This window comes from Salmo trutta, chromosome 14 (assembly GCF_901001165.1).
Source record: "Salmo trutta chromosome 14, fSalTru1.1, whole genome shotgun sequence".
NCBI classification, from domain to species: Eukaryota; Metazoa; Chordata; class Actinopteri; order Salmoniformes; family Salmonidae; genus Salmo; species Salmo trutta.
This window is the reverse complement of record NC_042970.1, coordinates 22,651,778-22,705,281: the sequence shown is the minus strand read 5'-3', so window position 1 is coordinate 22,705,281 and position 53,504 is coordinate 22,651,778. Positions and strand designations below refer to the sequence as shown.

The 53,504-nt window shown below is 42.4% G+C and overlaps 1 protein-coding gene across 3 annotated transcripts; it reads left to right on the top strand.

Moving 5' to 3' along the window:
• The first annotated feature begins 4,410 nt into the window (after positions 1–4,410).
• Positions 4,411–50,865, top strand: LOC115207643 (protein kinase C delta type). Of its 3 annotated transcripts, XM_029774938.1 has the most exons (18): positions 4,411–4,631; positions 38,627–38,735; positions 38,892–39,024; positions 39,759–40,028; positions 42,543–42,711; positions 43,384–43,415; positions 43,601–43,686; positions 44,550–44,679; positions 45,068–45,168; positions 45,281–45,374; positions 45,544–45,665; positions 47,297–47,470; positions 47,660–47,751; positions 47,914–47,976; positions 48,092–48,230; positions 48,401–48,589; positions 49,033–49,161; positions 49,329–50,865. In XM_029774938.1, the coding sequence occupies exons 3-18, from the start codon at positions 38,916–38,918 to the stop codon at positions 49,485–49,487; spliced, it is 2,058 nt and encodes a 685-aa protein (XP_029630798.1). In that variant the 5' UTR covers positions 4,411–4,631; positions 38,627–38,735; positions 38,892–38,915; the 3' UTR covers positions 49,488–50,865. The 3 variants fall into 3 exon arrangements, with proteins under 3 accessions (XP_029630798.1, XP_029630796.1, XP_029630799.1); XM_029774936.1 differs by lacking the exon at positions 38,627–38,735 and having other exon boundaries at positions 4,414–4,631; XM_029774939.1 differs by lacking the exons at positions 4,411–4,631; positions 38,627–38,735 and adding an exon at positions 36,500–36,766.
• The last annotated feature ends 2,639 nt before the right edge of the window (positions 50,866–53,504 follow it).

Sequence of the window (53,504 nt, the reverse complement as noted above, 5' to 3'; positions counted from 1 at the left end):
AATTATGTCAATTAGCCTATCAGAAGCTTCTAAAGCCATGACATCATTTTGGGGAATTTTCCAAGCTGTTAAAAGGCACAGTCAACTTAGTGTATGTAAACTTCTGACACACTGGAATTGTGATACAGTGAATTATAAGTGAAATAATCTGTCTGTAAATAATTGTTGGAAAAATGACTTGTGTCATGCACAAAGTAGATGTCCTAAACGACTTGCCAAAACTATAGTTTGTTAACAAGACATTTGTGGAGTAGTTGAAAAACAGGTTTTAATGACTCCAACCTAAGTGTATGTAAACGTACAACTTCAACTGTATGCTGTGCATTAAAACATGAATGTACCAGTGTCCATTTGATAATCAGGCCATTTATGTTATATACAGTATAGGTTAGCATGGCATGTAAAGCATATGAAACAGATGGACAAGCCATTTGATATGTTTTGTTTTGTTCTAGATTAAAACATCTATTAGTCAGTGGCTAAAAAAGGAAAGTGAGGTTTTGCTGCTTTGAGAGAGTGTGTTCTATGAAGTGCTTCACTGTTTGACACTCACACACTGTCTCCATGTATGGGTAAAACAACTGTGTTGGCCAGAGAACAGTGTGTTTACCTCATGCTTGTGTGTAAGCCAATTTAATACACACACAGACACACGCATACAAACAAACAGTAGCCTATTCATATAGAAAACCACTGTGTCAGTTTAAGAGCAGTGATGTGTTTTCAAGAAGCTCAAATAAACAAGGACATGTGAATGAAGACTTGAAGAGGAAGAGACAAATGACAGGAAACAAAGAAGAAGTGAGAGTGGATGCTATAGAAACAGGGGAAGAACGTGTAGAGAAAGGCTTGCTCCGTCCATAGCAGAGGTCATGATGAAAGGATCATTTATTTCCTGTTTTATGTGTTGTAGAGTTCCCCTTCATTCATCCCTTCCTCTCGTTACTCACCCTGATGTTTGCCCTGGCAGGGACGACAGCAGGGGGCAGGGACAGCAGCGGGCATCGCCGTGGGAAACGTCTGTGCACCCTGCCCTAACGACCAGTGCCAATATGAATATACAGTTGCACAATATCCAGGGCAGGCAGGAGATACAGGAGTGATATACCACACAGCATCAGAGCTAAGGGTACAGAACACAACCAAATTCAGTCGTATCACTGTTTCAACACTTGAATTTAATGACAGCACAGGAGACAAATTGGACTAAAACAAAGCATTTACAAAAGCCAGAGTCATCTCTTTTACACTAGGTTGATTACACTATACATGTCAAATAATAACCAATAACCAAACTGAAACATATTGTGTGTGTGAAATAGTACAGCCTTGGAACCATGTACAATAACATTTACATTGCCTTCCAGGGAATGGAACTTTGTCGAGAATTTCAATAAGCATTGCTCTATGGCTGGCCATGTTTCCTCCTGGCTACTCCAACCCCTGCCAACAGCTCTGCACCCCCCGCAGCTACTTGCCCAAACCTCCCCAGCTTCTCCTTCACTCAAATCCAGATATCAGATGTTCTGAAAGAGTTGCAAAACCTGGACCCGTACAAATCAGCTGGGCTAGACAATCTGGACCCTCTCTTTCTAAAATTATCTGCCGCCATTGTTGCAACCCCTATTACTAGTCTGTTCAACCTCTCTTTCGAATCGTCAGAGATTCCTAAAGATTGGAAAGCTGCAGCAGTCATCCCCCTCTTCAAAGGGGGTGACACTCTAGACCCAAACTGTTACAGACCTAGATCCATCCTGCCCTGCCTTTCCAAAGTCTTCGAAAGCCAAGTTAACAAACAAATCACTGACCATTTCAAATCCCACCGTACCTTCTCCGCTGTGCAATCCGGTTTCCGAGCCGGTCACGGGTGCACCTCAGCCACGCTCAAGGTACTAAACGATATCATAACCGCAATCGATAAAAAACAGTACTGTGCAGCCGTCTTCATCGACCTGGCCAAGGCTTTTGACTCTGTCAATCACCGTATTCTTATCGGCAGACTCAACAGACTTGGTTTCTCAAATGACTGCCTCGCCTGGTTCACCAACTAATTCTCAGATAGAGTTCAGTGTGTCAAATCGGAGGGCCTGTTGTCCGGACCTCTGGCAGTCTCTATGGGGGTGCCACAGGGTTCAATTCTCGGGCCGACTCTTTTCTCTGTATATATCAATGATGTCGCTCTTGCTGCGGGCAATTCCTTGATCCCCCTCTACGCAGACGACGCCATTCTGTAAACCTCTGGCCCTTCTTTGGACACTGTGTTAACAAACCTCCAAACGAGCTTCAATGCCATACAACACTCCTTCCATGGCCTCCAACTGATCTTAAACGATAGTAAAACTAAATACATGCTCTTCAACCTATCGCTGCCCGCACCCGCCCGCCCGACTATCATCACTACTCTGGACGGTTCTGAGAATATGTGGACAACTATAAATACCTAGACTGTAAACTCTCCTTCCAGATTCATACTAAGCATCTCTAATCCAAAATCTAATCTAGAATCGGCTTCCTATTTTGCAACAAAGCCTCCTACACTCACACTGCACAACATACCCTCGTAAAACGGACTATCCTACCGATCCTCGACTTCTGCAATGTCATTTACAAAATAGCCTCCAATACTCTTCTCAGCAAACTGGATGCAGTCTATCACAGTGACATCCGTTTTGTCACCAAAGCCCCATATACCACCCACCACTGCGACCTGTATGCTCTCGTTGGCTGGCCCTCGCTACATATTCGTTGCCAGACCCACTGGCTCCAGGTAATCTATAAGTCTTTGCTAGGTAAAGATCTGCCTTATCTCAGCTCACTGGTCACCATAACAACACCCACCCGTAGCACTCGCTCCAGCAGGTATATCTCACTGGTCATCCCCAAAGCCAACACCTACTTTGGCCGCCTTTCCTTCCAGTTCTCTGCTGCAATGACTGGAACGAATTGCAAAATCCGCTGAAGTTGGAGACTTATATCTCCCTCACTAACTTTAAGCATCAGCTATCTGAGCTGCTCACCGATCGCTGCAGCTGTACACAGCACATCTGTAAATAGCCCATCCAACTACCTACCTCACCCCCATATTGTTTTTATTTACTTTTTTGTTCTTTTGCACACCAGTATTTCTACTTGCACATCATCATCTGCACATCTATCACTCCAGTGTTAATTTGCTAAATTGTAATTTCTTCGCTACTATTAGCCTATTTATTGCCTTACCTCCTTACTCCATTTGCACACACTGTGTGTAGATTTTTCTATTGTTGTTGAATGTACTTTTGTTTATCCCATGTGTAACTCTGTGTTGTTGTTTTTTGTCACACTGCCTTGCATTATCTTGGCCAGGTCGCAGTTGTAAATGAGAACTCAACTGGCCTACCTGGTTAAATAAAGGTGAATTAAAATAAAAAATATATTTAAAAAATGTGCTACCTCTATACAATACACAAACATGTTAATAACACACTCTTTCCTTTCTTCTCTCACAACAATGTCACGGTCATAGGTATGACACAAAAGCATCCATTGGGTTATTTTTGTGTCATTACCCTTCTCTGGCCCTTCATTAGAAACCACTGTCTTTTATTTATACTGGGGAGCACAACAGAGCACCCTGCTGTTTATGGATGCGATTGATGAGTAACCACCTCTAGTCTAACATACCAAATCTGTGTCAGCATTCACTTCCAATTAGAAGTGCAAGTGTGTGTGTGTCATCCGTATACTTTGAATGGGACTAAAAATAGCCGTATAGGAGCTGGGACAGATTGGCTAAATTTACCAGCTCTTTGTCTCTTATAGCCAGAGAGGTGGGTGGGCGGGGTGTGTGGGGTATGATGACTCAGCAGCACATGACTCTACTCTGCGTGGATAAGGAGGAAGAAATGTCTGGGCCACAGGACTGGGAGCATGTAGGTGGGGCCACAATGGTTTAGCCAAGCCTCCAAAGGGTGTTTCTGGCTGCTCTAACCTGTGGTGTAAGGGGCTTTCTGTTTGTGTGTGTGTACACTGCCCTCGGTCAGTTTCCTGGTTATATGACCCTCTGCCAAATACATATTTTCATGGAAAGAAAGTAACAGAGGCAGCCTTGAATTCTGTAGCCTATTCATGAGCTTTACTGGGTTTTATTTTCAACATATAAAGATTGGCTAAAAACATATTACAGCTTTCAGAGGACTGCATCTTAGGCACCATTGTTGATACTGTTTGTTACAACAACAAAAAACAACAGAATATCTTCTTTGAGGCAAGTCTCCTACCAGTGAAAATGAAAAATGTGGTAAAACTACAAAAACCTTTACCTCTCTCTCTCAAAATAGATTATGTCTCAAATTTGAAGTAATGTTCTATTGGTGGACACATTATCCCTTGCTGTGTACCGTACACTCTATTTCTGACTTTCGACTTTCACCGAAATCAAACGCCCTGCTAAACATAACCTCTCTCTGTACTTGGGATTGCACCTGGACGACGTCACCACCACTGCACTCCACAACTGACAGGCTGCAAGAGAGCTGCGTGCGAATGCTTCCTCAAACACGCAGAAGATTCCAAGTGTAGCCTACCAGAAGGGCAGAGCATAATAAGTCAAAGCGAAACTTGATCGGGACCCTTTTAAACGCTTTATAAAGGTAAGTCGAGTCCCTAACATTTAAATAATTTCAACTCAATTGGGGGAAATCTTAAATATTTGACAAAATGACAGTAAAAGGACACGGTCAACTGCTCATTGACGTCACGATCGGGACGAGTTACTTTCGATGAAAGTGCTGAAGCGCATTGTTTTTTACAATCAAATCTTAGTGGTTTAACGTTTTTTGTGTTGATACTTTGGGGCACTACTTAGTACCTATCACATCTGCTGATTGCTGAAAATGAGCAATCGGACAAGTTTGTTTGCTACAAAATCACTGCGGGAAAGTTTTAGATACCCTATGTGCGCTTCAAAGAACAAAAAACGATACATCGAACCGGGTCAAAACGAAGCGGTTGGTGGGTAACAAACATTGTGCTCTCAGATAATGATTTCCTCTTTGTTCATGTTACGTAAGCCATGTTCTGTGGGAATCCTTATTCATATACTTTCCTCGACTGCTTTTGGTAGCCTCATTTTACGGTCTGTCAAATGTACTTTTGGTTGTTAGTAGGCTAATTCAATGCGCATTACGGACCCTCAGTTTTTGTGAGAATTAAGTTGCTGAAAGTGAATCATCAATCAACTTTTAGTCATCCTCGTCTAGTTTAGATGTCTTCATGGGTCCGGGTGGACCCGATATACCCGAGACCTGACCCGGGCACGATTGGATTTGGGGCTGAAGAATACTAACATGTCCCTCAGGTCTGGGTCGGGTCCTGTAGCATTTTTTAATTTTACGCTAATAAGTTGAATTTCTTCACTTATAAAAGACCTAGCCAACATATAAAACCTATTCCTTAACCAGTAGAGCAACTTGGCTGATAAGGGAAAAAACTGAATTGTCACTCTAGTCCAGTTGGGTCTGGTCTAGACCCAGACCCGTTAGGTTGAGTTGTCCTCGGCTCCATTTGGCTTCGGGTCTCCATTTTTTTTTTTACAATAAGTAAATATAGTCGGGTCTGATTGTCGTTCCGGTCCAAGTTTTTGGACACGTGAAGACCTGTAGTCTATTTTGTTTCCATGGACCTTGAGCTGTAATATGGTCCAAGGTATTCCGGACTAATTGTTATTAGTGCGGAAGGATCTGGCCCATTTCAGCTGCCACCAAAGTACATGATGTACACTATCATTTTTCTCTAGACTTTATGCCACAATGTTGCTGTGGTTACCACACACTCATGAGTCACTAGTGTTTGCTAGTGCCCCTTGTAATCTAGGAATTCTGCACAACAAGCACACAACCACAAGTTGTCATTTACAGACGTTGGTGTCAATCACCACACAATACAGTGGGTCTATGCAACCTAGAAATTAAACATTTGTGACCACTGACTTTTTTCAACATTTGTCTGTGCTGCCTACTGAGAGGAAATGTATAGAAAGATGATAATACATTTTACCAACTGTATTTATCTCATTTTATTTGTCACATGCGCTGAATACAACTAGTGTAGACTTTACTGTGAAATGCTTGCTTACGAGCCCATTCCAATGATGCAAAGTTTAAAAAGAAAATTGTTACACGAAGAATTAAATAAAATGCACAAGAATGGAGCTTCAGGGAGTACCAGATCATTGTTTAGAGGTATGAGGTATTTGAGGTAGAAATGTGCATGAAGGCAGAATAAAGTGTCTAGCCATCAGGATAGATAATAGTGAGAGTTAAAAAAGAAAAGAGTAGCTGCAGCGAATGGTGAATAATTTCCTCATCTTTTTTTTTTTTTTTTTTACTATTTTCTACATTGTAGAATAATAGTGAAGACATTAAAACTATGAAATAACACATATGGAATCATGTAGTAACCAAAAAAGTGTAAAACAAATCAAAATATATTTATATTTTAGATTCTTCAAAGTTTCCACCCTTTGCCTTGATGACAGCTTTGCACACTCTTGGCATTCTCTTAACCAGCTTTTATGAGGAAGTCACCTGGAATGTATTTCAATTAACAGATGTGCCTCGTTAAGTTAACTTGTGGGATTTCTTTCCTTCTTAATGCGTTTGAGCCAATCAGTTGTGTTGTGACAATGTAGGGTTGGTATACAGAAGATAGCCCTGTTTGGTAAAAGACCAAGTCCATATTATAGCAAGAACAGCTCAAATAAGCAAAGCGAAACGACAGTCCATCATTACTTTAAGACATGAAGGTCAGGTAATACGGAACATTTTAAGAACTTTGAAAGTTTCTTCAAGTGCAATCGAAAAAACTAGCACTATGATGAAACTGGCTCTCATGAGGACCACCACAGGAAAGGAAGACCCAGAGTTACCTCTGCTGCAGAAGATGAGTTACCAGCCTCAGAAATTGCAGCCCACATACATTTTTCACAGAGTTCATGTGTAACAGTGTAGGTTCCGTCCCTCTCTTCGCCCCAACCTGGGCTCGAACCAGGGACTCTTGCACACATCAACAACTGACACCCACAAAGCATCGTTACCCATCGCGCCACAAAAGCCGCGGCCCTTGCAACGCAAGGGGAAACCCTACTTCAAGTCTCAGAGCGAGTGACGTCACTGATTGAAATGCTATTAGCGCGCACCACCGCTAACTAACTAGCCATTTCACATCGGTTACACTTGTAACAGACACATCTTAACATCAACTGTTCAGAAGAGACTGTGTGAATTAGGCCTTCATGGTTGAATTGCTGCAAAGAAACCACTATTAAAGGACATCAATAAGAAGAAGAGACTTGCTTGGTCCAAGAAAAATTAGCAATGGACATTAGAGGTCGAGTGGCCAGATGGATGCCACTCTTTAGTAAAAGGCCCATGACAGCCCACTTGGAGTTTTCCAAGAGGCACCTAAAGGACACTCAGACCATGAGAAACAAGATTCTCTGGTCTGATGAAACCAAGATTGAACTCTTTGGCCTGAATGCCAAGCGTCATGTCTGGAGGAAACCTGGCACCATCCCTACGATGAAGCATGGTGGGTGCACCATTATTCTGTGGGGATGTTTTTCAGGGACTGGGAGACTAGTCAGGATCAAGGCAAAGATGAACGGAGCAAAGTACAGAGAGATCCTTGATGAAAATCTGCTCCAGAGCGCACAGGACCTCAGACTGGGGCGACGGTTCACCTTCCAACAGGACAGTGACCCTAAGCACACAGCCAAGACAATGCAGGAGTGGCTTCGGGACAAATCTCTGAATGTCGTTGAGTGGCCCAGCCGGAGCCCGGACTTGAACCCAGTCGAACATCTCTGGAGAGTCCTGAAAATAGCTGTGCAGCATCACTCCCCATCCAACATGACAGAGCTTGAGAGGATCTGCTGGGAATAATGGGAGAAACTCTCCAAATACAGGTGTGCCAAGCTTGAAGCATCATACCCAAGAATAATCTATGCTGTAATCCCTGCCAAAGATGCTTCAACAGTACTGAGTAAAGGGCCCGAAAACTTATGTAAATGTAATATTTCAGTTTTGTAATTATAAAAAATATCAAACATTTCTAAAAACCTGTTTTTGCTTTGTCATCAAATCAAACCTTATTTGCCACATGCGCCGAATACAACAAGTGTAGACCTTACCGTGAAATGCTTACTTACAGACCCTTAACCAACAGTGCAGTTCAAGAAGAAGAAAATATTTACAAAGTAGGGAAAAATAAAAAGTTACAGAATAACAATAACGAGGCTATATACTGGGTGCACCGGTACCGAGTCAGTGTGCATGGGTACAGGCTAGTTGAGGTAATCTGTACATGTAGGAGGGGGCGAAGTGACAATGCATAGGTAACAAACAAACAGCGAGTAGCAGCAGTGTACAAGGGCGGGGCGGTGTCAATGTCAATTGTCCGGTGGCGATTTTTATGAATTGTTCAGCAGTCTAATGGCTTGGGGGGTAGAAGCTGTTGAGGAGCCTTTTGGTCCTACACTTGGCGCACCATACACCGCTTGCTGTGCGGTAGCAGAGAAAACAGTCTATAACTGGAGTCTCTGACAATTTTATTGGCTTTCCTCTGACACCGCCTATTATATAGGTCCTGGATGGCAGGAAGCTTGGCCCCAGTGATGTACTGGGCTGTTCGCACTACCCTCTGTAGCGCCTTACGGTCAGATGCCGAGCAGTTGTCATACCAGGCTGTGATGTAACCGGTCAGGATACTCTCGATGGTGCATCTGTAGAACCTTTTGAGGATCTGGGGACCCATGCCAAATCTTTTCAGTCTCCTGAGGGGGGAAAAGGTTTTGTCGTGCCCTCTTCACGATGGTCTTGGTGATGTGGACACCAAGGAACTTAACTCTCGACCCGCTCCATTACAGCCCCGTAGATGTTAATGGGGGCCTGTTCGGCTCGCCTTTTCCTGTAGTCCACGACCAGCTCCTTTATCTTGCTCCCATTGAGGGAGAGGTTGTTTTCCTGGCATCACACTGCCAGGTCTCTGAGTTCCTCCCTATAGGCTGTCTCGTCGGTGATCAGGCCTACCTCTGTTTCGTCAGTAAACGTAATGATGGTGTTGGAGTCGTGGGGGAACAGGGAATACAGGAGGGGACTAAGTACACACCCCTGAGGGGCCCCAGTGTTAAGGATTAGCGTGGCAGATGTATTGTTGCCTACTCTTACCACCTCTTACCATAAGTCTTTGCTAGGTAAAGCGCCGCCTTACCTCAGCTCACTGGTCACCATAGCAACACCCACCCATAGCACGCACTCCAGCGGGTATATTTCACTGGTCATCCCCAAAGCCAACACCTACTTTGGCCGCCTTTCCTTCCAGTTCTCTGCTGCCAATGAATAGAACGAATTGCAAGAATCACTGAAGTTGGAGACTTATATCTCCCTCACTAACTTTAAGCGTCAGCTATCAGAGCAGCTTACCGATCGCTGCAGCTGTAAATAGCCCATCCAACCAACTACTTACCAACTACTTACCAACTACCTACCTCATCCCATATTTGTTTTTCTGCTCTTTTGCACACCAGTATTTCTACTTGCACATCCTCATCTGCACATCTATCACTCCAGTGTTAATTGCTGAATTGTAATTACTTCGCCACTGTCCTATTTATTGCCTTACCTCCATACTTCATTTGCACCCACTGTATACATATTTTTCTATTGTTTTACTGACTGTATGTTTGTTTATCCCATGTGTAACTCTGTGTTTTGTCGCACTGCTTTGCTATATTTTGGCCAGGTTGCAGTTGTAAATGAGAACTTTTTCTCAACTGGTATACCTGGTGAAATAAAAAAAAAAATAATGGGACACAATAGGACCGGAAAGGTAACTCTACACATGCATTAGATGCCTAAGGAAGCTGAGAGGTGTGTCAATATTGGCTGTGGGCTGTGGTCTGGTCTGGTGGCTGTTCTGTTTTTTATCCGGGTGTGAGGAGACAGTTATGACAGTTGCTCAGTGAAGATTTCCCCATGCAGCACTAATCCACAGGGAAGCACAACAAACACCCACTCTCTATGGATCTGCTGGAGGAAAACAGGCCACTGTAGCTTGATATGGGTATGTGTGTGAGTACAGCTTGTGCATGTGATGTATAAGTAGAGATTGGCTTAATCAACTCTGCTTTGATTCTCTCTCTATAACATGATTTAAGCTGAGGCTAAAGACTAACACTCCATAGCATAGCTAATATGGCAAACTCTTTTTAGAGTGGGAGACATCTTTTGGTAGAGCAACTGACTGATGTCTCTCTGCTCTGGAGGGAGAAAGATGGTTGAGGTGGGTCAGAATATACTCTTCCTTTTGCCATTTCTGTGCTTGTCTGACCAAAAAACTAAATTTGTAAGCCATGATGTACTATTGCAATAGTGGGAAGTTGCTGTGCCGACACGATTACAAAACACACACAGACCTTGTTTAGATACTAATGCTTTGTTGTCTGCTCTGTTGTGGTGTAAGCTACATGGCAGGCTTGTATTATTTATTCATTTTGAGCACACCTGCTGCCAGGCGTGGCTCTCAGCGCATCACGCGCACGCACGCACACACACACAGCGAGAGTGGGTGGGAGGGAAACAGGGGTATTTGGGCTGAATGTACAACACTCTCCCACACTCCATTATTTATCCTAGCAGTTATATAGGTGATGAGTTTGCTTTTTCACACATTCTGCTACTTAGTGACACTCTAAACACATTTTCTCTGTCACACACACCCAGGATGACAGCAGTTTAGCAGCAACCAATGTTGTCGTCTTGCATCATTTAGTCTCTCTCTCTCTCTCTCTTTCTCTTTCTCTCTCTCTCTCTCTCTCTCTCTCTTTCTCTTTCTCTTTCTCTTTCTCTTTCTCTTTCTCTTTCTCTTTCTCTTTCTCTTTCTCTTTCTCTTTCTCTTTCTCTTTCTCTTTCTCTTTCTCTTTCTCTTTCTCTTTCTCTTTCTCTTTCTCTTTCTCTTTCTCTCTCTCTTTCTCTTTCTCTTTCTCTCTCTCTCTTCCCCCACCCACCCTGTACTGTGGAGTCAGACACCTCTATCTGCCTGCTAGTCTGGCCACTGTGCTGTGTGCAGCTTGTGATAAACAAGCTCTGTCTCACTGCAGAATTAGATGTTTATCCATGTTTCTCCAAACAGCACATTTCGAAGTGTTTCTGACACCCTGGGTTGACTCATGCTCAGTATCTTTCCATTGCTCCAAATGTCGAATTTAGAAGGTTAAGAGTTGAGTTTTTGGAAAGGGTTAAAACATTAAAGGGTAGGAAGCATGAGTTTTTAACAACACAGTGGTAAAAGACTTAGTTGTAGTCACGATCTGGTTACCTATGACTACAAACATACACTGAACAAAAATATAAATGCAACATGTAAAGTGTTGGTCCCATGTTTCATGAGCTGAAATAAAATATCCCAGAAATGTTCCATATGCACTAAAATATTATTTCTTTCAAATGTTGTGCACAAATTTGTTTACATCCCTGTTAGTGAGCATTTTATCCTTTGTCAAGATAATCCAGCCACCTGACAGGTGTGGCATATCAAGTAGCTGACTAAACAGCATGATCATTACACAGCTGCACCTTGTGCTGGTGAGAAAAGGCCCATCTATTATGTGCAGTTTTGTCACACAACACATTGCCACAGATGTCTCAAGTTGAGGGTGCATGCAATTGGCATTCTGACTGCAGAAATGTTCACCAGAGCTGTTGCTAGAGAATTGAACGTTCATTTCTCTACCATAAGCCGCCTCAACATCATTTTAGAGAATTTGTCAGTATGTCCAACCGGCCTCAAAACCGCAGACCGTGTTTTAACCACGCCAGCCCAGGACTTCCACATCCGGCTTCTTCACCTGGGGAAATGTCTGAGACCAGCCACCCAGACAGCAGATTAAACTTTGGGTTTGCACAACCAAATCATTTCTGCACAAACTGTCAGAAACCGTTTCAGGGAAGCTCATCTGCGTGCTCGTCTTCACTAGGGTCTTGACCTGAGTGTCTGTCTCATCCTGACTCCCAACCCCTACACTTTCATTACTATAAATCTCTGCTATTGATCACCAATTGCTAGTCTAAAAGACATGGGAGATAATGTCTAAATGCTTTTTACAGTGGAGATCAAGTTTTTATAAATTGTCTGACTGGGCTGATGAGACAGTGGATTGCACAGTGACATGGAACAGCGTAAATAGGCATTTTGACGTCATAGCTTTAGCCGGGGGTAACTTGTGGAATAGACACTGGCTGGAATGTGGTTTTAACCAATCAGCGTACAGGATTGTATAATTAATTCTAAATCATATTTCATAGAAATCTTAACATTGGACAGTTACATTAAGGCATGCATGAATGAAGTAGCAATAGCATGAAGCAGTTTGCATGAAGCAAACGTAAACACACAGACAAATCTGAGCCCGTAGCCACATGCAAAAAGCTTAAGGCATCAGCAAAAAAGTTATAATGGCACAATATGTGGATGTTTATTACAAAGACATTGTGTAACTGTTTATTGATTTGATAGTAGGGCGAGTACAGTGGACATTGTGTAACTGTTTATTGATTTGATAGTAGGGCGAGTACAGTGGACATTGTGTAACTGTTTATTGATTTGATAGTAGGGCGAGTACAGTGGACATTGTGTAACTGTTTATTGATTTGATAGTAGGGCGAGTACAGTGGACATTGTGTAACTGTTTATTGATTTGATAGTAGGGCGAGTACAGTGGACATTGTGTAACTGTTTATTGATTTGATAGTAGGGCGAGTACAGTGGGCAGAGTGAAGTCAGGGATCAATGGCACTCTGAAATAAATGTAACACTGTGACCGCAGATACGCTGCTCTGACCTTGAACTAATAACCCCACCTTTCTCCTTCCTCTCTCACTTTCTCCTCTGACTTTGTCTGTCTCTCCTGTTAGGACCTGTAGTTAGGACCTGTAGTTAGGACCTGTAGTTAGGACCTGTAGTTAGGACCATTAATTGGAATGTCTCATTGACCTGTGTGTGTTGGTGTTTGCCCATGTGCACTCTAGGCTGTGTCTACTGTCATAACCTCTGTCAGTGTGGTGTAGAGGGTGAGACATTATCCCCAGATAGGGAGGAAAAGGAAGGCTTTTATTGGCTCTGTCCAGTCCCTACTGTGCTATAGTTCAGGAAACAACCTCCTTCATACCCAAAGTTATAAGGGATGTTAAAGGGATATGCAGAAGTTTGACTTGCTCTCTTTTGTGTACATTTGTAGAAACATGTTTATTCATTTCACAGTGTGTTGTAGCATGTTGGGCTTTTGAGTCTAACAAATATAGTCAAATCATACTTGATACTTTCTTGCCACATTTGAGGTCTGGGAAAAATCTAAGAAATTTAGATTCATGGCTATTTCTTTGGTATTTCATTAGGATCCCCATTACCTGTTGTAAAAACAGCAGCTACTATTCCTGGGGTCCACACAAAACATGAAACATTACAGAATACAGAACATTAATAGACAACCGCTCAAGGACAGAACTACATAAATTAAACAAAAATTACAAAACGCACATGTAGCCTACATAAAATATCTAGGTCAAATAAGGGAGAGGCGTTGTGCCGTGAGGTGTTGCTTTATCTGTTTTTTTGTTGTTTTTTTACAAGGTTTGCTGTTCGCTTGAGCAATATGAGATAGAATGGAGTTCCATGCAATAATGTCTCTATATCAAATTTTATTGATCACATACACATGGTTAGCAGATGTTTATTGCGAGTGTAGTGAAATGCTTGTGCTTGTAGTTCCGACAGTGCAGTAATATCTAACAATTCCACAACAAATACCTAATGCACACAAATCTTAGTAAAGGAATAAAAATATATACATATATGGATAAGCAATGTCAGTGGCATAGGCTAAGATGCAAAAGATCATATAGAATACAGTATATACATATGAGATTAGTAAACATTATTAAAGTGGCCAAAGTCTCTATGTAAGCAGCAGCCTCTAATGTGCTAGTGATGGCTATTTAACAGTCTGATGGCCTTGCGATTTGAAGCTGTTTTTCAGTCTCTCGGTCCCAGCTTTGATGCACCTGTACTGACCTCGCCTTCTGGATGGTAGCGGAGTGAATATGTCCGTAAACACACCAGCCAGCTGGTCTGCGCATGCTCTGAGGACACGGCTAGGGATGCCATCTGGGCCGGCAGCATTATGAGGGTTAACATGTTTTAAATGTCTTACCCGCGTCGGCAACGGAGAAGGAGAGCCCATAGTCCTTGGTAGCGGGCTGCGTCGGTGGCACTGTATTGTCCTCAAAGCGTATGTTTACATACACTTAGGTTGCAGTCATTAAAACTCATTTTTCAACCACTCCACAAATTTCTTGTTAACAAACTATAGTTTTGGCAAGTCGGTGAGGACATCTACTTTGTGCATGACACAAGTCATTTTAACAACAATTGTTTACGGACAGATTATTTCACTTATAATTCACTGTATTACAACTCCAGTGGGTCAGAAGTTTATATACACTAAGTTGACTGTGCCGTTAAACAGCTTGGAAAATTCCAGAAAATTATGTCATAGCTTTAGAAGCTTCTGATGGGCTAATTGACATCATTTGAGTCTATTGGAGTATGGGACCTGTGGATGTATTTCAAGGCCTACCTTCAAACTCAGTGCCTCTTTGCTTGACATCATGGGAAAATCAAAAGAAATCAGCCAAGACCTCAGAAAATAAATTGTAGACCTCCACAAGTCTGGTTCATCCTTGGGAGCAATTTCCAAACACCTGAAGGTACCACGTTCATCTGTACAAACAATAGTACGCAAGTATAAACACCATGGGACCACACAGCCGTCATACCGCTCAGGAAGGAGATGCGTTCCGTCTCCTAGAGATTAATGTACTTTGATGCGAAAAGTGCAAATCAATCCCAGAACAACAGCAAAGGACCTTGTGAAGATGCTGGAGGAAACGGATACAAAAGTATCTATATCCACAGTAAAACAAGTCCTATATCGACATAACCTGAAAGGCCGCTCAGCAAGGAAGAGGCCACTGCTCCAAAACCACCATAAAAAAGCCAGACTACAGTTTTCAACTGTACATGGGGACAAAGATCAGTTCTCCCAGGGTCAGCTCGATGAGTTTGAAACAGGAGAATGGCAAAATGACAGCAATCTAAGTTATTGAGAGGACATCAGTTCTGTGTGTGAATGCATGATAAACAATCAAACTCAAGGGACAATCAAGGTGGAATAGAGAGCCAAGCCTATGGGTTAGTAGCCTAAACCCTGCAGCACACACACCAATTGATTCATGGACTGCTGAATGTATATTTTTTTCTCTTGCTTTGTTGGCACTTTACCATATTATGTCTATCTGACAAGCTACCCAGGAAAGGGCTGAAAATAGCCCATATTAATATAGGTAGCCTTAGAAATAAGGTTCATGAAATCATTAACTTGCTAACATCAGATAACATTCATATATTAGCCATTTCTGAGACTCACTTAGATAATTCATTTGATGATACAGCAGTAGCAATACAAGGATATACATCTATAGAAGAGACAGAAATGCTTATGGGGGAGGTGTTACTGTTTATATTCAGAGCCATATCCCTGTCATGCTTAGAGAAGATCTTCTGTCAAGTGTTATTGAAGTGTTGTGGTTGTGCAGGTTCACTTGGCACATCTAAAGCCTTTTCTTTTGGGTGTTGCTATAAAAGCTACCAAATTCTAACAGTCAATATCTAAATGTGCGTGAAATGCTTGAACGTGTATGTGATGTAAACAGAGGTCTACTTTCTTGGGGACCTGAATATTGACTGGTTTTCATCAAGCTGTCTGCTCAAGAGGAAGCTTCTCACTGTAACCAGCGCCTGTAATCGGGTTCAGGTTATTAATACACCTACCAGGGTGTTTACAAACACTACAGGAACAAGATCATCCACATGATGAAAACCAGTCAATGTTCAGGTCCCCAAGAAAGTAGACCTCTATTTACATCACATACACTATTAAGCATTTCACACATATTATTTAGATGCCGACTGTGTACTACAGGAAAAGGGGGACCGAGCACGCCCCCATTCTCATCGACGGGGCTGTAGTGTTACAGGTTGAGAGCTTCAAGTTCCTTGGTGTCCAAAAGGCTTCTTAACAGCTTCTACCCCCAAGCCATAAGAGTCCTGAACAGCTAATCAAAGGGCAACCTATACCCCTCCAGCATTTCACTGTAAGGTCTACACCTGTTGTATTCGGTGCATGTGACAAATAAAATTTGATTCATTCACATTTTTCCTAATACTGTTGAACTTTGTTCTAAAGCTGTATCCATACCCATTGGTTGGGCCTAAAATAGTGTATAAGAGATAATTCAAAATATTTTGCTGTGACTCTTATGTGGATGATGTTAAAAATATTTGTTGGTCTGATGTGATTAATAAGGAGCATCCAGACCCTGCACTTGATAAACATGCACCTGTTAAGAAACTGACTGTTAGAACTTTTAAGGCTCCATGGATTGATGAGGAATTGAAAAACTGTATGGTTGAAAGAGATGGGGATAAAGAAGTGGCTAATAAGTCTGGCTGCACATCTGAATGGCTGACTTACTGCAAATTGAGAAGTTGTGACTAAACTCAACAAAAATAAGGGTATTATGAAGCCAAGATCAATTATATAAAGAATGATGGAAAAGTACTTTTAAATGAAATTATGGGCAGAAAGACAAATTCAACTCCATCTTTCATTGAATCAGATGGCTTATTCATCACAAAACCATTTGATGTTGCCAATTCTTTTAATGATTACTTCATTGGCAAAGTACGAAAACTTAGGCAGGAAATGACAACAACGAAAAGTGAGCCATCATATTCATGCATAAAAATAACAAATAATGAAAGAAAAGCATTGCAAGTTTGAATTTTGTAAAGTTAGTGTGGAAGAGGTGGAACAATTATTGTAATCGATCAATGACGACAAACCTCCTGGCATTGACAACTTAGTTGGAAATCTATTGAGGATGGTAGCTGACTCAATAGTGAATCCTATCTGTCATATCTTTAAGCTGGGCCTAGAGGAAAGTCTTTGGCTTCCCTCCAGGCCTGAGGACAAAGTAATTCCGCTACCCAGGAGTGATAAAGTGGCCTATAAATGGTTCTAACAGCTGACCAATAAGCTTGCTGCCAGCTCTTAGGAAACTGTTGTAAAAAATTATTTTGACCAAATACAATGCTTCTAGAGAAGGGCACTCAACATGTACTGAACTGAATGACTGATGATTGGTTGAAAGAAATTGATAATTTGATTTTGGGAGCTGTACTGTTAGATTATTGACCATAAACTATTGAAAAAAAAACTTGTGGCTTTTCAACCTCAGATAGCTCTGAATCCACGATATGGCAATCTAATATAACTGAAAAGGGTTTTATTTAATGGAAGCTTCTCTAATGTCAAACATGTAAAGTGTGGTGTACCGCAGGGCAGCTCTCTAGGCCCTCCACTCTTTTCTATTTTTACCAATGACCTGCCACTGTAATTAAACAAAGCATGTATGTCCATGTATGCTGATGATGCAATCATATAGTCACAGCTAATGAAGTAACTGAAACGCTTAACAAAGGGTTGCGTCTGTTTTGGAATGTGTAGCCAGTAACAAACTGGTCCTGAACATCTCTAAAACTAAGAGCATTGTATTTGGTACAAATCATTCCCTAAGTTCTAGACCTCAGCTTTTTCCTATACCCATCATAAATTTAGCCTATGAATGAACGTTTACAACGTAGGTGCACAAGGGTTGAGAGAGAAATTTGAGATGAGACAGTGACGCATTCAATTCCGCCTTGCACGCTCTTGCCTGCATCTAGTTTGTCTAGGGTGTAATCATTTAATCCAACAGTTTCAAACGAGTTTCTATTGGACAAATTCAGTTTTTTTTTTTTTATCCCCGTTTCATTTTCAACAGAATCGGCAGAATGAATACACCCCTGATCATAGCAGCCACACTGTATTCATTCTAGCCTCTGTGCACTCTCCTCCTCTCACCTTTTCCCTTCGTTTGTGGACTACAATGAACTAAACATCAGCTGTTTATGACCAGGCGAAAAAAACGTTCCAAGCCAAACAATGTCATAACCACTACACACAGCCTACATCGTTTTCCACATATTAGCTAAAGTAATGTCCTAGTCAACATAGCTAATATAACTAATGCGCTAGTAAATCAGTAACGTTACAGTGCATAGTCAGTAAGCATTTACACCGTCGGGCCCCGGTGGCAATTATTTAATAAAACCAAAAGCTTACCTTGACTTGGAAGAGTTCAAGTGTTGTGTTGGATAGTCATAGCCAGCTGTTGCTAAGTGAAAGTGGGGAAAAAATTACTCTCTCTCCTAGAGGTCGACCGATTATGATTTTTCAACGCCGATACCGATTATTGGAGGACCAAAAAAAGGCTTTTTTTTTTACAAAAAAAATGTCTTTTATTTATTTGTAATAATGACAATTACAACAATACTGAATGAACACTTATTTTAACATAATATAATACATCAATAAAATCAATTTAGCCTCAAATAAATAATGAAACATGTTCAATTTGGTTTAAATAATGCAAAAACAAAGTGTTGGAGAAAAAAGGTAAAGTTCAATATGTGCCATGTACGTTTAAGTTCCTTGCTCAGAACATGAGAACATATGAAAGCTGGTGGTTCCTTTTAACATGACTCTTCAATATTCCCAGGTAAGAAGTTTTAGGTTGTAGGAATTATAGGACTATTTCTCAAAACCATTTGTATTTCATATAGCTTTGACTATTGGATGTTCTTATAGGCACTTTAGTTTTGCCAGTGTAACAGTATAGCTTCCGTCCCGCTCCTCACCCCTACCTGGGCTCGAACCAGGAACACATCGACAACAGCCACCCTCGAAGCATCGTTACCCATCGCTCCACAAAAGCTGCGGCCCTTGCAGAGCTAGGGGAACAACTACTTCAAGGTCTCAGAGCGAGTGACGTCACCGATTGAAACGCTAACTAGCTAGCCATTTCACATCGGTTACACCAGCCTAATCTCAGGAGTTGATAGGCTTGAAGTCATAAACAGCTCAATGCTTGAAGCACAGCGAAAAGCTGCTGGCAAATGCACGAAAATGCTGTTTGAATGAATGCTTACGACCCTGCTGCTGCCTACCATCGCTCAGTCAGACTGCTCTATCAAATATCAAATCATAGACTTAATTATAACATAACACACAGAAATACGAGCCTTAGGTCATTAATGTGGTAAAATCCGGAAACTATAATTTCAAAAACAAAACGTTTATTCTTTCAGTGAAATACGGAACCGTTCCATATTTTATCTAACGGGTGGCATCCATAAGTCTAAATATTCCTGTTACATTGCACAACCTTCAATGTTATGTCATAATTACGTAAAATTCTGGCAAATTAGTTTGCAACGAGCCAGGCAGCCCAAAATGCTGCATATACCCTTACTCTGCGTGCAATGAACGCAAGAGAAGTGACACAATTTCCCAAGTGTAATATTGCCTGCTAACCTGGATTTATTTTAACTAAATATGCAGGTTTAAAAAAATATACTTCTGTGTATTGATTTTAAGAAAGGCATTGATGTTTATGGTTAGGTACATTCGTGCAACGATTGTGCTTTTTTCGCAAATGCGCTTTTGTTAAATCATCCCCATTTGGCGAAGTTGGCTGTCTTTTGTTAGGAAGAAATAGTCTTCACACAGTTTGCAACGAGCCAGGCGGCCCAAACTTCTGCATATACCCTGACACTGTTGCACAGAACGCAAGAGAAGTGACACAATTTCCATAGTTAAAAGAAATTCATGTTAACAGGCAATATTAACTAAATATGCAGGTTTAAGAATATATACTTGTGTATTGATTTTAAGAAAGGCATTGATGTTTATGGTTAGGTTCGGTGCAACGGCAGTGCTTTTTTTGTGAATGCACTTGTTAAATCACCCGTTTGGCGAAGTAGGCTATGATTCAATGATAAATTAACAGGCACTGCATCGATTATATGCAATGCAGGACAAGCTAGATAAACTAGTAATATCATCAACCATGTGTAGTTAACTAGTGATTATGTTTGATTGTTTTTTATAAGATACGTTTAATGCTAGCTAGCACCTTACCTTGGCTTCTTGCTGCACTCGCATAACAGGTAGTCAGCCTGCCACGCAGTCTCCTCGTGGAGGCAATGTAATCGGCCATGATCGGTGTCCAAAAATGCCGATTACCGATTTATGAAAACTTGGAATTGGCCTTAATTGGCCATTCCGATTAATCGGTCAACCTCTACTCTCTCCCTCTTGCTTCTTCTTCATTTTTGAAGAAACTAATTTGTTGAAAACTGTCTTTCCCTCTGTTTGTCAACTATTCATCACATTTTATGCACTGCAGTTCTAGCTAGCTAGCTGTAGCTTATGCTTTCAGTACTAGATTCATTCTCTGATCCTTTGATTGGGTGGACAACATGTCAGTTCATCCTGCAAGAGCACTGATGGGCTGAAGCTAGCTGTCCTCCGGCTACACCATGGTGCTATCCCTGCAGAGTACTGTTGAGGCTACTGTAGACCTTCATTGCAAAACAGTGTGTTTTTAAAGAGGTTAATAAATTATTTGGTGACGTGAATATATTTAGTCTAGTTTTTCAATGTTTTACCATTTTTTATTTTAAGAAATTCACTGAGGAGGATGGTCCTCCACTTCCTCTTCTGAGGAGCCACCACTGGTGATGGTTCGTGCTTTCAGTTTTTGGCCAATGCTGCCATCTATCCACAGTTTTTGGTTTGAATAAGTTCTAATTGTCACAATGGGAACAACATCCTCTATGCACTTCCAGATGAACTCCGTCACCGAGTCAGTGCATACATGAATACTATTCTGAGGCAACCCGGAACATTTCCCAGTCTGTGTGATCAAAACAATATTGAAGCATCTACAGTGCATTCGGAAAGTATTCAGACCCCTTCCCTTTTCCCACATTTTGTTAACGTTACAGCCTTATTCTAAAATTGATTTAATTGAATTTGTTTTCTCATCAATCAACACACAATGCCCCATAATGACAAAGCAAAAACAGTTTTTTTTATAATTTTAGCAAATTTTTAAATAAAATAAAACATACCTTATTTACATACGTATTCAGACCCTTTTGCTATGAGACTCAAAATTGAGCTCAGGTGCATCCTGTTTCCATTGATCATCCTTGATGTTTCTGCAACTTGGAGTCCACCTGTGGTACATTTTAATTGATTGTACATGATTTGGAAAGGCACACACCGGTCTATATAAGGTCCCACAGTTGACAGTGCATGTCAGAGCAAAAACCAAGTCATGATGTCGAAGGAATTGTCCGTAGAGCTCCGAGACAGGATTGTGTCGGCACAGATCTGGGGAAGGGTACCAAAACATTTCTGCAACATTGAATGTCCCCAAGCACACAGTGGCTTTCATCATTCTTAAATGGTGAAGTTTGGAACCACCAAGACTCTTCCTAGAGCTGGCCGCTCGGCCAAACTGAGCAATCGGGGGAGAAGGGCCTTGGTCAAGGAGGTGAACCCGATGGTCATTCTGACAGAGCTCCAGACTTCCTCTGTGAAGATGGGAGAATCTTCAAGAAGGACAACCATCTCTGCAGCACTCCACCAATTAGGCTTTTATGGTAGAGTGGCCAGATCGAAGCCACTCCTAAGTAAAAGGCACATGACAGACCGCTTGGAGTTTGCCAAAAGGCACCTAAAGGACTCTGACCATGAGAAACAAGATTTTTCTGGTCTGATGAAACCAAGATTGAACTCTTTGGCCTGAATGCCAAGTGTCTCGTCTGGAGGAAACCTGGCACTATCCCTACGTTGAAGCATGGTGGGGGCAGCATCATGCTGTGGGCATGTTTTTCAGTGGCAGGGACTGGGAGACTAGTCAAGATCGAGGCAAAGATGAACGGAGCAAAGTACAGAGAGATCCTTGATGAAAACCTGCTCCATAGTGCTCAGAACCTCAGACTGGGGCAAAGGTTCCCTTCCAACAGGCCAGTGAACCTAAGCACACAGCCAAGACCACGCGTGAGTGGCTTTGGGACAAGTCTCTGAATGTCCACAGTGGCCTGACCTTGAAGCCGATGGGACATCTCTGGAGAGACCTGAAAATAGCTGTGCAGCGACACTCCCCATCTAACCTGACAGCGCTTGAGAGGATCTGTGGAAAACAATGGGAGAAACTCCCCAAAAACAGGTGTGCCAAGCTTGTAGTGTCATACCCAAGAAGACTCGAGGCTGTAATTGCTGCCAAAGGTGCTTCAACGAAGTGAAGGGTCTGAATACTTAAATGTGATATTTCCGGGGGTTTTTATATGTACAAAGCTGTTTTTGCTTTGTCGTTATGGGGTGTGTGTGTGTGTGTGTGTGTGTGTGTGTGTGTGTGTGGATTGAGGGGGAAAAAAAATATTTAATCCGCATTAGAATAAGGCTTAACGTAACAAAGTGGAAAAAGTCAAGGGGTCGGAACACTTTCTGAATGCACTGTGTCTCGATTGGCCAGACGAACGTTGAACAGTCCTTACCACAGATACTTCCTGTTTAAGTTTCTGCCTATTGGAGGAAAGGAGCAAAATGGAGGCGTGATCTGATTTGCTGCAGGGAGGGCGGGGGAGGGCCTTGTAGCCGTCCCAGAAAGGGGAGTAGCAATGGTCCGGGGGGGGGGGGGGATAAACACTGCCGTGACCATGACAGAATTTTTTTTATCTTGGGAGGTAATGCGGTTGGCATTTGACGGTGAGGTATTCCAGATCGGGAGATCAAATTGTATCGCATATTTCGCAGATGTTATTGCGGGCACAGTGAAATCTTGTAAAAGGACTCCTGTTCCTTACCACAATCACATCATGAGTAGTTAATCATGAAACATACAGTCCCCTTTCCTTTTCCTGCAGAGATCTTTCTTCCTTTCCGCCTGTTGAATGAGAACCCCTCTGGCTGAATGGACAGGGAAAGTATATCTGGAGAGAGCCATGACTCTGTTTTACAGAGTATGTTAGTCCCTGATGTCTCTCTGGAAGGAGATCCTCGCCCTGAGCTCGTCTACTTTATTGTTCAGGGACTGAAAGTTGACGAGTAATATACTCTGAAGCGGTAGAGGCACAGGAGGTCTGTTGCACCTTAATTGGGGAGGATGGGCTCGTGGTAATGGCTGAGCGGAATAAGTAGAATGGTATGAAATGCAGCAAATGCATGTTTCCATTTGTTTGCCATTCTATTTGCTCCATTCCAGCCATTATTATGAGCTGTCTTCCCCTCTGCAACCTCCTGTGGGTGGATGGTATGCACACCTGAGTCTGACTAGGAGCCCACTCCTTATTCCTCTTCTCCGGCGACGGCGTCTTGGAGCAGACCCCGGGATTAATGGATCTGCCTCGGAGTTCAATTTAAAACAAGGATCCAATCAAATAAAGGATCCAGTTCAGGAAAGTCACATTTCTGGTGGAAATGCTGATGAGTGACCCTCAATCTAATATCCAGAAGTTATTTTCGGCTGTTGGTAATAATGCAGGAAACGTTCTGAGCAAATAATGTAAGAAATAACACAGAAAAACATGTTTTCTGAAAAGTTGGCTAGGAGTTAGAAACAGTGTGACCATGTCTGTCGGCGCCATCTTGTAGACCTCCACTACACTACTTTGATATGCATCCTGGGGATTAAAAAGTTAGTTCATTTAATGCGCACTGAAAAATAAGTAGGAATCGAACTATACCTGTGTATACCCGCCACTACACCACTGTTGACTGCTGAATACTAACTATCAATCACTTAGTGCATCTCTACCTGAAAATACATTTACATTTTAGTAATTTAGCAGACGCTCTTATCCAGAGTGACTTACAGTAGTGAGTAACTGGGAATACTTTTTTTTCTTCCATACTGGTCCCCCATGGGAATCGAACCCACAACCCTGGCGTTGCAAACACCATGCTCTACCAACTGAGCCACACGGGACATGATCTATGTATACAAAAGTATGTGGACACCCCTTCAAATTAATGGATTTGGCTATTTCAGCCACACCAGTTACTGACAGGTGTATAAAATCGAGCACACCACCATGAAATCTCCATAGACAAACATTGGCAGTAGAATGGCCTTACTGAAGAGCTCAGTGACGTTCGACGTGGCACCGTCATAGGATGCCACCTTTCCAACAAGTCAGTTCGTCAGATTTCTGCGCTGCTAGAACTACCCGTGTAAACTGTAAGTGCTGTTATTGTGAAGTGAAAACATCTAGGAGCAACAACGGCTCAGCCGCAAAGTGGTAGGCCACACAAGCTCACAGAACGGGACAGCTGAAGCACATAGCGCGTCAAAATTGTCTACTCAGTTGCAACACTCACTACCGAGTTCCAATCTGCATCTGGAAGCAACGTCCGCTCAAGCTTCATGAAATGGGTTTCCATGGCCAAGCAGCCGCACACAAGCCTAAGATCACCATGCGCAATGCCAAGCGTCAGCTGGAGTGGTGTAAAGCTCGCTGCCATTGGACTCAGTGGAAACGTGTTCTTTTGGAGTGAAGAATCATGCATAGCCATCTGGCAGTCCAACGGACAAATCTGGTTTTGGCAGATGCCAGGAGAACGCTACCTGCCCCAATGCATAGTGCCAACTGTAAAGTTTGGCGGAGGAGGAATAATGGTCAGGGACTGTTTTTTTTTCATGGTTTGGGCTAGGCCCCTTAGTTCCAGTGAAGGGAAATCTTAACACTACAGCATAAAATTACATTCTAGACAATTCTGTGCTTCCAACTTTGTGGCAACAGTTTGGGGAAGGCCCTTTCCTGTTTCAGCATGACAATTCCCCCGTGCACAAGGCGAGCTCCATACAGAAATGGTTTGTCGATCGGTGTGGAAGAACTTTAAAAATATATATATTTATATATTTTTTTAAGGGATGGATCAGCTTAATATTGCGGAAAGATTGTTGCTTCCATCAATGTAATTGTCTGCATTTCCAATCCCCCATATATTTTTTGGGGTATGTATGTATGTATGTATGTATGTATATGTATATGTATATGTATATGTATGTATATGTATGTATGTATGTATGTATGTATGTATGTATATATATATATATTCCCCACAAACCCTACCACCCTTCCCCCAATTGGAGTAAACTAATAAACAATAACACTTAGGCTTCTACCTTCAGTTTATACATCTTATACACATTTTACAGAAGCAATCTATTTTACAATAGTTATATTTTGTTTGTTTTTAGTCCTTCCTCTATTTCTGATGTCCATCCAGTTTGATTTCTATTTGTAACTGCCCTATTCAACAACATTTCTGAACCTATATACACTGCTCAAAAAAATAAAGGGAACACTTAAACAACACAATGTAACTCCAAGTCAATCACACTTCTGTGAAATCAAACTGTCCACTTAGGTAGCAACACTGATTGACAATAAATTTCACATGCTGTTGTGCAAATGGAATAGACAACAGGTGGAAATTATAGGCAATTAGCAAGACACACCCAATAAAGGAGTGGTTCTGCAGGTGGGGACCACAGACCACTTCTCAGTTCCTATGCTTCCTGGCTGATGTTTTGGTCACTTTTGAATGCTGGCGGTGCTTTCACTCTAGTGGTAGCATGAGACGGACTCTACAACCCACACAAGTGGCTCAGGTAGTGCAGCTCATCCAGGATGGCACATCAATGCGAGCTGTGGCAAGAAGGTTTGCTGTGTCTGTCAGCGTAGTGTCCAGAGCATGGAGGCGCTACCAGGAGACAGGCCAGTACATCAGGAGATGTGGAGGAGGCCGTAGGAGGGCAACAACCCAGCAGCAGGACCGCTACCTCCGCCTTTGTGCAAGGAGGAGCAGGAGGAGCACTGCCAGAGCCCTGCAAAATGACCTCCAGCAGGCCACAAATGTGCATGTGTCTGCTCAAACGGTCAGAAACAGACTTCATGAGGGTGGTATGAGGGCCCGACGTCCACAGGTGGGGGTTGTGCTTACAGCCCAACACCGTGCAGGACGTTTGGCATTTGCCAGAGAACACCAAGATTGGCAAATTCGTCACTGGTGCCCTGTGCTCTTCACAGATGAAAGCAGGTTCACACTGAGCACGTGACAGACGTGACAGAGTCTGGAGACGCCGTGGAGAACGTTCTGCTGCCTGCAACATCCTCCAGCATGACCGGTTTGGCGGTGGGTCAGTCACGGTGTTGGGTGGCATTTCTTTGGGGGGCCGCACAGTCCTCCATGTGCTCGCCAGAGGTAGCCTGACTGCCATTAGGTTCTCGAGATGAGATCCTCAGACCCCTTGTGAGACCATATGCTGGTGCGGTTGGCCCTGGGTTCCTCCTAATGCAAGACAATGCTAGACCTCATGTGGCTGGAGTGTGTCAGCAGTTCCTGCAAGAGGAAGGCATTGATGCTATGGACTGGCCCGACCGTTCCCCAGACCTGAATCCAATTGAGCACATCTGGGACATCATGTCTCGCTCTATCCACCAACGCCACGTTGCACCACAGACTGTCCAGGAGTTGGCGGATGCTTTAGTCCAGGTCTGGGAGGAGATCCCTCAGGAGACCATCTGCCACCTCATCAGGAGCATGCCCAGGCGTTGTAGGGAGGTCATACAGGCACGTGGAGGCCACACACACTACTGAGCCTCATTTTGACTTGTTTTAAGGACATTACATCAAAGTTGGATCAGCCTGTAGTGTGGTTTTCCACTTTAATTTTGAGTGTGACTCCAAATCCAGACCTCCATGGGTTGATAAATTGGATTTCCATTGATTATTTTTGTGTGATTTTGTTGTCAGCACATTCAACTATGTAAAGAAAAAAGTATTTAATAAGATTATTTCATTCATTCAGATCTAGGATGTGTTGTTTAAGTGTTCCCTTTATTTTTTTGAGCAGTATATGTTTTACATCTTATTAGTCCCATCCTTCAGCTCTATTCTACCTCTGTGGCTCAGTTGGTAGAGCATGGTGTTTGCAACGCCAGTGTTGTGGGTTCGATTCCCACAGGGGACCAGTACGGAGAAGAAAAAATGTATGAACTGTATGCATTCACTACTGTAAGTCGCTCTGGATAAGAGCGTCTGCTAAAATGACTAAAATGTCAAATGTACCCCTCCCATCTAACTCTCAACACCATCCATTTTGGATTTCTCTTTGCCATATATTTTTCAACTGTGCTGTGATGCTTGACAAAAGTACTGAACCTTTCTATTCTCATAGCTTCTACAGATTGGCAAAAATGTTTATTTTTAATTTACAAAAATAATTATTATGTTATTGATTTGACTATGGCTTTTCAAATCACCCAGTATTGCTCTCTGCAACATTAGTTCTCTGCAAATGTTGCAATTTTTCAGCCATTCCTGGACCTGTGACCAAAAACGAGCTACATTTGGACAATACCAAAATAAATTATCTAATGACTCTGCCTCCTCACAGCAAAATCTGCAGAGCTGGGAAGATTGTATGCCCCATATAACATTCTATTGGTTGCAAGAATTAGACATTTTGAATCCGGCATTGTTTTGCGTGTCAATTCATAAAACATGTGCCATGGAATGGGTACATCGCAAATCTCTTCCCAACTATTTTGCAATTTATATGGCACAGCTGTCAGTTTTTTTTGTTCCTTGAATGAAATTGGTATACGTTTTTATTTATCATACTTTAACCATTTATTTTCTTTAATAAAGGGCTGACATACAAGTTGCTTACTTTTATCCCCTCCTACTTGCCTCTTCCTTCACTTGTGGTAATGCTGCAATTAGTTGGTTGTAATTTTGGGTAGAGCAGACATTTCCATATGTCTGTGTTAGCTGCATGTGTGACAACTCCACCAGTCCTATTTATGATATCATTCACTAAAATGATTCCTTTTTTTCTTATTTTTTTCTTCGAAAAATCAGTTAAAAAAAATCTATTTATCAAGATCGGTGTTGAAGAACTTGACTGGCCTGCACAGAGCCCTGACTTCAACTCCATCGAACACCTTTGGGATGAATTGGAACGCCGACTGTGAGCCAGGCCTAATCACCCAACATCCGTCCCGACCTCACTAATGCTCTTGTTGCTGAATGGACTCAAGTCCCCGCAGCAATGTTCCAACATTTATAGGAAAGCCATCCCAGAAGGGTGGAGGCTGTAATAGCAGCAAAGGGGGGGACCAACTACATATTAATGCCCATGATTTTGTTCGACAAGCAGGTGTCCACCTACTTTTGGTCATGTAGTGTACCCCGCAAAGCAACTGCTCTCTATCCCTCTTGATTGTGCACTCTTCTCTGTCTCCGTGCCCATACACCAAGTAGGTGGATTATGGTCATTGTAGTTAATTACCATGTTTTCTGTGGTAAACTGTGTCGAATATTGGCCATTTGGAAACTACAACGCCGCACTACATTGCACAGTTCGGGCCTGATCTGATCAATCTTTAGAGAAACTCTGCATTGAGCTCAGAAAAAAAACGAATTAAATGGAATTCAAATAATTCAACTGACATCGGTCAATTTAGTTGTTTAAAAAAATAAAAATGTTCAGTTAATCGGTCAGAAGTAGTCAAAGCTTAGGTACAATTGGAAAGCTTTTGTGGATGGTCAGATTCATTCACATAAAATGTACAGGTATATTTATGCCAGCTCTACTTGTGTGTAAGGAGGTAGGGTTATCTTGTACAAGCAGCTGCCATACAGTTTAACCACATTAACAAATAAAGAGATGACGCATTAACAGACAAACAGTAGTAAATTACACTCTGTGACACCATTTTTTTCCATGTTCCAAATTTACATTTCAGTCCTCACAATGAGCAAGGACTTCAGTAGAAACCCTCTTTTTTGAGTTGACTAACACACACACACACACCACCATGTTATTAGCTGTATCTGTAATCTAGTCCAGGCTGCCACAGGCGACGCTTGTTCAGGTTCATTATTGTCCTGTGGAGGTTGTTTGCTTAGCTCTAATTGCTAGGGCTGAGCCTGGCCCTGCTTTTATAGACCCTCCTTGTTCTCTGGTTGGATACGTTTCTCTCGCTCTCTTCTGTCTTTCACATCTCAAGTTACAGTCACTCTGGCCCTCTAGGTTTAGGAAAGGCGAACTTGTTCAAAAGCACAGAGCCTTTTACACTCAGTGACAAAATGCTGTTTGGACTGAACTGAGCTTGGCTTGGGTTTTAATCACATATTCATCGTGCTAGAGGAATCCCACTGCCTGGAAAATGGTTTGTGTAAGATTGATTCTCAATATTGTGCACCAGCCGGGTTTACGTAATATTTCCGTGTTGAGTGTGCATTTGTTTGCGATGGAACCTGTGCACATACTGTACACACTCACTGTGAACCCAGACCGATTCAGACGGATCTATATTCTGTGGTTGAACAGCAGTGGCGGTCAGTGTCGTTTTAAGATGAAGGAGGACCTTTTTATTTTTTATAAATGAGCATGGCCTTATTTCTATTAGTATATTGAATGACTCTCATTCATATTCCATTCACCCAGTTCAATGTACCAGCGATAGGTTTAGGCTAATACATGATTCTAAAAAATGTCTTATACCCATCATGAGGTTGCTACAACCTAGCCTATGAATGAAAGTTTACAACAGGTGCACACAGGTCAAGAGACAAATTTGAGGTGACAGTGACATTAAATAACGCCTTGCACACTCTTGCCTGCAACTAGCTGATATAGGGTGTAATCATTAGTCCAACAGTTGCAAACGAGAGTTTCTATTGGACAAATTCAGGTATGTTTATCCCAGTTTTGTTCCGTTTTGAGAAACATTTTTCAACAGAATCAGCGGAATGAATACGTCCCTGATCACGCGTAAACAGAGTTCATTCTCATAACAGCCATGTTGTATTCCTTCTCTTCCCTTCGCTTGTGGACTTCAATGCACAACACATCAGCTGTATGTTACCAGGCGAAAATTCATTTTCTGATCCTTTGATTGGGTGTACAACATGTCAGTTCATGCTGCAAGAGCTCTGATAGGCTGGAGGACGTCCTCCGGAAGTTTACATAATTACTGTGTACGTCTATGGAAGGGAGTGAGAATCATGAGCCTCCTAGATTTTTTTTTTATTGAGGTCAATGTACCCAGAGGAGGACTGACGCTAGCTGTCCTCCAACTACACCATGGTGCTACCCTTCAGAGTGCTGTTGAGGCTAATGTGGACTTTCTTTGCAAAATAGTGTGTGTTAACCAGTTAGTGTGGGAAAAAAGTATTTGATCCCCTGCTGATTTTGTACATTTGCCCACTTACAAAGAAATTATCAGTCTATAATTTTAATGGTAGGTTTATTTGAACAGTGAGAGACAGAATAACAACAAAAAAAACAGAAAAAGGCATGTCAAAAATGTTATAAAATGATTTTCATTTTAATGGGGGAAATAAGTATTTGACCCCTCTGCAAAACATGACTTAGTTCTTGGTGGCAAAACCCTTGTTGGCAATCACAGAGGTCAGACGTTTCTTGTAGTTGGCCACCAGGTTTGCACACATCTCAGGAGGGATTTTGTCCCACTCCTCTTTGCAGATCTTCTCCAAGTCATTAAGGTTTCGAGGCTGATGTTTGGCAACTCGAACCTTCAGCTCCCTCCACAGATTTTCTATGGGATTAAGGTCTGGAGACTGGCTAGGCCACTCCAGGACCTTAATGTGCTTCTTCTTGAGCCACTCCTTTGTTGCCTTGGCCATGTGTTTTGGGTCATTGTCATGCTGGAATACCCATCCACGACCCATTTTCAATGCCCTGGCTGAGGGAAGGATGTTCTCATCCAAGATTAGACGGTACATGGCCCCGTCCATCGTCCCTTTGATGTGGTGAAGTTGTCCTGTCCCCTTAGCAGAAAAACACCCCCAAAGCATAATGTTTCCACCTCCATGTTTGACGGTAGAGATGGTGTTCTTTAGGCAGCATTCCTCCTCCTCCAAACACGGTGAGTTGAGTTGATGCCAAAGAGCTCCATTTTGGTCTCAGTGACCACAACACTTTCACCAGTTGTCCTCTGAATCATTCAGATGTTCATTGGCAAACTTCAGACGGGCATGTATATGCATTCTTGTGCAGGGGGACCTTGCGGGCACTGCAGGATTTCAGTCCTTCACGGCGTAGTGTGTTACCAATTGTTTTCTTGGTGACTATGGTCCCAGCTGCCTTGAGATCATTGACAAGATCCTCCCGTGTAGTTCTGGGCTGATTCCTCATGGAGCCCCAGGCCGAGGGCTATTGACAGTTCTTTTGTGTTTCTTCCATTTGCGAATAATCGCACCAAATGTTGTCACCTTCTCACCAAGCTGCTTGGCGATGGTCATGTAGCCCATTCCAGCCTTGTGTAGGTCTACAATCTTGTCCCTGACATCCTTGGAGAGCTCTTTGGTCTTGGCCATGGTGGAGAGTTTGGAATCTGATTTGATTGATTGCTTCTGTGGACAGGTGTCTTTTTTACAGGTAACAAGCTGCGGTTAGGAGCACTCCCTTTAAGAGTGTGCTCCTAATCTCAGCTCGTTACCTGAATAAAAGACACCTGGGAGCCAGAAATCTTTCTGATTGAGAGGGGGTCAAATACTTATTTCCCTCATTAAAATGCAAGTCAATTTATAACATTTTTGACATGCGTTTTTCTGGATATTTTTGTTATTCTGTCTCTCACTGTTCAAATAAACCTACCATTAAAATGATAGGCTGATCCTTTCTTTATCAGTGGGCAAACGTACAAAATCGTCAGGGGATCAAATACTTTTTCCCCCCACTGTATTTGGTGACATGATTATATGTAGTATAGTTTTATCTAAAAAGGATACCTTTTTAAGTGTTTTACAATGAATGTTTTTATGAAATTTACTGAGGAGGATGGTCCTCCCTTTCCTCTGGGGAGCCTCCCCTGTTGAACAGAGATCACACCAAGGCACTTTGATTAATGGACAGACAGACACAGACCCTGAGCCATCCCAGCGGCAGACAATGTACAGTGTGAGAGGGACGGTCTTTGGTAGTCATTCTCATCTTTTTTATATCTCTATATCTCTGTCTACAGTAACAAAGACCATACGGTGAAAGCTGTTTGGTTCCACCCATTTGTCCAAAAACAGCTTGCTGTATGTGTTGTGGGAATGGGTCATTTTCAGAGATGCTTCCCGGTTTTCCTGACCAATCCCAGCACGGCATCCACAGGGCATGACTAGAAAACCAGGAACACCTGTCACACCTGTCCAAACCCATCATCCCGACAACCATCTCCCATAGCATCCAATTAGAATATGTCTAACATTCGAAAAAGAAGGGTAAATATTTGGTTGGAGTAATTATAAAGTAGTCTTTCCGCCCACCTCACTTTTCACTTGAATCCATGTAATAAAAACAGAAATGTAGTTTCTGGTCTAGTGTGTTTTTAAAGAAGCTCCGGGGGTTTTGGAACAGCCTATACCTCTCGTGAGAGTATTTTATACAGTAACATTATATAAGGCTTTATGGCCAAAGCACTTTGTGGTATCGGTGAGGATATCTTCTCTTGTCTATCTGCCCTCTGGTCCCTATCATCAGAACCGATTGTTAAATGCCCTCGGCTGTTCACCTTATCAACCCGTTAAAGATCATCTGTATTCTCATGGACCTCCTTTTGTCTCAATCTCCTCCACTCTTAAAGGGAAATGTCACTCTTTTTCAACATCAAATTCATCTCCAGCCACCAACCCAACATCAACATATGTTTTGTAATCCAAAAGATGTTTCCGATGACATCATCCAGAGACACTGATGCCACAATCTGGTGTGCATCATGTGATTTTAACCGATTTGTGAGCAGGGAAAGGTTACTTTACTAACCTTTGGAATGAATACTATGTCGGGAGCAACCAAGAGTCTGTAACGATGCTGAATTACAGGAACCTCCCCATGATGACATGACCCAAACACACTGTCATTGTCCCTTTCCCATAGAAAGCAGGGCAGGGCAACTCATAATAGTGATAATGTAGCCAAAACGAAGCTCTCGGCCTAAACCTGCCTGCCCTGTTTGGGCAGGGCCCTGTGGTTAATGCTAAGGCCACTCCCTCCCCCTCTAAAGACGTCTCTCTGCTGTATGCCTACCTCTCTACGCATGTATATCCCTTACCTAAAGATATCTTTATGAAGATGTAACCAGAGGGCTTTGGTGGTATCCAGATTTCCATGTCGTTGCTGTACCATACCGGAGTATACAGTCTTACTGGAAGTGCACACAAGGGGTGCCATTTAATTCCAAACTGTTTTTGTTGCTGTAGTGAAAGAAAAATGCTAACAAATTACTAACGAAGGGTCATAGCAGACCCTAGCTAATTGCAAGGGCAGACAACCCAGCTCATAATGTTATACTACTATTTTAAAAGGCTACTCATAGCTTGCTGCACGCACAAAACACATTTAGGCAGCAGGGATCCTGAACCAGGAGGGGATTGTTTGTCTCCGCTGTAACCAAGAAGCTTGCTCTTGCAAGCTAGCTACTTACATGTAGCTAGCAAATGAACAAACCAAATGCATATTTGGCACATCTTAGATGGTAAAACTGCTATAAACTATAAATTATCACAAAAAGGGTTCCTGAGCCAGCCCCCAAAAGTTTGGGAACCCCTGGTGTTGCGCACCACCCCCCAAAAATGACGGTATTGATACTCATTTTCAGGCCAGTTGGTACATACTAGCAAAACGCATAACCATCAAACCAGACAGGTAAATTCAGGGCATATAACACAACCCAAGGCAAGGACAAATAGCCTTAAATCTACAGTTTTATATAGAGGCATAGCTGACTGGAACTCTTTACCAATCCATTTTTCTCAGGAAAAAAGTAAATCCACCTTAAAGAAAAAAATAAAACAACATCTAATGTGAAAGACCATATGACTGGAGAGGAAATAGAAAGTATCAACTGAATGTTAAATGTGTTTCCTGTCAGATATTTTAATTGTCTGTATTGTCTACTTGTTAAATGTTTGTAAAGTCTTCATTTGTAATTGTAATGTCTTACTAGTTTTTTTTTTTTTTTTTTTACAATCGCTTACACACTAAAAGTGGCACACTCAGTAAAACCATTAACTCGTGTACCTAATCTTCAGACCAAGTCTGCAAAACTGCAAGCACATTATCTGCTTTACACTCAGTTTGTAATTATAAAACACACTTTGTGCAAAACACTAAACACAGTTCTCTACATTAGACACATCATTCAAAACTAATAGGTCTTGTGTTTGGTTTGGAAAACACTGCCATTCAAAATGCCACACTCATTTAACGATTACCTAAACCCATAGAAATCAGAGCTTGAGCACTATAAATAGGCTTCAGGTTGGCTTTCTTGTTTTGGACAACAATGGAGGCCAATTTTGGAGAGTGATTTAGAGGAGGAGGAGTGAGGGTAAGAGGGGGACGAGGACAAGGAGGAGACCTGTGGTGACATAGACGAGGGGCCATGCCAGGGCTGGATACGCCACTCCAGACGCTACTTCCCCCGCTGTTTAGCCAGAGAGAACATCGCTTGTAATGTTGATGAGGTGCTGTGGCCAGACCCAAATAGGAGACAGGATGCACCCTAATTGAATTTTTTTCTTTATAGAAGCAATCCTATTTGTTTATCTTCTACTATATTTGTTTTGTCTGTTTACTGTTCATCCTGAAATCTGGATGAAAATACAATGTTTTGAGAAAGAAATATATTAAATTTTTCCCCCCTTGCATTTCTGTTTATAGTGTAAATATATACTGAATATGCATACATATTGTATATATTTGTGCACATACATGTACATGTGAGTGCTATGACAAACTGCCATGGACTCCACTGAACATGTAAAAGACAAGATAGTAGTGTTTTTCATTTGTCACATCCATGTGTAGTTGGCGTGTATAGGAGCTAATCATTTGATGGTTTGTATTTAGAGTTTTGATGCAAAAGCACCATTTTGAGAAGAGTTAAAATAGTTTTGAATTAAGTGTTTGGTTTTGCAAGAGGTGTGTGGGTTTTGTGGGTAGAATCTAGAGAAAAGGAGCCATAGTTTCAGAAATCATGTGTAAACAATTGTCAAAAACGAATTGGGGATGGACTCCGGGAAGATCAGCTAACGTTACGGCGTTGGCTAATGGGGATCCTAATAAAAATTCTAATTATTGAGTATTTCAAAATACCCCAGTATACTGCATAAACGGTATAGCGCCAAAGCCAGACATAATCGTGGCTATGTCTCTGCTCATGCTGCTGTTTCTATCATTTGTTTTTAGAATCAACTAAAGGAGCAGTAGAATGAGATTGTTATGAAAGAGACCAAGAAGTGGTCACATGGGAACTAATCACTTCTTTCAGTCAGTTCTATTCACTGGAAGTTTCACTTGTCTTCTGGAGTACTGTATACTTGGTGGAGAATATTGAGATGTACTGTATGACTAATCGTGCTTTATCTCACACTAGTCTTGTTCCAAGAAATGTTCCTCCTTCAAACATGTCCTCTGAAGAGTTAATATACCCTACATAGGGATTTACTGTATATAGTTACATATAACTAGACCATAACTAGACATTGCAGTAAAAATCCCACCTAAGTATTCATTTCAATAAGTATTACTTCCTTGAAGGTCACAACTGTGTCATTTGCATATTCCTTGGTGATGTATATGGTGACATTTAACTGGAAATGTGTCACCCAGCCCTCATTTTTTCTCGTCTTGTTTCAGTAACTACTCCTTAACTTCCTCATTGGTGTACTTTCAGCGTTCCTTGTGTCTGCATGTTACTGTGTGTCATCCATAAAGACATGCCACATGTAGCTACTATATTATAAACACAGACCTAACATGTGACATTCCAGTTGTATATTTATGCTTTCTCTGGCCCTTTTAATTCCAGCACACAAGCGTAATATTTACATAACAGCCTAATCTAAATAGCACAATTGAGGACTTCAACACACAGAAACCTATTCTATCAGTGGTCTGTCCAAATGGATGTCTCTGACTCCCCGCTCGAGGTCCATAGTCTGCATGTTGGTCATGTTTCATTTTTTACAAATGACAACTAGCCTGCCTTCCAGTATGCTGCCCCTCTCCACGGTTCCCCTCCATCTCCCTCTTTCCCCTCTCTTCTCCTATTTTCTCTGCCCACTCTCTCCCCAGATGCCTTTGCAAATGTTTTCCACTCTCTTTGGGGAGACAACAGCTCTCTTTTACAGCACTGTATGTGTATATGGCTGCCTGTCTACAATAGAGCGCAAATTAAATTGCTATGTGTATGCTGGTATTTTACAGTGTTTTGCAATGTATTACTGTGAGCTGTTTGACCGCTGGCACTGAGTCTATAGTTGCTTTTCGACTGGTTGCCAGGTTAATTCCAAAGTCTACTTCCTGAAGCTGTGTGCGTGTGTGCGAAGGAAGACTGGTAGAGTTTCACTCAACTGTTTTACCCCTATTGACTTCAGGCTGCTCCGAACTACTGTCCTTCAGACACAGAGAAACCAGATCCAAGCCAGACAGTGTGGACATGTTCATCGATTTAAAACTAAACCAGCTCAGACAGTAACCCTACATAGAATGGTATTGGAGGAAAACCAGTCTACAAACATGGACCAGCTCATTTTATTCTAACCTAATGAAACCAGAACAAGTTCTGACTTCAGTCGCCGTGAGCTGAAAGCCACAAGGTGTTCTAGACTACCTAGCTAACCCAGGTAATGACATGAAATAATGTGAAAATGAGCATGAAAACAAAGCAGTGTCCTGATTTTTTAAAAACGTTTTACACCCAAGGGCACTCTGTACCACTATGGCAGTACATTGGCAGTGCATACATACACTGCTTGCTGAGAAGTTAAAGGATAAGACCATATCATATCCTTTGCTAATACCACATGTACACAGAGTACTACACTGTTGTAACACTATAGAGCTTTGATATGAACAGCCACAGGACAGCCAAGTGGCTTGAGTCATGAGATGTATCCGTAGCTGGGTTACAAGGGAGTAGTACTTCTCTGAAAATACTCTTCGTTAATCCACATGATTATGCTCACAAAGACTCAAAAGAGGAAAGTAGGGTAGTTATGACACAAAGCTCATAAGAAAACCACTGTGGAAATTCTTGAAGGAATTCTGTGGGATTTCATGGCTGCTTGGGGGATTATGATGTAGGCTAATTCTGCCTCTTTGGCATGCTAACTCATACGATTTGTAGCTCTGCTCCTCTAATTTTCCGTTCTGAAGTAGCCTTTCTGATATAAGAAGGTAGCTCACCACTCACTGTCCATTGGTCCTGTTGCGTTATGCAAGACATGGATTCCACAAAATCTAGTGGAAGAACAAGAGGTGTCATAATCCCAGAAACGACATGAAATTCTTTAATAAGCAACTGAAGAGGACTGCTGTCACCTTTTTGAAATTGCTGGGAGGAGTAAGCTGAGTGACCAGTCTTACTGGACTTACCAGTTCACATTTATTCAGCCAACGTTATGGATCCTTTCAAGGTGTGCAGCCTGTCATATGAAAACAAGGCATGTCGCCCCCCGTTGGGCCAATCGAGATTACTATAGCTCCCGCCTTGGGCCAATCATTGTAATGTTGCAAATGCCGGATCTCTATGGCAAGACTCATCGTTCACCCAAGTTTTATCAAATTCTGGCCAGCAGGTAGCCTCGGTTAGAGCGTTGGGCCAGTAACTGAAAAGTTGCTGGTTTGAATACTAGAGCTGACAAAGTGAAAAGAATCCGTTGCTGTGCCCTTGGGCAAGGCAAAGTGCTCCAGGGGCGCTGTACAACGGTGACCCCTGACCGTGACCCCACTCCCTGCGGTTGTCTCAGGGCGAGTTGGGATATGCAACAAAAAACACGTTTCGTAACAGGACAAATATAAGCACCCCCCCCAAATGATTCTAATTCTAAAATCGGGCCAGTGCTGTCTGAGATATCGCATGTGACTAACCTACTAATGGTTGGAAACAGAGCCACAGTCCCTCCCTGATTTTATCGCGGGGCACAATTAGTAGTTAGTGTAGCTTTGGGGGCATATGAGCAACGTTGTCAGACCTTTTGTGGTTCGTAAGAACGTCAAGGTCACAAAAAGCGTGCTGGCCATGGTCCTCTGTTGCATATCCAGTCAGCTCTGCTAACACTCAGTTCTGAGAGCTCACAGACCTCATCACGGTGTTGTTTCCTCTCCTCTATGATGCTCCTGGGTTCTGCTCTGGTAGGGGTTCTATATCACTATATCGGCAAAACCGACCTCAACCTTTTTGGGTCAAATATGGAAGGCTCTTGCAGGAGTAGGGATCTGGTTGGCCTCATTACCCAGAGAAGGACCCCTAGGACTACATCTCAATGGTCTGATCCGTGTCTGTCTATATCAGCCAGAAAAACACATCTAAAGGAGCAGGGTGGATGGACACTATTAGCGGAGGGGAAGGAAATGCCAGCGCACCAGATTTAGAACACTCCCTCTCAGGGAATTAATATGTCATGTGAATCTGATCCCATTGATTTTTCTGTCTGATTCTCCTTTTTTTCGCTGGCTTGTATTGTTCTCATTCTCTCACACAGTTTGCGGAACGGGAGAGGGATTTTCTTCGGAGTCTTTCACAACAGTCTCTCTTCCCTCTGTGATGTCTTGATGAAGGGCTTTATTTCAGCATTAGCACGGCGTGTGACAGTGGGTAGCTTCCACTTCCTCTGTATTTCCTGTCTCTTTGGCAATCGCTGCCCACAGCTGTGTCTACTTCTTGTTTTAGGATATGTGTTGTGTGCTGTGAACTTATGTCTGTATTTCATAATTATAATCCTGACTGTGTCTGTCTATGTTTTACAGGAGACTGCTGGATGAGTGGTCACCATGTCTCCCTTCTTACGCATAGCCTTTAATGCGTTTGATGTGGGCATCTTGCCACCCCTGACTGATGCTCCCTTCTGTGCAATTAAGATGAAGGAGTCCCTCAGCACTGGTCAGTAGCATTACCCATGGGGTACTACTCAGTGGTGGGGAAAAAGTACCCAATTGTAATACTTGAGTGAAAGTAGAGATGCCTTAATAGAAAATGACTCAAGTAAAAGTGAAAGCCACTCACTAAAGTACTACTTGAGTAAAAGTATTTGGTTTTAAATATACTCAAGTATCAAAAGTAAATGTTATTGCTAAAAGATACTTAAGTATAAGAAATAAAAGTATAAATGATTTCAAATTCCTTATATTAAGCAAACCAAAAGGTACCATTTTCTTGTTTTTTTTTCATTTACGGATAGCCAGGGGCACACAGCAACACTCAGACATCATTTACAAATGAAGCATGTGTATTTAGTGAGTCCGCCAGATAAGAGTCAGTAGGGATGACCAGGGATGTTCTCTCGATAAGTGTGTGAATTGGACCATTTTCCTGTCCTGCTAAACAGGGAAAATGTAAGGAGGTAAAAGTACATTACATTATTTTCTTTAGGAATGTAGTGAAGTAAAAGTTGTCAAAAATATAAGTAGTTTAGTACAGATACCCCAAAAACACAACTACTTTACACCACTGGTACTACCAAACTAGGATTGTGTGTGTGTGTGTGTGTGTGTGTGTGTGTATACATACACTCTTTTCTCTCTCCCTCCCTTTCACATGTACACATACACACTTTGTCATGCACATGTGTAAGCTGTTGTGGTGGTGGTGTAACCTGTCTCTCTCTCTCTCTCCAGAGCGGGGGAAGACCCTAGTCCAGAGGAAACCCACTATGTACCCTGCCTGGAAGTCCACTTTCGATGCCCACATCTACGAGGGCCGTGTCCTCCAAGTGGTTCTGATGAAGACCGCGGAGGAGCCATTGGCCGAGGCCACGGTGGGTGTGTCTGTGCTGGCTGAGCGCTGTAAGAAGGGCAACGGCTGTGCTGAATTCTGGGTAGACCTGCAGCCTTCTGGGAAGATTCAGATGGTCGTCCAGTTCTTTGTGGAGGACACAGACACAGCAGGTAGTAAGCCAAACAAACAGGCTCTCAATCTAGCATTTACTGTATGTCTCTGTCGCTCTCTGTACTCTCCAGCACTCAAACACACTGGCTACAGAGAGTAAACAGTGGCCTCCAGGCTGCCAGGCCAGCTTGTCACATGGCGCTCAGCCTAGCAGCCATACAGGCCCTGGAAGGGGGATTGTGTGTATCTAGGAGCTGGCATAGGACCCAGACCCAGGGGGAATCTGTGTGTTAGTGTCCCAGTCAGGCTGTACCTGCTCTGGGTCGGCCCAGGGTAGGAGAGGGGGTAGGCTGGAGCAGCATCCATCATACCCCCTCTCTCTGCAGGTTTCCTGAAAAGCAGCTCAGACTGGTATTTTTAGGCCTATGTGTCTGATTAGCCCTCTCTCCCCGACTGTCACCAGCATGTGTCCAGAGTTGGCAGGTGGGAGCATCTCCTCTCAAAACATACACACCAGTCAAAGGAATGAGATGGCAAGGAGGAAATGTGTTAGTCTCCCATTTTCTCATTAGTCTCCTGTCTTTTACTCCATCTTCCCATCTGTGTCCTCCTCCTTCACCCTCTTTTGTGTCTTCTCACAGTCATTTCAGTTTTATTTTCTTTGTTTACCTCTCTCACGCCTTTCCATGACCTTTGACCGAGTCCCCTTGGCTTGTGTCAAATATGGTGAATAAATAAGATTGTTTACTCAGGCCATTCACTATTGACAAAAATTGTCATGGTTCCTGTCTGTGTAAGTGGGCTTTCCCTCTCTTGCGTGAAACCAGGGTCTCATTTGCAAGGGAGCCCCGTGAACATGAACATACAATACATAATATCAATACAATACATACAACAAGATTATTCAAAACAAACGCCTTTCACGTATCACCTCCCTTAAACTCCATCTAAACTTTCCCGCGTGAACTGACGGTTTCTCCATAATATCTGGCATGCTCACTTGAAAGGGGAACAGCTGGCTCTGGTGTACTTAGTGTTCTCGCCCCACCCTGAAAGATTAGTTAGCAAAACATTTGGGAGCAGAGTATCTCGCTTTTCTCTTCTGTCTCTGGTTTGCATCAGCTGCAGCCACATTTTGCAGAAGGCCATTCTCACTGTTTACTCTGAAAGTCAAAGAATTGTGACCTGACCTCATTCTTTAGATGACTTTTCCTTAATCTTCCCCAATTTGATGTTTAAAGAGATTCTCCAGTACTTTTGCATAATTTTTAGCCAGTAGTTCTGAAAGTAGCTCTCACGAGCCAAAAGTGTCCCCTGAAAATGTCATATTTTATGTCACATATGTGCACCAAAAGTCATTGCGCTCTCTCTCACTCTGCTGTGTGTGAATCTTGCTAGCTGTCACTCAAATGGTGAGGGGCTGAAGTTCATTGGCTAGAACTCTAATTGCTAGGGGGAGAGACCTGAAAATAGCTGTGCAGTAACGCTCCCCATCCCAGACAGAGCTTGAGAGGATCTGCAGGGAAGAATGGAAAAAACTCCCGAATTACAGGTGTCCCAAGCTTGTAGTGTCATACCCAAGAAGACTTGTGCTTCAATAAAGTCCTGAGTAAATGGTCTGAATAATTATGTAAATGTGATATTTACTCCTTTTTTTATACATTTGTAAACATTTCTAAAAACCTGTTTTTACTTCGTCGTTATGGGGTATTGTGTGTAGATTGATGGGGGGGAAACAATTTAATACATTTTAGAACATTCTATAATACTTTCCGAATGCACTTTATGAACTACACATTGACACATCCTGCCCAAAGCAGGAGGATAACAAGTACTTAGTAGTCGCCAAAGTTCCAGAGCATGTCTTTAATAAGCAAATGTATAATCTCTAATGCTGAGATATCTGTGTAGACGGGCAATAATTTATGTGGGTTTAGAATATAACAATGTAGATACAGGGCACATTATTATGTTTTGCAGTAGTGTAAAGTACTTAAGTATTACTTAACTAGTTTTTTGGTGTATTTGTATTTTACGGTTTTATATTTTTGAGAACTTTCACTTTTACTTCTACATTCCTGTAATAATGTACTTTTTACTCCATACATTTTCCCTGTTTAGCAGGACAGGAAAATGCTCCAATTCACACACATATCAAGAGAACATCCCTGGTCATCCCTACTGCCTCTGATCTGGCACTCACTAAATACACATGCTTTGTTTGTAAATTATGTTGGAGTGTGCCCCTGACTATCTGTAAATTTAAAAAACACAAGTTGTGCGGTTTGCTTAATATAAGAAATGTACAATTATATTAAGTATATTTTAGCAATTACATTTAAGTATGTTTAAAACCAAATACTTTTAGACTTTTACTCAACTAGTATTTTACTGGGTGACTCAGTTTTACTTGTCATTTTCTATTGTTACAAACTCTTTTAATTTCCACCAAGGTACCATTTTTAGCTCACAATGTAACACAATATCTAAAAATATCCCCCATAGCAGACACAATGGTATATGATTGAGTACATAGAATAATGAATTGTAATATTGTTATGTGTCCCGAGCAGCGTTTAAGTCGAACGTGAAGGGGTGTGAAGAGGAGGACGGGGCGATGACACTGACCCGAAGGAGAGGAGCCATTAAACAGGCCAAGGTCCACTTCATCAAGAACCATGAGTTCACAGCCACCTTCTTCGGACAGCCCACCTTCTGCTCTGTCTGCCGGGAGTTTGTCTGGTGAGAGACGCAGACCACCCCATCCAAACACCACCGTGACCACCACACTGACCATGACAAAGACCGTTGAGCTTTCAACCTGTTTTACAAGCGTGTCGTTTTGCTACACAACGGTATTATGCCTGGGCTTTGCAGTTAACCACAGTACAGAGACAGTCGACTGATTACCCCAAAACCAGCCTCCCATGGGGCCTCTAAGTAGACCAATTAACAGCTCTAATTGATGCATAACTGGAGCAATCTGTCCAACAATAACAGTAAAACTGGCTGACAGTGCCTGTTCTGTGAGCTGTGTGAGTTGCTGTGTGAGTCGCTGTGTGAGTCGCTGTCTGGGGAAAACCCACAGGGTGTTGCTGCAATGTTCCAACAATGTCAGCACAATTACTAGTGCAGGGCTGCCCCCTTCCTGCCAGAGGAGAACGTTGCTATTGGTGCCTTATGGTGACAGGTTGAGGAATGACCAATGTCTCTAGTGTGTGTGGATGGTATAGTTTGTGCAAAAGATGAATGAGTGTCTCTCCTCTCATTCTATTAAACTACCATTGTTTATTGTCACTGTCAATACTTTATATTGAGATATTCTTACTATCTGTCAGTATGCCTTTTGGGAAAAGTGCACAAAGATTAGTAATTTATTGTATGAATCTTCACCCTGTTTTTCTTTCCAAACAGGGGATTCAACAAGCAAGGATACAAGTGCAGACGTGAGTCTCTGACCTTGCCGTTAAAATGTTTCACTATATGGAAGTTGTTTTGGTGCTTGGAGTGAAACATCCAAAGCGTTCACTCTGCAATAATTTACTCCCAAAAATATACACGCATTTCTCATATCAATAAGTGAATATCTTAACTAGCAGCTTTCCCTAATGTGGCTTTATCTCTGTCTCAGAATGCAACGCCGCCATCCACAAGAAATGTATTGACAAAATCATCGGGAGGTGCACAGGAACAGCTGCCAACAGCAGAGACACTATGGTGAGCAACATGACCTCACCTCCCAAAACATATAAAAAACCTGGATATAATACTGTGTGGCCAACTGTCACCATGTAACCTACTGTAGATGGTGTTTGAAGATCAGTTTTCTATGGAGTGATTCCCTTGATTTATACGTTCACTAGGGTCGTAATTTTTCCATGTTTTCTCTGATCGCATCGGAGTCATGCAGCTGTGCGAACTGTACCACGTTATTCTACATCCCTCAATAGGCAAGACGAGATTTGACCAGGAGAACTGTGTCAGGCAAATCAATAGGCTTGTGTTTAAAACTGAACAGTGGTGCTTCATTCCAGCTGTAATTTAGCTCAAAATTCAAAAGGCGCTCGCACATCTGAGCTCTGGCGAAGGCTGTGAGGCCGATACATAAAGCTTATTAAAGAGCAGTGATACTATCAGGAGCAGTGTGCGGGTTCCTTCTTTTTTCTCATTTTATTCAGCTGTAATTTAGCTAGCACGGGACCAAAGTAGCCAGTATGGTGCCTGTGGATTCAGCATAGGACAGTTATTACCAGTAGTGGAGCACTTTTGACTAGTGTTGCAGTGTTGCAGCCATGGAGTACTAGAAAGACATAGTATTTGCAGCCGTGGGATCAGCTCTATAGCACCTGTGGCAGTTAGGATAGAGAGGCCTTCTCTTCAGGGCCTGTATGGGAACAGTACAGGTGGAGTGGTTGGCAAGTCAGTGCTGTGAGGGAAGAGAGGGTGGAGTCAGTCCACAAGTTAACGGTGTAGGTGTGTGCCCCTGTCCCCTCTCTCTTTCTCCCTGTGGGGCCCCACAGACAGTGCCCATGGGTACTATAGACTAGCTCATTGATGACGGGAGCTCTGTATATCCACAGTTCCAGAAGGAGCGCTTTAAGATCGACATGCCACATCGCTTCAAGATCCACAACTACATGAGCCCTACCTTCTGTGACCACTGTGGCAGTATGCTCTGGGGAATGGTCAAGCAGGGCCTCAAGTGTGAAGGTAGGTGTGTGGCCTCCATCTCTGTCTCTGTGTGTCTCTCTCTCAATTCAATTTCAATTTAAGGTGCTTTCTTGCATGGGAAACATATGTTTACATTGCCAAAGCAAGTGAAATAGATAATAAACAGAAGTAAAATAAACAATAACACATTTACAGTTAACATTACACTCAAATGTCATATTATGTCTATATACAGTGTTGTTACGATGAGCAAATAGTTAAAGTACAAAAGGGAAAATATATAAATATGGGTTGTATTTATTTACAATAGTGTTTGATAGAGAGAGAACAATCTTCAATCCACCCAATATTTGAACTCTGCCTCTTATTTATTTCCCTCCATTTTCTCCCAGCTACTGTCTTACTCTTCTCTCCTCTCTCCTGTCAGACTGTGGAATGAACTCCCATCACAAATGTGAGAAGAAAGTGGGAAATCTCTGTGGAATCAACCAGAAACTCCTGGCTGAGGCCCTCAACCAAGTTAGCCAAGTGAGAAAGCCAGGGACACCTGGTCATACCCACATTCAAACATACTCATGTATTTTATGGAGTCATGAATGCACATTCATAACCTTATTGTAATAGCATTATACCTCTTCAGAAATCCACAAGACGGTCTGAATCCAGCAACTCTGAGTCAACCGACATTGGAATCTACCAGGACTTCAACAAAAGCCCAGGAGCGGACCCTAGTGGTAAGAAGCTGTCACTGCTGCAGTTGAGAGCACATGCTATTCTGCAGTAAACAATATTTTGGTCCTTAACAATGTAGGTCTTTAGTTCTCTATTGTTTTTTGTGGGTCTTTATGTGTGTATGCATCTATTGACATTATGCCCATCTCTTTGTGTGTGTGTGTTCAACAGAAGGCTATGAGAAGCTGTGGGAGGGAGGTAGCCCTGCCCCAGCCAGCATCACCCCCAAGACCCGCCTCACCATTGACAGCTTTGTGTTCCACAAGGTGCTGGGCAAGGGCAGCTTTGGCAAGGTACAGTACAACCACTGCTACGTTCCTCATGCTCATGCCCCTGACACCCATGCACACAGACTCAATGGCCTTCAAACACATCACTTGCTAATACCGCTTTGTCTGAAAGGTTCCAGGGCACTCTTCAACTGCTGAGAGCCAACTTACTGTAGTGGTTTAGTTAGTATGTGACCCGTGTTATCTGTTGTTGGAATAGCTACAGTGCATCCAGAAAGTATTCAGACCCCTTGACTTTTTCCACGTTTTGTTACATTACAGCCTTATTCTAAAATGGATTCCATAAGAACATTTTCTCATCAATCTATACAAAATACCCCATAATCTTATTTACATAAGTATTCAGATGCTTTGCTATGAGCCTCAAAATTGAGCTCAGGTGTATCCTGTTTTCATTGATCATCCTTGATATGTTTCTACAACTTGATTGGTGTCCACCTGTGGTAAATGTAATTGATTGTACATGATTTGGGAAGGAACACACCTGTCTATGTAAGGTCACACGGTTGACAGTGAATGTCAGAGCAAAAACCAAGCCATGAGGTCGAAGGAATTGTCTGTAGAGCTCCGAGACAGGATTGTGTCGAGGCACAGATCTGGGGAAGGGTACCAAAACGTTTCTGCAGCATTTGAAGGTCCCCACAAACAGTGGTTTCATTCTTTCTTAAATGGAAGAAGTTTTGAACCACACTCTTCTTAGAGCTGGCCGCCTGGCCAAACTGAGCAATCTGGGGAGAAGGGCCTCTGTCAGGGAGAAGACCAAGAACCCGATGCTCACTCTGAAAAAGCTACAGAGATCCTCTGTAGAGATGGGAGAAACTTCCAGAAGGACAACCATCTCTGCAGCACTCTACCAATCAGGCCTTTATGGTAGAGTGGCCAGGCGGAAGCCACTCCTCAGTAAAAGACACAAGATTCTCTGGTCTGATGACACGATGAAGCATAGTGTGGCAGCATCATTTTGTGGGAATTTATTTCAGCTGCAGTTACTGGGAGACTAGTCAGGATCGAGGGAAAGATGAACGGGGCAAAATACAGAGAGATCTTTGATGAAAATCTGCTCCAGAGCGCGCAGAACCTCAGACTGGGGCGAAGGTTCACCTTCCAACAGGACAACGACCCTAAGCACACAGCCAAGACAACGCACGAGTGGCTTCGGAACAAGTCTCTGAATGTCCTTGAGTGGCCCAGCCACAGCCTGGACTTGAACCCCATCGAACGTCTCTGGAGAAACATGAAAATAGCTGTGCGTCAACACTCCCCATCCATCCTGACAGAGCTTGAGAGGATCTGCAGAGAAGAATGGGAGAAACTCCCATATCAAGCTTGTAGTGTCATACCCAAGAAGACTCGAGGCTGTAATCGCTGCTGAAGGTGCGTCAACAAGGTACTGAGTAAAGGGTCTGAATACTTATATAAATGTGATATTTCCGTTTTTTTATGTCTTATTAAATAGCAAACATTTCTAAATTCATTATGGAATGTGTGTAGATTGATGAGGGGGGAAAAACAATTGAATACATTTTAGAATAAGGCTGTAACCTAACAAAATGGCCTGCTCTGGTCTGATAGTTTAGTATGTTCAACATGAGTATGCAGCCCTGCTGTATCACCTCTCCTGTGTGGTGCTCCAGGTCCTGCTGGCTGAGCTGAGGGGGCGAGGGCAGTACTTTGCTGTGAAGGCCCTAAAGAAAGATGTGGTTCTGATGGATGATGATGTGGAGTGTACCATGGTGGAGAAGAGAGTCCTGGCCCTGGCCTGGGACAACCCCTTCCTCACACACCTCTACTCCACCTTCCAGACCAGGGTGAGACCCCTACCCCTCTCCATCCATCACTACCTCCACACGCACAGCCCTCCTGGAACAATTGTTCATCAGACTGATGTGTGTCACTCGACTTGGGTGTTTAGACAGTAGTTTAACTGATAGGATTGTGTGTGTGTGTGTGTGTGTGTGTGTGTGTGTGTGTGTGTGTGTGTGTGTGTGTGTTACCAGGAACACCTGTTTTTCGTGATGGAGTACCTGAATGGAGGAGACCTGATGTTCCACATACAGGATAAGGGTCGCTTTGACCTCTACAGAGCCACGTGAGTGACAGACTACAGTGTTCACTATCCACCAGAAACGAAGTAGTTATTTACTTAGAACTCACCCACGACAGTTTCATAGCAGGTTAAGGGCAGACTGTAGGCCTTTCGTAGGGATGATGCACCCAAAGTAATTTGCCCTCTACCACTCTTCTCCTCCAGGTTCTACTCAGCAGAGATCATAATTGGACTGCAGTTCCTCCACTCCAAAGGAATAATTTACAGGTGAGATCAATGAACTTTAATGGTCTCGTCTGGCCTTGCACTTGATTTCCCTTATTCATCCCTGTACTAGCGCTTAGTAGATGGACCCTCCCCTCCCAACCCTTCCCTGCTACAGGGACCTGAAGCTGGACAATGTGATGCTGGACAGAGACGGCCACATTAAGATCGCTGACTTTGGGATGTGCAAGGAGAACGTGTTTGGAGATAATCGGGCCACCACTTTCTGTGGGACGCCGGACTACATCGCACCAGAGGTGTGTGTGTGTGTGTGTGTGTGACTGTGTCTGTGCAGGATAGGGTATTGTAGGATTCTGTTTGTAAAGCAATTTACACACTCTGTCCTGTATTTGTAAGTCTGTGTTTTGACCCTGACTGTCGAAGATGACTCTTAACATTGTCCATGTGTATGTCTGTCCATCCTCAGATCCTGCTGGGACAGAAGTACACCTTCTCCGTGGACTGGTGGTCGTTTGGGGTACTGGTGTATGAGATGCTGATTGGCCAGTCTCCGTTCCAGGGTGATGACGAGGATGAGCTGTTTGAGTCCATCAGGATGGACGTGCCTCACTACCCTCGCTGGATCACCAAGGAGGCTAAGGACCTGTTGGAGAAGGTGCAGCTGCTGCTCATTCTCTTCTCTCACTAACTCCCCACACAGCCTTGACCTCCTTTTCACAACATTGTGTGCCTGTAAGTCTGTGACAGTGGGTGGCAGATTGGTGTCCACTAGTAAACAATGCAATCAGTCTTGCAATTTCACCTGAGTTTCATCAACACTAGCCATGCACACAGACATTCACACACAGCCGCACCTAGACTTACAGAGAAAGACAGGCATTGGAATGACACAATGTTGCCTGTGATTAAAAGGTTATTTTCCCTTACATATGCAAGCAATGTTCCCACACCCTTGTTACCTTGCTATTATATCCCTCTCAACCCTGCCCGTCTAAACACTCACAAGCTTTCACACATGCAGGCGCAAAAACACACACCTTAAACCCAAGCTGGATGCTTGTCCCAAAGCTGTTGCGTGTCTCTGTTCCCCATCCCTAGCTGTTTGAAAGAGACCCCAGTCGCAGGCTAGGTGTGGTGGACAACATCCGCAGCCACTCCTTCTTCAAGACCCTCAACTGGCCTGCCCTGGAGAAGAGACAGGTGGACCCCCCCTTCAAACCTAAAGTGGTACGATCTGGTTCTCTGGCTTTTAATGGAACTGTGGCTAGTGAAACTCACACACTAATGTTCTTTTCAGATTTGTTTACACCATATTAATTGTTTATTTGGAGTTGTGTTGTGAATGATGTTATTGGTCTCTTGTTGAACTGACAGCCCTTCTCTGCCAATCACAGAAAGGCCCCAATGACTGCAACAACTTTGACCGGGAGTTCCTGAGTGAGAAGCCCCGCCTCTCCCACACGGACAAGAACCTAATCGACTCTATGGACCAGACAGCCTTTGCAGGCTTCTCTTTCATCAACCCCAAGATGGAACGCATTATGGACAAATGAAGGCACAACAAGATTCCCCCATCTCTTCGTTCCAACCGCACCATTATAAACACATAGGAAAGGGAGGAGGAGGGGGAAACCAGTGTTGCATTTATCTCTGTGGTGGTTCCTTCAATAATGGTGTCTTTCTTTTCCTTGGGATCAAACCTTGAATCAGTCCATGTACTGTACTTTATCCCCCAACATACATCAACACAGTCATTCACACACACCCCATAGCTCAGACAGTTGTTTAATATTGTCCATGTTGAGATGTCAGGGGTCAAATGTGGCTCTCTCACACCCGTGTGCTCTGCCTACTGTATGCCACTCTTTCCCGTCCCATCATTCACATAATTGTTTTGTGTGTGTGTGTGTGTGTGTGTGTGTGGGGGGGGGTTACTGTCCTTGTGGGTACCAGAAGTCCTCACAAGGATAGTAAAACAGGGATAATTCAGACAAGTGAGGACATATTGCTGGTCTTCACAAGGAAAATGCTATTTTAGGCTTAGGGGTTAGGGTTAGAATTAAGGTTGGGGCTAGGGGTTACGGTTAGGAGTTAGGGTTAGGTATAGTTTGGGGTTAAGGTTAGATTTAGGGGTTAGGGAAAATAGGATTTTGGATGGGAATAAATTCTTTGGCCCCCACAAGGATAGCAATATAAAAGTGTGTGTGTGTTGGAGCACTCACTTACTGTGCATAAATGCATGCATGAATGAATATGTCTGAGTGACAGCATGAATCTCGAGTATATTTTAAATGTTTTATAATGAAAAGAACGTTTATACTTTTTGAGGTGCGAATTCAGTACCCTATGGAAGGTAAAATTAATTCAATTGAAAGGGTGATAAAAAAAACTAATTATAGAACACCCAAGTTAAAGGACCAGTAGAGGATGGTCTCTCACCATTGTCTGCCCATCCACATGATATAAAACTAAGGATTTGTAAATGGTACTGCAGCTTCCCCACTCTCTGGAACAAACCAGAGCTACTCTGATTCAGATCTGCGTTACGGTAGTGTCAAATGGAGTGGGACATCATATTGGAGGTAGTCAATGTAATGGTACTCTGCAGTCATTCGTTTTGAAGGTTATGGGTGTGTGTTGGTGGGGATTCCTTTAGCAAAAGAATGGATAAATTGGGTCTTGTCTTACTTGAATGTAGGTATTTTAAAAAGCAAATAATAATAATAATATGCTGTACATTATATTAAAATGGTATGTGCATTGCCTTCAGAAAGTATTCACACCCCTCGACTTTTTCCACATATTGGTGTTACAGCCTGAATTTAAAATTGATTACATTTAGATTTTTGGTCACTGGCCTACAAAAACAATAACCCATTATGTCAAAGTGGAATTGTTTGTTTTACAGATGAATTAAAAATCAAAAGCTTATGTCTTGAGTCAATAAGTATTCAACTCCTTTCTTAGGGCAAGCTTAAATTAATTCAGGAGTAAACATGTGCTTTTCAAGTCCCAAGTTGCATGGACTCACTTTGTGTGCAATAATAGTGTTTTTAACACAGACATAAAAGAAATGACCTCATCTCTGTACCCCACACATACAGTTATCTGTAAGGTCCTTCAGTCAAGCAGTGAATTTCAAACACAGATTCAACCTCAAAGACCAGGGTGGTTTTCCAATACCTTGTAAAGAAGGGTACCTATTCATAGATGGGTAAAAAAAACTAAAAAAACAAACACTGAATATTCCTTTGAGCATGGTAAAGTTATGACACTTTGTATGGTGTATCAATACACCCAGTCACTACAAAGATAAAGGCATCTTTCCTAACTCAGTTGCCAGACAGAAAGGAAACCGCTCAGGGATTTCACCATGAGGCCAATGGTGACTTTAAAACAGTTACAGAGTTTAATAGCTGTGACTGGAGAAAACTGAGGATGGATCAACAACATTATAGTTACTCCACAATACTAACCTAATACACAAAGTGAAAAGAAGGAAGCCTGTACAGAATAAAAATATTCCAACCAGGCACTAAAATAATACTGCAAAAAACATGGCAAAGCAATTCACTTGTCCTGAATACAAAGTGTTTGTTTGGGGCAAATCCAATACAAAACATTTCTGAGTACCACTCTCCATATTTTCAAGCATTGTGGTGGCTGCATCATCTTATGGGTATATGTGTAATCATTAAGGACTGGGGAGTTTTTCAGGATAAAATAGAAATGGAATTGAGCTAAGCACAGGCAAAATCCTAGAGGAAAACCTGGATCAGTCTGCTTTCCTTCAGACTCTGGAAGATAAATTCACCTTTCAGCAGGACAATAACCTAAAACACAAGGCAACATTGACACTGGTTGCTTACCAAGAAGACAGTGAATGTTCCGGAGTGGCCAAGTTACAGTTTTGACTTAAATCTATGGCAAAATCTATTGCAAAACCTGAAAATGGTTGTCTAGCAATGACCCACAACCAATTTGACAGAGCTTGAAGAATTCTGAATAGGAATAATGGGGAAATGTTGTACAATCCAGGTGTGGCATGTTCATAGAGACTTACCCAGAAATAGACTCACAGCTGTTATCGCTGCCAAAGGTTCTTCTACAAAGTATTGACTCTGGGGTGTGAATACTTATGAACATTTCTGTACTTAATTTTCAATCCATTTGAAAACATTTCTAAAAACATATTTTCACTTTGTCATTTTATGTTGTGTGGAGATGGATGAGAAAAAAAGATGTAATACATTTTCAATTCAGGCTGTAAGACAACAACATGTGGAATAAGTCAAGGTGTATAAATACTTTCTGAAGGCACTGTATATTGCCCTAAACAGTTACAATATTTGGTGACATAAGGATATACTTTTCTTTTTTTTTTACTGTCTTCATATTTTACATCTGATTATAAATAAACAGATATTTAACTCTAAATTGTTGTCCAGAAAAGATCAATATTGTAGGCTACTGATAATTGTTTTTCCTTCTATTCTCCTTGTATGCTTAGTCAGGGGTTAGTTTAGTTTTTATTTCCTGGCATGATGTTTTCCCATTTTGCAAACATGTAGGCACTTTTTGAACATTTGTTTTCACAATGTCACTCCTCAGAGGCACTTTCACAGGCGGGTGGCCTATTAACTGGCGACAATAGGACTTTGGCTACCCTGCCATCTAGCGGCCAGGTGCTACAATTACTATTCATCTCTTCATTGTGTCCGAGCCTCCAAGGCCGACGACATTCATGCAGTGCGCACCGCACTCCGAGTACGCTCTCTTTCTCTCTGGCATCACAATATAGGCTCACTGCACTATTCTACAACGTTTGAAAAGTTGCATCACTACGACGTCGGACAACATTACAAGCCTTCTGAGGCGGACTTGCTCATGAAGTTTGCATGAATTAAGACTAGCCCATAAGGCATTTTGTAAGCATAGGACTGCATGTTATTCTATCCTATGCATCTCGGAAACCAGTGAAATCTGAGACTTTATCATGAACTCGTTTTTTTCTACAACATAAAGTCACATAGGCCCATGTTATGTTTAAAAATTACACTATATCCCCCTTTGTTTCATAGGTTATTATCATGTCTGTAGTTAGACTACACATTTTTTAAAAGAAGGATCAAATCGACGTTGTAAAATTGGAAAGAAGTTAGGCTATAAATTGTTTTAATGTTCAAGCCATTCGTGCCATTCATTCAAGCATATTGAATGAATTCTCCTTATGCCACATTTATTGAATTGTAGTTGTACCATTTCCTTTCGCAACGACTGTGTGACGGACATCTCAGAAATGTTTTCTATTCATCTACCAAATGGATTGGTCTTTTGTGAGGATTAATTAAGCTTTATCCTAGTCTACATCGTCGTCGTGAGAACATGCCTTTATCAAACGGGGCTCCTTTTAATATAGCCTAGTCAAAACGAGAAACACATTTGGTTCGTCGTGAAATTGGAAGCATATTGCTATGAAAGCATATTTCTAAAAGCTCCACACCCAAACATTTCACAAACACCTTATCACACAGTCCCCGACACCCCCCATCAAATCTTAGATTTTCTGA

Bases quoted from the DNA above. Each gene is read 5' to 3' on its own strand.
- LOC115207643 (XM_029774938.1), top strand. From the start codon at position 38,916: ATGTCTCCCTTCTTACGCATAGCCTTTAATGCGTTTGATGTGGGCATC. The intron at 43,416-43,600 runs GTGAGTCTCTGA...TCTCTGTCTCAG, and splicing joins GCAAGGATACAAGTGCAGAC to AATGCAACGCCGCCATCCAC. The intron at 43,687-44,549 runs GTGAGCAACATG...GTATATCCACAG, and splicing joins CCAACAGCAGAGACACTATG to TTCCAGAAGGAGCGCTTTAA.